Below are 58,675 nucleotides of genomic sequence, written 5' to 3' on the forward strand. Positions count from 1 at the left end.
TTGTAGCGATGGCTCTGCTACGAGAAAGAGGTCCTGGTCTAGACATAGTTTTCAGGAAACTGGTCGGGGTTGCTCTCCTTTTTGAAAAGAAAAATGTTTCTTTTGAAGGAATGAGTTCGAATCTGATTTTTTTAGGTAAATCAAATCGCAAACGGCGCCACTAAACTAGTTGTCCAAAAATGATTGTCTTAGGTGATGATGATTCGGCTGGTAGGAATTGTGAATGTTGATAATGAGATGATTTCTTGATCTTTACGGGGGAAAAGGTACCTGCAAAAATGTTAGCACTCGAACGCTCAAGTCAGTATTTGAATGAGGTAAAAACTAGTGTGAATTGGAGGCATATATGTGATACCTAGGGATTGATGTATGAATGCTTGTACAAGAGAATATTAGGATTTACAATATAGTGGGGTCATTCATATGTAGAGGGTCTGCCACATATAACATCTGAATTGTCATTTGCCTGAGAGCATGTTTTGGATATTAGGAGCATGATGTCATTTATCTGTGCTCGTATATTGGTTCCGTGATCATTTGCGCCACATGTTGTACTTATCCCATTATGATAAGCCTTGATGTATATTGGACTTTAGCCGATCCAGAATAATAGGGACTAAAAATGAAATTTAAGATATATATATATATATATATAAGGACAAAAAACATATTTATCCCTATTTATTCTCCTAAAAAAACCCAAAAATCTTTTCATTTTACATTTTTTTTTCTTTTAGTTTTCCATCATTTCTTTTAAAAATCAAACATAGACTAAGACAAAAAGAGCTTAGGAATATCCCCTCATATACTCAATGGCCGTTTTGGTAGCCATTTCAAAAATAAAAAAGGGTCATTCACCATCAAAAAGACAAACAACACCAAACCTTATATTCACACTCAAAAAATATTTTTTTTTTTTTTAATTACTACATATATAATCAAAAACTTAATTCTATATTTTAATTGTACGTGAGTGCGTTTAAAATTGATAGTTGTAACGTGATCACACAAGAATATCTCGTCAATATATTAACAATAGTATTTTTAAATTTATTATATTTATCTCATTGTGAACTTAACTCAGTAGGGAAATCGCATATTTTATGCAAGACGAAGTTCGAACTCCAAAGACTCAACTTATCCGCATTTCTAAGTGGAATTTTTAGCTACTAAATTTATTATTACATTTTTTTTTTAAGAAATTGATTATTATTACATGTAAAAAATTGTTTCAGAGTTTCGCTAGTTCTAAAAGAAAAGAGAAAAAAAAGAAAAAGTGACGCTGGAATTTTGCAAAGTTTCTGAGCATAGTAGCATTAAGCAGCGCCGTCGTCCTCGTTCGTATCGTCTCTACGCCGGCAGCTTCACTCACCGGCTAACCGCCGTCGTGTATTGCAGTCGCCGCCTCACCAAGATACTCCGTCGTTGTCGCTGCCTAGTCGTCTTAGGTGCGTTCTTGTTCCATTTCTTAGGCGAGTTGCGAGTTACGTTTTGTACTTTTTCTTAGATTTCGTTGAACTGAGCTCTGAACTTCGAACACCACGTCGATTCATTCTCCAATTCGTATTTTATCTCTCTACATTTCTCGATCAATTATCTATGAATTTGTTTCAATATCGTTTTCTCACTTAGCTCAGTGAATTATTTGTTTTTGATGAATGAATGTTGAAATTTTGTTTGATCAATATTTTTTTTAATTTTTTAATTTTGAATTTGTTTTTGCCTCGATTTTTGGATTAATTGCTGCTTAGTTATGGAGAATGCGTTAGAAAATATTATTGTATCTGAGTTGTTCATCCTTGAAAGATTCGCACACGGATTTTAGTTTTCTTATTGCTGTATTACAAATTTTGTGACTTATTTTGCTTTGGATGAATTCATATGCACATTTGACTTTTTTTTTCTTTTTTCATTAGGTTTTTGATGAATTGCTGATTGGTATTGGTGAAATTTTTTGAGTGTTGAGAAATATGAATATGGATTTAGGTTGTAGTTTGCCACAGTCAAGAATTTTACACGGAGCCGTGGAGACTAGTTATAGACAAAAATATGTAGGTCAAGTAGGTTTTCTTGACTATAGGAGAGGTTTTGGTTGTGGATTTTTAGGCAAAAGTGTTTTGAGATCACGTTTTAGTGTGGAGAACAAAGTTAGTTGTGTTTCTTCTTGTTGGAATGATTCAAAAGTGGTTGCTGGTGGTGAGTTTAAAGTTTTGAACACAAAGAGAAGTATGTCATGTAAGAATGAGAAACTTCTTATGGGATCCAGATTCATTTGGTTGAAATGCCAGGGTAATGATTCTTTAGCTTATGTTAATGGCAATGGCCGCAATGTTGATTATGTGGAAGGTTCGGGTGAGGATGCAGCGGTGGTACCTATATCTAGTGTTGAATTGGATGTTCCAGTGGAAGAAGGAGGGAGGGCTGAGAAGGAAATAGGAGTAGAGGAACAAAGTGTGGATGAATTGAAAGAACTATTGCAAAAGGCCTTGAAAGAGCTAGAAGTTGCGCAAATAAATAGTACCATGTTTGAGGAAAAGGTTAAAAAAATATCAGAGACTGCCATCTTTTTGCATGATGAAGCAGCCCGATCTTTGAATGATGTTAATTCTACCCTTGACACCATTCAAAAAGTTGCAAATGAAGAACATCAGGCCAAAGAGGCTGTCCAAAATGCTACAATGGCTCTTTCATTAGCCGAGGCAAGACTCCAGGTAGTCATAGAGTCTTTAGAGGCAGCAAAAGAAGTACATGAAGGTTCTAATGAGAGTGATGGCGGTAAGGACTTAACAGAAAAGCAGAGCACACTTTTTGTTGCACAAGAAGATATAAAGGAATGCCAGGAAACTTTGGCAAATTGTGAGGTAGAATTGAGGCGCTTGCAAAATAAAAAGGAAGAGTTGCAAAACGAAGCTAGCAAATTGCAAGAAATTGCTGAAAAGGCACAGCTGGATGCAGTGAAAGCTGAGGAGAATGTTACAAACATAATGCTTTTAGCAGAGCAAGCTGTTGCATTTGAACTTGAGGCTACACAACGTGTGAATGATGCTGAGATTGCTTTACAGAGAGCTAATAAGTCTTTTACAAATTTGAATGCTGACACTGTAGAAACTATACAAGTACAAGATGTCGTGCTTGTTTCTGAGGAGGAGAACAATGTAGAAAGTTTTTCTGATGATGTCACAGTTAGTAGAGACAAAGATTTGGCCACAATTGATGATGCATCTTTGCTTGCCAAGTTATCACCTGAAACAGAATCTGAAAAAGCCATCCAAATTTCAGAAGACACAGCGCAGCCTGATTATATAAGTGATAGTGAGAATGCCATCCAAACAAAAAAGCAGGAAACACAGAAAGATTTGACTAAGGATAGTTCACCATTTGCTCCCAAAGCATTATCGAAAAAGTCATCTCGATTCTTTTCTGCATCGTTCTTTTCTTTTACCGAAGAGGAGGCTGAGTCCACACCAGCATCAGTTTTCCAAGGCCTCATATTATCTGCAAAGAAGCAGTTGCCCAAGCTAGTTCTTGGGTTATTGTTAATGGGAGCAGGGTCTGTGTAACCTTCCTATGCCTTATTCTTTTATTGTTATCTATTTCAAACTTTTTAAATATTAGGATGATTTTTTTAAGATTTTCGGGAAAGATGATTCAGAATATCAAGCAAATTTTTTTAAAGGAGACGATATTGTGCCTTCTTGCCATGTAAATTCATCTTTAAAGTTTTTATACAATGAACATATCCAGTATTCACGATAATGTGTTTTTTTTTTAATACTTATTTCAGAGCTGCTGTCTATGCCAATAGGGCTGAGAAAAATGCTCAGTTCCTTCAACAGCCAGATGTTATTGTGACCAGTGCTGAAGAATTTTCTTCTAATGCAAAGCCTCTATTTAGAAAACTCCAGAAAATCCCCAAGAAAATTAAGAAAATCATTGCGTCGTTACCTCATCAGGAGGTTTGCTTTTCTTCATTCTTTTCCTTTAATCTGATGCTCAACTTTATAAATTTCATCTAACTGTAAATATTTATCCCAGGTGAATGAGGAAGAAGCCTCCCTCTTTGACATGCTCTGGTTATTACTTGCAAGTGTTATATTTGTGCCAATATTTCAAAAAATCCCTGGAGGTATCTTTGTTACCATGATTTCTGAGTGTTGAATTGAACATATTCTATCATAGTATTAACAAAGTTGCTTGTCTAGGACTAGATGTTTTAGAGAGAATGTGATTAGGCACCAAACTCCATAATTGCTTCAATGAAACTTCGATGCATAGATTATCTCCACTCTATTTGGCCCATGGTCCTGTTTCTTGTTGACAATGGGTTATGACCAATGTTTTCAAAATTGGATTGGTCAACTGGTGAATAGAGTTGCTTTATATTGTTTGGAGGCCTGGTGAAGGTCAAAGAGGGTTTCAAACTTGCCTATATATTCTATAAACATATGACTTTACACATACACATACACATACACATACACATATACACATATACACATATACACATACACATACACATACACATACACATACACATACACATACACATACACATACACATACACATACACATACACATACACATACACATACACATACACATACACATACACATACACATACATATACACATATCTGTATGATTGAAGTATCATTGAAAGAGTATAATAAATGTAAATAAATACAATAGATAATAATTATACACTACCTATACAATACATTTATATTGATAAGACATAATATTCTATAATCAATCTTAGCAACAGATAAATACAGTATTAATTTAAAATTCCCTTCATTTGAAGGATTTCATATATAGAATGTAATGTGATATTTAAGCAACAGACATAGTTTGGCTTAGTGGCACCAAAATTTTGTTTGGTCCTCATTAAACCTTGTTCAGTTTGCATGGTTTGATTGGTTCGCCGGTTCAGAATGGTTTCCAATCACAGTTTCTGTGCCCTTATCAGACCTACCCGTGGATTGGTTCATGGTTTACCTGTTCTTCTGACTGACCTGTTTGGTCAGAGTTTGTAAAACTATGGTTATGACAATATGAAACTGTTAAATTTAAGGAAACTTTTTACTTTACTTAAATAGTAAATTGCTTTTTTTGTCTGAAGATTCTAACCATTGTCTGGATGTGTTAAATTTCTTTTAAAGCCATGCATAATAAAATTACTTGTCCTACATTCACATTTCATTGTGCTGATGCTATGCTCTCCATCTTGCAATGATGTTTAGGTAGTCCTGTTCTTGGTTACTTGGCTGCTGGCATCTTGATTGGGCCTTATGGTCTCTCTATCATTCGTCATGTTCATGCGACTAAAGCAATAGCTGAGTTTGGAGTTGTTTTCCTTTTATTCAATATTGGCCTGGAGGTGGGGTTTCCCTATAAGTTCTTGTTCTACCTTAACTTTGAACATCACCATTATCAACTAATCAAGAGTTAAATTGAAGATTTGAACTGCTTTGTTGTTTTAGCTCTCTGTTGAAAGGCTCAGTTCTATGAAGAAATATGTTTTTGGATTAGGTTCTGCGCAGGTGATTGGGAACCTCCATCTTCCATCCTTGTTATTATTGTTCACCTCAAGCTATTTTTTGTTATACTCTAGTAATATATTACTTGACAATTCATAGCATGTATGACTACAACAAATGCAGGTTTTAGCAACTGCTGCAGTTGTTGGCTTGGTGGCTCATTATATCTGTGGCCTACCTGGCCCTGCTGCTATAGTCATCGGGAATGGCCTGGCTTTATCATCCACTGCCGTTGTTCTGCAGGTTAATAACCAAAACATTGTGTGCTTTTAATTAATCTTTTTTCAAGGGGATTTCATCTCCAACTTTGTGGTATACTTTCACACACTAGTCAGTTTAACATCCTTGCTTTCTGTTTCTTGTCACGGCCTGATTTTATTGCAATCAATGTCCAGATTAACAATGCTCATTTAGTCTGCCCAGCTTAAGAATAAAATTATGCTAAAAATGTGTTTATAATTTTGTCATTAGACTTCCAATGTTTCAGTAGAATCTCTCCCAAATTCATCTAACCACACACACTCACACACACACACGCGCACACACAAAATCTATTAATTAACCTCAGGCAGCCATGCTAAAGAACACACCAAAACTCTATTTTACAAACCACCCCAAGCCAAATATAATGACTACTCTACTACTTGGGAAGATCAGCAAATCTTACAAACCTACTACTTTACTACTTGCAATCCTAAAGGAGAGAAATGCGGTAAGTCACACTATCGGTGAGGGAATAGACCCCAACAACATAACTCAAGACATAAAGTAACTAAAGGAAGAAAAACTTATAAACCCAACCAATTTATGATTTGATTTTTCTTTCCTTGAGAGATTCGTGTGTGTAAACTTTTATAAACCTGTCAAGTCAAATATAATGCTCATCTCAGCTTAGGGGCCTTTGCCTCACTTGACACCATCTCATGGCTAGGGGACATCTTATAAACATTTTTTATCGAAAGTTCTTGATGAGTAAATATATTATATATGCAATGAAGGTTGTCTTGTCATCAAATGGGAAAAGACACTGGACGTTCTATCTATATTTTTTTTTTCTTCTTCTGGGAGTTTGCCATGCTTTAATAGTTTCAGTGAACTTGTTTTACAGGTGTTGCAAGAAAGAGGCGAGAGCACATCACGGCATGGGCGAGCTACATTTTCTGTTTTACTTTTTCAGGTAATTTTGCATCTTACCCATCTTATTGGATGCTGAAAAAAGTTTATCGGTAAATGATGTCTAAATTTTACAGAGAATTTAATTCTTGTGTGTTAAGAAGTCCCACATCAGTTGCGAGATGACCTGAATGTGTGTTTATAAGTGAGGGCAATCCTCACCTTATAAGCCGGTTTTGTAGGGTTAAGTTAGGCCCAAATCCCAATTCTAAGATGGATCAGCTAAACATAACTGGCTTCAATACCCCATACCATTGCCTGTACCTTATGGATAAGCTAAACAGGATCTCACATAGTTGCAGGAGAGGTTATTTGAGTGATCATATCAATATCATTGCACTTTGCCGTTTGCATACTCTATCATGTTTCATGCATACTGATTCTCTGCCAGTACCATGTTATGAGAGAGTTGGTTCATGACACATGATAAACAAGGGTCTTCCTAATATTGATCAAGATTCAAGAATTAAACTGCAAAACTAAAAATCTTTATCTGCTGTTGAATGTTGGAACAGATGGATGTACACATTTACATATCTGCCCATCAAGCTTTTTATTTAGTATTTTTTGATGTACTAGTTTTTTAATAGGGTACAATAGCGGCACCGTCATAGTGTTGCCCCTTGGTGCTTCAGCTAGCATCTAGGGTTCTTTGTGTCAGATTTTATTTGTAGTGTTGCCCCTTGGTGCCTCAGCTAGCATCTAGGGTTCTTTGTGTCACATTTTATTGTTGCGATGGAAATCACAACTTTTTGTATGCTTTTGGGCCGTGAGTGCATGATTGTGGAGTGAGAAAAGTGGAAGTGTTTGCTGTGAGATCTTCTGCATTAGCTACGAAGGAAGTTTGGATCCTGGGTAAAGGTGAAACAGAAGCAATTGAAAGAGGAGATGTGGTTGCATGTGGGCAAGAGATGGTGTCAAGTACATAAGAGAAAATGGAGGAGTTGTGGTTTCTAGATTTTGGGGGTTGCTGAAGCAGCGTCTACCGCAATTGAAAGTAGGAGGTTTGATTGCTACACTTTTCTGAAAGGAATATTTTATTGGTCGAGAAGGGTAGGCTGCTGGGGGGAAAGGGAGGGTGTGGTTTTTTGTTTCTTAGATCAGAGAGGGGTGTTGGGCCATTCTGCACCCTGAAAGTATTGCTTAAGTCGTGTGTGTGTCATGAATTTTGAGTATTTTATTTTTAAAATGTTTGAGCATTAATATGCAGATAATATTGATTATTTAATCAGCAGTTTTTATTTAGTCGCAGTGTGCGCTATCCTACTATAGTGTTTTTTAGGTCTGTTGCTCTATCTGGTCAATTGTTGTGTGAATTTGAAATGTCATATTTTACCTGTTTTTTATTAGCTCGGAATACCTTTCATATCTTTCTTCAATTGGCATTGCAATATTTGGACCCAAAATTTATTTTACTCTTTGTTTCTATTCAGGATTTGGCTGTTGTAGTCTTGCTAATACTCATACCTCTTATTTCACCAAATTCTTCCAAAGGAGGGGTAAGGTTTTTCTAGACACTCCGTTGTAAAATACTTGTTTCTCATAGGTAGACTATTGCTGTCATGAGGTTTAGCTGTTTTGAATATGATCAAGTTGCACGAACCTCGGTGAGGACTGAGAAAGTTCATGACATGAAAAATTCAATGTTTTAGTTTGTCCATGCATTAGGCTTGGTGGGATAAGGCTTGGTTGTCGTTGTAAAAGAGACAGTCTCTGTTTTCAGGTTGGTTTTCAAGCCATTGCTGAAGCTCTTGGACTGGCAGCTGTTAAGGCAGCAGTCGCCATTACTGCCATAATTGCAGGTGGACGATTGGTAAGTTTTTTCAAAATTGACATGCGAGGTCTCATCACTACAACTTCTAATTATTATTACATAATCCTAGGCTTGTAGCTGGCGCTTACTTTTTTATACTTGAAAAGGAAATATCACTTTTTATTGTCCTCATGAATCGCTATATCTATTTTATTTTTGTCTTGCTAATATTTGTTTCAAGTGCTTTTCAAATCACATGTGTATAGCGCATAAAGCTAGGCCATCAATTCTATAGTTTCAACTATAGTCATGCTTGACCGAAGTTACGGACCATTTGAAATAATGTACCTAGTTGTTTATGACGGTCGAACTACTAGGGCCTGACTCCTGATGGAAGTTCTTGATAAATTTTGTGCCTTGTTAGTGGATTGAATGCTGCGGCCGGCCATTCAACCAGTTGCAATAACGTACCTAGTTGTTTATAACGGTTGAAATATGAGGTCTTGATGGAAGTTTCTATGTAATTTTTGTGCCTTGGGTTAGTGGATTGAATGCTGCAACCATTCAGGATCCTAATGATAAAACATATATATCATAAACAACCATTTGTTCAATTGATAAGTGATATTATTTCGGGATTCAATAGGAAGGCTTTCAATGGTGATACTTCATTTGCAGAATAGTGTGGGCTGTGTATACTGAGTTTCATCTTCTTCTTTGCAGCTTCTTCGGCCAATATACAAGCAAGTTGCTGAAAATCAAAATGCCGAAATCTTCTCAGCCAATACACTTCTTGTTATTCTTGGGACCAGTCTTCTTACCGCCAGGGTACATGATTATTATATTGCTTTCCTTTTCATCCTTTCTTTAGGTTTTTGACTGGCTGAAGAGTTTCTTCTAGTGTTTTTGTTCATTATAGAAGCAATTGTTCATGTCTTCGGTAATATTATCTTAGAATACTTTAGAAAATGAGAAGGCTAGCCAAGGTTTGATTGATTGGTTTAACGACTATTCTGAAAACTACTGAATCATTGAAGAAATTACCAAACATTTTTAGAAGTTAACTTAGTCCCACATTGTTTTGTACAAATATTTATTCGTTTTCTCAAAAGAAATTTTAATATTCTTACAAACTTCATTACTATTAAATCTTAATTGTATAGAATAACAATATAATAAATCAATAATATGCATTTTTTTTCCTTCAAAAAATATGCATTTTTGTGTGTGTGTGTGTCTTTGTGTTTGATCATTAAACCATAACCTGGTTTGATGTTCAGAACATTGGGTTTAAGTTCATTATTTTTGTATCCATAATCTGAGCTTAACATTTTTTCCCTTTTTCTTTAAACAGGCAGGACTTTCAATGGCACTGGGAGCATTTTTGGCTGGTTTACTACTGGCAGAAACTGAATTTTCCTTGCAGGTTGAATCTGATATTGCACCATATCGTGGCCTTCTTTTGGGGCTCTTCTTTATGACGGTAGGTGCTGAATATCAAAATTCACAAATTTATTAATTGTTTTATTTTATTTGTTCATGTGACAAACATCCATTAGAGAACTGCAATTTAAAACCATCTCGTCAATTATCTAGTGCGAATTATTCTTATAGAAATATTCAAAAGCAATGAAATGACCACTTAACACTTAACGAATCATACATTAGAGATGAAAAGGGAAGTGGGAATCATACATTAGAGATGAAAAGGGAAGTGGTGGGTAGCTGGATACTAAATACTCCCTCTGTCCAAATTTATAAGGAAAAAAGCTCACTTTTCTTGTCCGAAATTATAAGAAAAAATAATAATTTTGATCTTATTCCTGTGAAATTAAATTTAAATTGCATTTAATTTGTTCTCTCTCTCTCTCTCTCTCTCTCTCTCATTTTCTCCATAGCAAATTGCCAATTAAAATTGATTTTACATTTTTCCATAAAACTTATTCCAAGGAAAAAACAAATGACAAGACAAAAAAATTGTTTTAAATTACTTATGTTTTGGGAGTACATAGCTGGTGTACTACAATATGGTAGTCATAGTCATTGGATAAGGGATAGGATGCATTTTAGGTTTTGTTCAAAGAGCAGAGTTGATTTGGTCCTATATGTCCTCTTTTGGGACAACCTCATGCAACAACAGTACACTGGATAATATTTCATTTTTTCACCAGATAGAAAATTTCTTTCTTGCATTGAATGCAAACACTACAGTTCATCTCCATCTTCTTGTTTCCTTTCAAGATTAAGCTGCCCTTTGTGCTTTCATATTCAATGATTATGATCAGGATTTCATGCCACGAAGTTATCTTTCAAAATGAAAAATTCAAAGTTAGATCCTTCAATGTGAAAAACTATATAAAGTTGAAAACTTTAGTGATCAAACTATTTCTTTTGAATGGGTCCATACAAAGTAACTAGCTGCTCCAGAAAAATTTATAAAGTTAGTTTTGGATTCGACAACGGTTTTGTGACGAAGAATTCAAAATTTAAGATTTAAGGATACCTTTTAGTTGGAAAACAACTGAAAAAAGAATTTCAGTAGAGTATTTGTTAGTACTAAAATGAATGACGTCTAAATGCTTCTTGTGGACTCATCCTCTCACAAAAGCAATACATGCGTTGATGATTGTGGTCGGTTATGAATTGAGCTTTACACCTCCCCAACAACATTAACCGAACTTAATCCCACTTAACTAGGATTTGTGTTGGAGATAAACCTTTATATTATTAGAAAGAAAACTAAACTTTTTAAAGCAAGAAGGGTTTTACACAGTTTGAAACATTTGTTAATCTCTATGAAGCACGGATACAAACACGGACACCTGTAACGACTTGCGACATCGATAATAATTTGAGAAAATGACATGACTCAATGTAATCATATGTGTCGGTGTTGGACACCGACGCATGTCCACACCGGGAAGCACCTAATCCGAGGAGTGTCCGTGCTTCATTGGTTTAATCTAGAATCTTGATATAACAACTATGTTGAATTGAGCAAAAAATATCGAGTTTTCCTGTTGATTTGTCTTTGGATTCTAGGTATTATTGTTGCAAACATGGTTGTTAAGCGCGCGAGGATGATTAAAAGATTAAGCCAACTTCAATAGTTTATTTTATTTCTGGGGAAAAGCCACCTTCAATATGTTATTTATGTAATTAATAGCAATTATATTTTGCAAATTTTCAGGTTGGAATGTCAATCGATCCAAAACTTTTTGTTTCAAACTTCCCAGTCGTCATGGGGACACTGACACTCTTAATATGCGGAAAGACTATCTTAGTTTCTTTGATGGGTAGAATCTTTGGGATTTCCCTCATTTCAGCTTTAAGAGCTGGTCTTCTTCTTGCTCCTGGTGGAGAATTTGCATTTGTGGCTTTTGGTGAAGCTGTTAATCAGGTTTTTGTTTTTGAATACTGTTTTCCTTACCAAGAATCTGTGCGTTACTATTACACTTTGAATTATATCTTTATATCAATGTAAAATAAGTTATTTTGACAGAGTTAGTTTGACAAATGGATAAATAATGTTCTTGTGAAAAATAGGAAGAAATAATTTTTCTGAATGTGCTTAGAGTTCTACTTTGCACCCAGCACCAGGTTTTATTTAGAGTTGGTAATTACAATAGTAATAAATACATATGTTGTTTACAAGGGTGTAATTAAGACCACAGCTTCCTAAGATACGTTGAGCAGTTGTACTTAATCTCCTAGCTGTATACTGAACCTTAGCTACTTGGAAAGTGTAGAATAATTAATATATTAAATATAAATGGGATTGGTCCCCCTTGGATTAGTCGGTCTTAAGGCCGGATACCAAGTTTTCAAAAAAAAATAAAATAAAATATAAATATAAGTTTGTATCTCTTGTTGCCTTTAGTTTTTTTTTATCATCAATCATCTTTGTATGTTGATAAATATAAAATTATTTGTGTATTAGTAGCTGATAAGTTTTATTTTCTTTGATAATCAGTAAAAATAAAACTATTAATTTTTGCTAATTGACATTTCTGCAGGGCATAATGTCTTCTCAGCTATCTTCTTTGCTGTTTCTTGTTGTGGGCATTTCAATGGCCATCACTCCATGGCTAGCTGCAGGAGGCCAGTTTATTGCTTCCCGTTTCGAGCAGCATGATGTTAGAAGTTTATTACCTGTAGAAAGTGAGGTAAATTTCCTTACTTTAGTAGCTGACCAGTAACTTTGATAATTGCATGTGGTCATAAATTTTTAGCCTTAGAATCTATGAAGCATATATTCCGACACAAACATCTGACACAACACAGACACAATGACATTGCTAATATAAAAAAGGCTTAACTACACAATACACATTTGGTCCCTTACGTTTATTTTAGGTTTCAATTTGGTCCCTTATGTTTAAAAAGTATCAATTTGGTCCCTCACGTTATTGACATTACGCTTAGTTAGTCCTTTCCGTCACTAGGTTGACTAACTCCGTTTGTAATGCCCACGTGGCCAGTGACGGAGCCAGAACTTTTGAATAGTGGGGGCATTATATATAAATTTGTCGAATTAAATATGTAAATAACATTACGTACCAAAAAATATATATATGTAAATAACATTTCATTTTTTAAGCCCCGTTTATAACTTAATATATCATAAATTGTTTTCTACATGTTTTATATTCTAAAATAGTTGATAATTTTCTCATTATCAATTAAAAAAATTCTCTGTAACAATAGAGTTTTCACTATTACTAACACAAATTCAAGGATCTTTAAGTTTTACGTTTGTAAAAGTTATGTCATTTACGTTTCTTAGGTAACAGTTAGATCCTTAAGTTTTTTAGGTAACAAATAGGTCTTTTAAGTTTCTAATTTGTTGTATTGTTACCCTTCTAGTTAACCTCCTTACTTTGTTGCACCGTGACCATTAACATTGACTTTCACCATGGTGGATATTTTGATGAAAACGACAATATGTTAGAGGAGATTACTTGAAAGGGTAACGATGCGACAAATTTTTACAACAAATGGATAAAGGGATACCGTTTAACAAGATATATATATAGTTACCTATATATAGTTACCTATATATATAGGGTCTTGTTATCTTGTGTTGAGTTGGGTTTTTTTTTTTTGGGTGGTCTGGTTCACATTTATGAAAAATTATAGTTACCTAGATATATATGTATCCTATTCTATATACTACTTAATTTTTTTTCAAAACTTTGTGAAGGCACATGCCCACACAACCTATCAAGTGGCTCCGTCCCTGCACGTGGCTAACAGAAATGCCGACTTGGACACATAGCCATCCTATTTTGTACATGTAGGCGCCACATGTAAACACTTAATTAAAAAAATATTTATAATTTTTAAATGCTTTATGAAATGCAAATGATGTTCAAGCAAATCTGCAAACTAAAAACACAACCTTCAAACATTCATCTACTCCAAAATCTCATTAGTCATCCTCTCTTCCTTCACTCATCGCCATTCTTCATTCACCTCTCTTCCTTCAACTCTCTCAACCCAACAGAAATAAAATCCAACAAACAAATTCAAACCAAAACTTATAAATTAAAACCCAAACCATGAAAATCACAAACTCCAAAACCATAAGATTAAGAAGAAACAGAGATAAAAAAAGAATGAAATCAGATTTGATACAAAATATTTTGATTTGGGATTTGGAAGTTGATTGGGCATTTCAATCTAGTAGATTGGGGTTTCAATATGGGTTTTAGATCAGGTGAGATGAGCAAAGGTTTGGGTTTAAGATTTGATATTTTGGAGTTTCAATCTAAAACAAACGTGGCCTCAATTTCATAGTTTTGTTGTTGTTCCCTTGCTGGAACTTTAGTTTGTCCTTTGTAGTTTTTTATTGTTAAAGGTGAAAGGGATGGAGTAGATATGTGGTGAAGCTGGTGATGGTGGTGGTGGTGAAGATGATGATTTGCTGGATTTTTCGTTGGTGTTCTTTGTGTTTTTTCTGTTGAAGGTGAAGAGAGGATTGAGTAAATATGATGAAGAAGATGATGGTGGTGGAGAAGACGATTGTGTGTTGTTCTTTACAAAATCAATTTTTTCTATTTTATGTTTTGTTTTATTAAACTCAATATTATGTGGAATTTTACAAAATTTTAATTACATAAGTGTGTCCATGTGTGCATTTCTGTTAACCATGTGGACATTACAAACGAAGTTAGTCAACGAATTGACGGAAAAGACTAACTAATGCAAACGGTGGAAACGTAAGGGACCAAATTGATACTTGTTAAAAGTAAGAAACCAAATTGAAACCTAAAATAAACGTAAGGGACCAAATGTGTAGTTAAGCCTATAAAAAACACAGGACAATAACACCGATACTTATATCATTTTATTAAAATATGAATACTTCTCACCGGGAATACTTATATGAATACTTATCTATAAACGATCTAAATTACACACACATCTAAATTGAGCAATTTATTTCATTAATTTTTTTTTTTAAACAAAGATGTCATAATCCTTCATCGATCCACTCCTACTGAAAAGCTAAAAATGATATGATCAAATTTAATGTCTTTAACTCCTCGACACATCTTTATAACCCTCGTAGATGTATCTAGATGAATCAAAAAAATGTCTAAGGTGTGTCAAAGCAAAATAAAAAAAGATTTTTTGAGCACACTTGTTTGAGAACTACTGAACCCCTGAAGCCCACCATTCTTAGAAGTAGTGAACTACTAAAGTAGATGTATGATAGAGTCCATAACTGGGCTCTCCTACGGGTGAACTACTGAACCCCACCATTCTTAGAAGTAGATTGTTTCCTGTGTTTCATCGGAATAAAAAAGTCTTGCAGTGCAGGTAAAATGAAACTGTGTTGTATGTATTAAGACTGATATCAAGGAAGCAGGGGTTTGTTCACTTGATTCTGAAGAATATTTTAGTTAAACTATCCCAATCCTACTTTGCTAGTTATATTTCTTAAGTTCAAATTCCCAAAATTTTATGCATTGATCTCCTGAAAAACTAAGTCAAGACTCAAAGATGCATCTGCTATTGGTTTCTTTGTAGTCCATAAAAATTAGTAAAGATTTGGTACAAGATTGCACAAATGTAGCTGAAAAAAGGAGTAACAGAAGTGTGAAATTTTGTCACGTGTCATTAGGAAGGACTTTTCCTATAATAGATAGATTAGTTTAAGATTGGCTCAGTTATTCTTGAGTTTCAAGAAATATTGGTTGGATGAATAAATTTCATTAAATTTTAATCCTTTAAACTATGTGTGTGTGTGTATATATTGTTGATATTTAATATGATAGAGTATCCTAGATTATTCTTAGCATAGCATATTTCATAGTACATATTCCTTTTGTAATTAATGCTCTTAATTGTAGAATTGGCTATATAATAGAATGTCCATGATGCTCTTATACACACGGTTTTCACCATATGCCTCTTGTTTTCTCTTTCTTTTTCCCTTTCAATATATATATATATATATATATATATATATATACACACACTTTTCAGAGATCAAATTACTCCACTCGGTACATAGACATTAAATTTTATCAATTAAACTGTTAAATGCTGTTGTATTATCTTAAAGATTATGCACACCCAATTTTAGATGAATTGGACATTCGTACATATACCATCTTAAAATTGATGTTTTACTTGTATTTTAAAAGTATATTATTCATTGGATTGAAATTATTTGATGAAGTAATAAACAATTTTTGAAATATTATGAAAATTTGCGTACTTGATCTACTCAATAGTTGCTTTAAATTTGATGGTTGGATTGAGAAAATTTAATGCCTTTAAGAGTTCTCAAGTGGAAAACTTCTGAAAGGAGTTACTTCTAGAGTATGTTTCCCCACTATATATTGTTGTGTCTAAATGTAGTTGCGTATAGTTGCGACTAAGGTGGTAAATATGAAGTCAGTTAATAAAGTCCCATGAATCCCTAATACCTTGTTGTACTCTATAGCGATAGTTCTAGTGTTTTAGAATAAAATTCTTAATCGGAGAAATGATAAATATTTCTGTTATATTTTATAGGAATTAGATTTGAGTGTAGAACTCTAAATGTGGTTTCACATAATGAATTGATGTTAAAATGAAGTGATACACTGCATTTACACAAATTATTGAGAAGCAAGTAACTGTAACTAACTAACAAGATTAACAAATAACTAGCTCTAACAGAAATTTTGGATTTCATCTTTTTCAGACAGATGATCTGCAAGATCATATCATTATTTGTGGATTTGGACGAGTTGGCCAGGTATATTCTCTATATTTTTGTTATATTAATTAGTTTCCATCAAGTGTGCAGGAGTTTACCTATGTTATTTTCAGATCATTGCACAACTTCTTTCTGAGCGACTTATTCCATTTGTTGCACTAGATGTGAGAAGGTAACACAACATTCTAATCGAAATTTCTATCCTTTTCTTGTGATTTTTCTTATCGACGAATGATTTCTATCCTTTTAAGATTAAGAGTGTCTTATATTATCTCTTGGGATTAGTTTATTAAGTTTTCCTTATTTATTTAGGATTGAGGTTATGTATCCCTACTATAAATAGGGAGTAGTGTTTAACCTTTGTATCAAAAGTTATTATCGATAGTTTTCAATCAAACTGATTATTATTTTTCTCATTCTTTTGTCTAAAATGCATATCTTCAACACTTTGCAATACTTATCTTTTCTGTATCTGCCAATATTAACCTGCTATCCATATTTGCCAATATTAACAGTGAAAGAGTGGCTGTTGGGCGAGCCCTGGATCTCCCTGTGTACTTTGGAGATGCTGGCAGTCGAGAGGTAGTACACATGAGTCATGACTTAGGTACATGTGTCACATACTTCTTGTTACCTGATTTTCTTTTTAATGGATCACTAGGTCCTACATAAGGTCGGGGCTGAAAGGGCATGTGCTGCAGCTATAACACTAGATACTCCTGGAGCAAATTATAGAACAGTTTGGGCTCTTAGCAAGTACTTCCCTAACGTGAAGACGTTTGTCCGTGCCCATGACGTTGATCATGGATTGAATTTAGAAAAGGCCGGAGCTACTGCGGTAATATTGTCATACCCATTACCAGTATTCATGTTTTAGTTATCTTATGGGACAAATCCAAAACCGTAGGAATAGTCATGCTCTTAATTCTTGCTTTTCTATATCAAATTAGTGGAATGCTTACTGTAGCATTTTCTGTCATTTGCAGGTGGTACCAGAGACCTTGGAACCAAGTCTTCAACTAGCAGCCGCTGTACTTGCTCAGGTAAATCAAATTTCATTGAATATCCTAACTGAATCCTCTGCAACCAGTGCAGCCAAATCTCGCCGCTAAATCAAGATATGATGGGATTCAATGGTGTGTATTTGGCTGGACGGGCTGTACAGCTGAAGAGAATCTGAGTTGATTTTGATTGCCACATGCAAATATTTTTATCTCCTGTCTCTGATAATGTTTATGTTAACACTTTTATTTAATTATGACATTATTAAGATATAAAAGATCATTTTCGTTTCTTGTTGTGATGAAATCTTGGTTACATTAGCTGAAAAATTCCCGTGTAATAATTTACTGAGCAACAAATGCTGCACTTTCATAAAAAATATGAAAGAACGGAAATGAATGTCAGGTAATGTTTAATGTAGGCCTTCTCAGAATCAAAGTATTCAAAGAAAAGGTTTTGGTTAATACCAGCTTATATAAATATTTAATGCATGGAGATTGTTGGCATTCAATTTTATAAAGTATTTTTTCTTTCTTTAGGCTAAACTCCCCGCATCAGAGATTTCAGCGACAATAAATGAATTCAGATGCCGACATCTAGCTGAGCTTACAGAGGTATGCATTCTGGAGATCTAGTCCCTGAGTATGGTGTTGTCAACTTTGTTCCTGGAACTAAAGAGTTCTGAATGATCCCCAAATTAAAATTCTCAATCACATTAGTCATTGCTAGACAATTTTGGTGTCTAATTTGACTGATCCAAAATGACTAATATGATTGGAAAATTTATATTTTAGGGACTATTTTAAAATACTAATAATATCAGGGGCTAAACTGATAGCACACCATTATTTTAGAGATTAAATTAGTGATTTGATCTTCCAAACTAATTCAAAATCATGCAATGCTCAAATCTCTCTTGTATAGTAGATGTATGAATGAATGAATGAATCTATGTATTTTGTTCTTGTTCTGTTTATGCAGTTGTGTGAAGCAAGTGGAAGTTCTCTTGGTTATGGATATACTAGAATTATGAGCAAATCCAAATCTCAATCCCCAGATACATTAGATTTAGATGAGACCCAAGTCTCTGAAAGTACACTGGCAGTATGAAGATTACCTCACATATACAAAGTAGAAGGCAGAAGAAAATAAAGGTAGGGAAAAGGGAAATAATTGTGAGAAAAAAAAATGTACAGCAGATTGTAAGTTCCATTATGTACAGAAATATAGCGGGATAGAATGAGATACAATGGTTTCAACTTTCACGTCACTTTCATCTTTTCTCTTATGCTGGAAAATTTTGGCTCCGAAAGTTGTCAAAATTCTGTCCGAGAATAATCTCTGTTGCTGCTGTTGTATATGCCGTTGGCGTTGTTTTATTTTCCCTTGTTCTTTTGAAAGACACGGTGTCCCATTTTTGTAATTTTTTCATTCTCCAATTTCTTTATCTATAAAATAAAACCACCTCATTCCTTCCCTCTTTCACTTCCACCTCTCTTCTCCACTCACCCACACCACCACCTCCATGAATATAAAGCTCTTTCTTGTTTTCCTTTCAGAAATTACATAACACACAGTGACACAGGCCTTCAACTTGTTCCTCAGCCCTGTCTTATATTGATGCAATCATCACCTTTTTCAATAACGATGGCTACTATAATACAAATACATCAATATTTTCATGAATGTTCTTGGGTTAAACCACCTCAAAAACTAGCTTTCATGATGCAAATGTTTTACAAATGGAATTTCAATCATGAGAATTACTTAAGTAGCGGATGTTATAAAAATGAGAAATTTTGAAAATGTCATCTGTAACATGTCTTGCGGACACCGTTTGTTACTTAAGTAGCGGACCAGTCGGTGGTTAGGACCTCTTTTGCATCAGTTAAATTTTGATTGGCCACTTGTGTGGTCACGGCCAATCAAGAGCCAAGAAAATTTCTATAAATAGGGCCTTCTCTTTTCTCACACCTCTCCCACTTCTCTTCTCTACCTTTTTTTTAGTAATTTTAATTTGTTTAGTTTTTATCATTTTGTGTGTAAACGGTTGAATAGCTTGTCGTTGATAAGACGTAATGATCCATTCAATGTACTTTAGAGAGATTGTTATGCTCATCAACGAGGGACTTGTGGCCAAATTGGGAACATTATGATTAGTCGAAATGTCCTTGTCATTTGTTGCATAAAGTGGTTCATGGAGAGATGTCTATGGCGCATCCGCTTATAAGGAAATATTGTGCCCAAATTTAAAGTCGGTTGGTGATGGGTTCAAATGTGTGGGCATATGAAAAATATTGCCTATTTTGCATTCTGCCTATTTTGAGGAATATTGCTATAGAGTTGTCGCGCTGTGTAAAATGTCTGAGCGTACTAATGCTCGAAATGACTACAGAGTCGCCACCAAAAATTTATTTTTAAAGGGAAACATCGATAAAACCCTTGAGGAATGGAAAGATAGTCGTCACAATCATTTTCAGGCTCGGGAGTCTATTATGCAAGGGAAGGTATTAGTCTGCTACTTAAGTAGCGGATGGATGCTGCTACTTAAGTAGCAGATGCAAAACGTAATAGGGTATCTGGTAGGGCGTGTGATCTAAATTGGAAAAAAAAAACTAATTTTTTTTAACACCCACTATCTAAGTGACGAACTCATTCCGCTACCTAAGTAGCGGACATGAATATTTTGATAATTTTGTAGATCGCGCCTGGAAACCAACAGAGTAACAAAAGCAAATCTCTAGACATTTTTGTGTCTTTTTTATTGGATTGTTGACTTTAATTTAATTTTTATGATATTGGAATATGAACTTAGCGTTGGTTTTATAACGGTTGAAACTTGAACGAGAGGTTTTATATGTTGTTTTTGTTTTGCAATTGTTCTCTCTCTCTTTCCATCTCTGTGTAACTCTCTCTCTCTTACCATCTCTTTTTCGCCCTCTATCCCTCTCTCTTTATCTCTCCCTCCCCCTTCTCTCTCAATCAATTAACCGTCTAATTTTGCAAATTTTACTTAATTACCGATATGACGTGTATCCTAATCAATTACGCAATGTTGACAGGTATCACATATGCAGTTAACTGTCATGTCATCAAAATAGACGGTGTAAAATTTCAGGTTTTAAAAATAGACCGTCTAATGTTGATTGAGGTTTTAAAATTTCAAGAAGATGTATTTGTTTATTTTAAAATTTAAGGGAAAATATTCGACGAATTTTAAAATTTCCAGAGGTATTTCAGATTCACCGGTCCATGCAATATTTGAGTTTGAAATACTGTATGCAACAAATTTGAAAAGCAAATCGAACCCCCAAAACCAAAAGCGGTCTCTCTCTCAGTTTCATTCATTCAAAACGGAAGACCTGACCTTTGCAATCTCTGACAAAACATCCAAATCTCCTTCTTGTTCGTCAACGTGAAAACAGAAAACGCAGAATATGGCTCTGGAAGAATGTGAAGAAGATTTGGATTCGGAGATAGAGAAGTTAGAGTTCCATTTGAAAGAAATGGGGCAGAAGATTCTAGAATACCGAGCAACTCTTCCGGATCACCTCAAATCCACATTCCTTTCTGTTCTCAATTCCCAACGACCCTTTCTTCCACAACTCAATTCAGGTACTCACCCCTTTCCTATTTTCTAGGGTTTTCTTTTCCCTTTCTAGTGTAATAAACTGAGTAATCTTAGCCATTGATCCAATTCCTGTTTGAGATTGCTTAAATCTGCTTGTTGGTCGGTGTTGTAATTGCTCCAATAGGTGACTGTGCTGTGCTGTTCTGTGTTGTATTTCTTGGTTAATTGGTGATCCTGTATGTATGTGGGTAAAGCTAAGATTTTTTTGCATGTTTTGGGTTTCATGCAAAACAAAAACCCTAAATACTTTTCTGGTCTTGGTGATCTGTATGTTGTTAAAGATAGGATTTTTTTGTTTGTTATTAAAGAATTACAGTGGCATGCTGCATGTGATGCTATAATTTGTTTTGAACTGAACAGAAAAGAACTTTAAGATACTGACTTAGCAGTTATAATTTGAATGATATGTTGTTGGTCATCATTTTAATCTTCTATATATTGTCAGCATCAGCTTGTATGCCTAAGTAGTATGTTCTTGCCCTTTGTTTTTTCTGAAGCAATATTTCTCACCTACCCACCTGTCTAAGTTGAGTGATGTTAGTAGACCTGATCTCCTATTAAAAGGGTGTATGTAAGGCAGAAGTTCAAAGGCCCAAGCAATTAGGCCTAGTTTAGGTGGCTAGTCCTAGACTAGGTTAAACACTACTCCCTACCAACTGAGCTAAGCTTACGGCACCTATCAGATATAAATTCTACCAATTTCTATCAAGTGATGAGGAGATACAATTTGGAATTTTTCTCTATTGCAAACTAAAACTAGTCTAGGCTCATTTTTTTTTTGGGGTCAAGGAGCCTAGTTGTTAGAATTTCATCTTTTATGGTGAATAAGTTGGTGTCCCAACCAACTAAGCTATGCTCACGGAGACTAGACATCATATGTTAATGGTGACTATAGTGTGGTGGTTCAAACTTACTTATAGCACCATTTGATTCATATAGTTGACCCGATGTAGTTGGCAGAGACTTTGATTGTTGTCGTTGTAGTGATGGTTCAAACTTATTTGAAATTCAAAGTGCATTTTGGATATTTTTGTGTAAACAAAAAACAAGTTCTGTTTTTAAAATATTTGTAGACTTGACTGATTATATTTTGGCAAATTGTATGTTTAGCCTATTTTGTATTCCCTTCCCTCTATCGCTGATGTCTTTTTCATATTTCCTGCTACCTTTTTTTTAATCAAAATACTTGCATTTGTTTTTCTGTTTGCATATTGCATGTTATTATTGTTACTGTGACTCACTATTTCGATATCAGAAATGATCTTGTGCCATTTGGTGTTTAGGATTTGTTCTATATATGGGTTACACCTTGTTCAACTCTAGCAAGATGTATATTTGATGTGATGTGTTGAGCTTATTTAAATTGTACACTGTACAGGTGCTTCAGAACAAAACATTTCTAGAGAGGAAAGTTCATCTGAACCAGAAGATCCAGAGGCTGCTGAGAAACTAAAACTAGTACAAGATAAGATCTCAAGCAATTGCTCTGCTATGCCAATAGTTTTGAAAAGGATGAAAGATTGCATTGCCAAATTTGATAAGTTAGATTCATACAATCCTGCGTACATACATCAAGATTTCAAAAGGAAGAAGACTGGATAAAGACTATGGAACTTGCTAGTGTAATTTTTATGGCAAATCACTATTTAATGAATGCAAATTTGTATGATGAGGAAGATATGTCTCATCTCATGTTTCCTAGAAAATGTAAAATTTGAGATACCAAAATGTGTAGTTTTCAATAGTGGAATTGAAAACTTGTTTCATTTCGGTAAGGCTATGTCTAGTGTGAACCATGGTCCATGATGGTAGATAATCAAATTTCATTGTTAATTAGTTACATATTAGCTAGACAAATTCCATAATAACTGAACAATCTGAAGTTTTGGATTTACCACAAATTAACTAAGAAATTCTATGGTCCACCATTATTTAAACGAAGTGGTAGTCTATGATATAATCACGTATTTTTAAAGAGTCAATGATTGAATGAAAACTAGTTTCAAATCTAAAGGCAAACGGTCTTATGAGTTATGAAGAAGAAAAAAGGGGATGAACTACACTTTATTTTATTGGTGAGTACTTCGCAGCAGCAACTTTTTTATCTGCATCGGTGCAGTCAGCACGAATCCAATCAATGGCTGCCATGTATTCTGCATTCGTTCAAAACATGGCACGAAAATTGAAAAAACTAAGTTAATCACCACATACCATGTCTGTTTATATGAATACCCTTGTATTAAGATTTCAAAATACTGATTAGCAACTTAGTATTAACCACGCGTATATATTACCATTCACTACACTGTTCATACTCCTCCACCTTTACCATCGTGCACCAACAAGAAAATTAAACTCTTACATTGTTCATCGTATACTGTTTATCCCTCGTTCACCTCCGTTTTGGTAAAATTTCTGTCTCTTCAATCGACTCCTCTTCTTCATTGTTCTGTTGCGCACCCTATACACGAGTGAATCACTTAAGCCCACATACGGCGCCACTGCTCTGGACGGGCAGAATGGACAACTCCAATGGTAGAAACGAACTGTCGATATGGTGATCTTAGCTTGAGTTATGAAGGGAAAGGTACGTGCAAATATGTTAGCACTGCAACGCTCATGTCAGTATTTGAAAGAGGGGAAATGCTGAGTAAATTGGGTGAAGATTACATACATTAGGGTTTAGAGATATATGTGTATATATAGGGCGAAACCTTGGATGAGTATGCATGGAGAGTGGTAATACCACTAGTGCGAAGAGAATGTGATTGTCCTTACCTTGAGTATTTATCATATGCTTGTTGATATGTATTAGAGCCTCGTGTGCCAACCTTCTTACTGGCATTGAGTCTTAGGTGCATTGGGCTTTAGTCTGGTCCGGAACAAATTTTGACAAGATATAATAACTCTTGTTAACCCACTATCTATTTTTATTTTTTAATATTTAGGACTAAGATAATATTTTATTTTTTAGTAGGATTAAATATGTTTTTAGTTCCTCCAAATATACCAAATTTTATTTGTAGTCCCTCTAAAAATTTCCTTTGAAGTTTGGTCCTCTAAATTTCAAGTTCTCAATTTTAGTTTCCTTTTTTATTTACAAAAGTTCATGTAACAGGTTCAAAATGACTTATTTTGATGACATGTCATTATTAAGACCTTAAAATATCATTATCTTAATTATTCAACTGTTTTATATTGAGATAGACCAAAAACATATTTAACTCTTTCTATAATTTTGGTTATTGTGAGCATAGTGAGTTATTGGATCTAGATTCTCTCCAGTTTATGTTCATTTTTTTAATTCAACAGTTAATTGAGTCATAATACCTCTAAAATATGCATAGTTTTAGTAGTCACTTTATCTAATAAATATTGCTTGTTACTTGATTTATTGGGACTATTTTACTACAATCCTCTTGTTTTATATTTATTTTGTAGGTCCAAAAGCATGAACAAGTGGAAATGAGCATTTTCTTGGCCCAATTTGATGATTATGCAAGGCATGACATCACATGATCATTAAAGGACACTTCCTTTATGAAGGGATAACCAAAAGTAAGCTTAAAGACCATAATTTCGTGGTTTATGACAAAAGGAGCCGTTACACTTTGCATTCAGGAAGGAAAACACCAAAGATCAAGAGTCTGAAGTCTGCCACAGCCGTGGCAAGCCTCACACAGCCGTGACAGACCCTGAAGTCAGATTTTGGCAGTTTTGGCTCTTTGTATTCTCTCATTTTTATGGAACTTATGTGAAGTTATTATGGTCTTATCAATAATATGTATGTTTTATGATCATTTGGAGGCTATATATAGCCCTCATTGACTTTGTAAACTCATCAAGCAAGCTTTGTAAACATTGCAATCATCAAATAAAAGTTCTTGTTATTTTCCTGTCATTGTTCTTGTTTTCTTTCATATTTTCATAAGAGTAGTGTTACTATATCAAGGTGTGAGTTGTCCACCGACACCTTGAGGTCATGGAAAGTAATTTATAGTGTGTTTGTGATTCTTTTCTCTATATGATTTGTTGATTGTGATTACTAGTAAAGGTATCATAAGAAATAGATAAGTGTCTTGGAAATCATAAGATGTTGGTTATAATCGAGAGATTGAACGATTATCACCAACACCTCGATCCTCTGTTTTCTATGACCAAGTATGATGAGATATCATATACTTGGGAGTGTGTGGATGTCAAATTCATGGATACGGAACTATTAACGACCGCTGCAACAATGGGTAGCTTGGAGGAGAGGTTCTCATGTTCTGCAACTTACCTTAAAAAGGCAAGGCAAGGATAGGATGGGTGGTGTTTGAATTCATGCACAGCGATTAACGACCGTTCCAGTAAGAGTAGCATGGAGGAGGATTCTGCACAACCTATATCTCGTCTTCAAAATGGTTCTCACATAGCAAGTTATGTTTAGAGAATAATTAAGAATACATGCTATTTATGAAATCCATGATCTTAGGGTGCTTGCTTTTATTATAATTCCTAAAATCCAATATAATCATCATCATCATCTCAATCATTATAATCATCATTACTGTTATCATATATATTTTCATAGAAATTATTATTCTATTGTTCATTAGTCCCTGTGGATTCGATACTCTTTTTATTACAACGATATACTCATGCACTTGCGGGCATATCAAGCCACAAAGAAAAAAAAAAGAGAAAATATTAGATGAATGGTCAAAATTATGGCAACATGAGGAACATGAGAGGAAATACCGGAGAGGATCCGAATCTGAGTTATTGGCTCGATGATTTGTAGTACTATATGACAGAGTCGACACATAAGACTGAATCTATGATTATAGACATGAGATTTGTTGGTACATTTTACAAATTTTGACAGTCCCTGTTGAAATCATATAAATTATTGCATTCATTATCACAAGAAAAATAATTCGTTCATTCAACCATAAAAGTAATTTTCGTATTCTAGTGGTAAGGGGTTTGGGTAGTACGTTATAGGTCATGGATTCGATACCCAGCTCATTGTAAACCAAAAAAAAAATTCCTATCCAGTATTAAATGAGGATGTATCGTGCAATAAATTTTGTAGAAACTCAAACGCAGAGTATACAAAAATCGAGGGCCTATAAACCAAAAGGTGTACGATAAAAACATCAATTACTATATAGTAATAACCAGTAATGCCAGTTTGAACAAGCTATCAAAAGAATCAAGGCATTAGTAGCTTATTTGAAATTTCTTCAGCTTTCAAGTTAAAGCCAATGTAGCCAAGAAAGAAAAGGATGTCTATTACAATGATCCTAGACAAGTCTTACATAACATTGACAGCAGCAACTCTTTTAAAGCTGTTCATAACAAGAAAATTGTTTGAAGAGATTTTAACACCCACACCAGGGATGTAATAGATAGTCCCGGATTATTCGTAGTCTTTGTAGTCTTTGGTTCCAAAGTTCTTGCACCACATTTGGGAAGGGATTGGGCGAACCGGGTGATGTGGTCGTTGCTGCAGAAAGGATTAAAAAGATATTGTTATCCATTATAATAGTATGCTAGTAATGGCAAAATACTACTAGTAAACATCATATAACTATACCAAAAAAGAACATAATAAACAAAAATCTCCGGCATTTCAATATGTATAAACAGAATAACAAAAACTAGGAAAAGTAGAGATAGAATTTTCCAAAAAGAAATTCAACTAATCCATCTATTTCCAAAGTAAATCATGGGTAAATTTTCTGGTTGTTGCAAAGTGGAACAAATATTCTATTTTCTATGCACAAAATTCTAGAAAAACCAGAGAGCATAAGATCCACATATAATATAATACAATCACAACTGCAAATTATGTATAAACTCTAGCAATTGTCACTTAAAACTCATGTATATGCTAATCTAAATTCATGTAGATTTCAACCAGTAATTAACCTCACTTTTAAAAAAGTAAAAAAAAAAAAAAAAAATGTACCAAGAAAAAGTAAACAGGAAAAATTGCAGCACAATACCAACTGTAAAGATGAAACACAACTGCCCATCTTGCCCAAATTTATGTTGCAGGGAACTCTTTTGGAAGAGTGCAATTGCAGCACAATACCAATACACACAATCCCTGCTCAGAACAAGGCCTTTTTCGGCTATTGCACTCCAATTGTTTCAATCTACACTCTATTTGAAATTATTTTACACTCTGCAGCTACATATATCACACATGAATACGAGCCTAATTGATCTTTCGAAAAAGAAGTGAGGATAAGGGGTAACTAGAGTAGTTACAATAGTTATGAGTTGTTAGATAAATTAGTTAGTTATTTCGATTAGTTACAGAGTATCTTTGAATATGGCAATTGTGATTAGAGTATTCTCTATTATGAAGGGGAAACCCTCCTGACGAAAGATTCTCTCCTTTTGTATCCTATCCTATTTCTTAATAAAATTGTTATTTCTTTGGAATTCAATTATTGGGTTCCAAACACCATCTTGCCCAAATTTATGCTGCATGGAACTCTTTTGGAAGAGTACAACAATTGCAGCACAACACCAATACACACAATCCCTGCTCAGAAAAAGGCCTTCTTCAGCTATTACGCTCCAATTGTTTCAACCTACACTCTATTTGAAAATAATTTACACTCCGCAGCTACATATATCACACATGAATAAGAGTCTAAGTTATCTCGATCTTTGGAAACTGAAACATAAGACAGGATAAGGAGTACAACAGGAGACAATACAGACAAACATATCATATGAAATCATGTTCTTTTGAATTTGACATATCTCTCTTTTATGAGAGAAATTTTATTTCCAAGGTTATATATGTTTTTCTTCCCTTTAAAATTAATTCGCAAATTTTTATTTTGGTCCATATTCAAATTTTATTTGTTTTTAATCCTACGATATGTTTTTAGTTCCTTGCTAAGTATTTACTAAATAAGCACATCACTTTTGTATCAAGACAACATATTTAAATTAATAAGAACATACATCGAATTTGCCAATTTTACAGGGATATGGAACACATATTTAACCCAAAAAATTTATATTCTACATAGGCAGGTATATGGATTAAGACATAGGTTCTCTTTCAGTCGAGACTTGCCAAAATATTCCTAAAAGATGAGGCTAAATTCTTCAATCCTCATTATTATTATAAAATAAAAAAGAGGTGGGTTGTTCTATTTGTTAGCACTTAAAAATTTAAAACAACAAACATTTTCTAACAGTAGAGACAATGTGAACAGATCCAATTATAAAACCAAACAATACCAGTGGAGAAAACAGTTTACACATTTGAAATTTTGAATTCAATAAATCCACCATTTACCATAGATTTGTAAAAGTGTGCATGACTCATCTACCAAAAATTCCCAATCTCATAGGATGAGATAAAACCTCATCCCATAACAACAACAACTAAAGCCTTTTGCAATAGGTGAGAACGGCTGCACGGTTCAAACCAAACCATAATGCCATATCATGAATTATGTCCAAATATATACCACTTAAATTCTCTTACTGGTTTTACATGAATTTTTTGAGGTCTCTCCCTTCCTCCAACTGTTTTTATGAGTGCTCTCCATATATGACCAAAAACGAGACTAATCTATTGTACAATTGGAGAAGCCTCAACTCCCTCTACTAATTTGATTCCTATTCCTATCTTGTTTTCTGTGCCCGCTCATCTGCAACAATGAGCTTACTTTCTTGTTTCCTCTTTATTGCCCAACATTCAATTCCATATTATTAATACATGACAGTTCGGTAAAAAAAAAACTTTAAGATTGGTATTTTTATGTGAATTCCACTTTCTCCATTACATCCCCCAGCTTGGATACTTTAGTTAACATATCTCCATGGGACTAAAGGTATGGTATATTCTCCAATTTTCACATCTAAGCTAAAATTTGTGTACTCACTAAACTTACAGTTCTCGCCATTCAAAAAAAAACTAAACTTACAGTTCTTATACTTTTATATACCTCTACGGCTCTACCACTACTAAAACTCAAAGTAAAACCCTAATACCATAAGAAGAATCCAAATTCCAAGACAAAATCAATGTTCTAAAAAAGCTAAAGCAATGATGACCGAACAGGAAAAAATTCAATCTTGTATTGTCTCATCTCATTCCTAACACAATGCCAACCCTTACATGTTTTAAGAATCACCAATTTTAAGAACCACATATGCCATCTACAAACCATGGATTCATATTATGGTATCCAATCCCATGAATCAGTGCAAATCTAACTTTCCCTTTCATTTTGCAGATGCATACAACAAAATTGTCGCCTGTTGCTACATAACAACAATTCAGAACCATATTTTCTAAACACACAATCATCAATAAACATTTTCACATCTCAAAGTAAACATTCAGAAAAATTCTTGAAATGCTATCATCATTCAATAACATTAACATTGACCAAAAACATTCTTAATTTCGTCAAATCATAATAATACAATAACAACAACACCAATAAAATCCGAATACAAAAACACTAAAATTCAACGAAAATGTTGATAACTCCGATAAATAAGAGAAAAACAGTGAAATCTGGTAAAAGAAAAAGGAATTGGATTGAGAGAGAGAGAGAGACCTCGAGTTTAGCGGAAAGTTTGAAGATTGGGATACAGACGAGGAAGACGCCGAACATAGCGATGGCGGTGTTGCGTTTCCAGTGTTTAGGGCGACAGTTAGGACCACCAGTCATACTCCAAACCTTGTACCTGAAATCTCCATTGGCTCCATGACCGTGATCTGCTCCACCACCTCCCATTTTTTTGGTCGTGTTCTAAAATGTCAGAATCGAAACCCTAATTCGATCGATCGCGTTTAACTTTACAGACTTTGGGTTGGGATTGGGAAAAAATGAAGAATGAGAACGAGGAAGAGGAAAGAGTAATCAGTCAATTTAGTCCCTAAACTATCACTCTCTCACCAACTTAGTCCCTAAACTATTAAAAAAAACTAAAAGGTCCCTAATCTAGTTTTCATCCGTCAATTTAGTCCCTAAACTATTACTCTCTCACCAACTTAGTCCCTAAACTATTAAAAACAACTAAAAGGTCCCTAAACTATATTCACATCTTCAATTTAGTCCCTCACAAACATCATTTTATGATTCCTAACAAACCTGTTATAATATCTCAAGGCACTTTTTAACACACTAGCATGGATGAAAAAAGCTAGCTCCTACTAGTATTATCAATAACATAATCAGCCTGCAAAGATAATTCATCATACAAATGATTGGAATTTAATAAGACTTTGTTAGCATACTAAAACAGAAGAAAAAGAATAGAAGGATAAAAAAACTCCCAGACCCGCAAGAAACAAGAGATCACAGTATAAACTTCAAAGGGATAAAACAAAATCACAAACCCTTACAAATTTACAAAAGTGAGAACAAAAAACAGACCTGATTTTAGCGTAGTCGCTAACAAGAAAAGTAAATGCTTGAGCTTGAGAAGCTTTCGGTCCAGTGGGACTATAAAACTCACTAGGATAAACAGTATTATTAAACCAGACAAAACAACAAGCTATAAAACCAAAAATGGTTGAATCATATCATTTTTTTTTAATCTTTCAGTCAAAAAGTTGAATAAAAAAAATATTCTGTGTTAAAAAAAAAAAGAAACCGACAATTGCCACTTTTTTCATACTAAAGATCTCTTTCGTTCTAAATGATTATTCTGAAAGAATGAATTGAGTTCGGCGACTAGATGTTATATTTGCGTTGCGAGCAAAACGGTTGTTGCCGGAGAGTGGAGTGGTTGGCGGCGAGCAGGGTGGTTGTTTTCGTCGAAGCACGTGGAAAAAGAAAGGGTGATAATATTTTAGAGTTTTATAGACAAGTTAACCGAGGACTAAATTGACGGATAAAAAATAGATTAGGGACCTTTTAGTTGTTTTTAATAGTTTAGGGACTAAGTTGTTAAGAGAGTGATAGTTTAGGGACCAAATTGACGGATGAAAAATAGATTAGGGACCTTTTAGTTGTTTTTAATAGTTTAGGAACTAAGTTGGTGAGAGAGTGATAGTTTAGGGACTAAATTGACTGATTACTCAAGAGGAAATGCTATATCTGAGCTGAGATCCAGTGTGAGACTGACTACACTCTTATCATAGGGTTAACTAAGATGGCTTCGAGGCCATGTTTCTTTTTCCCCTTTGGATTTCCAATTTTATCTTTGAAAAAAAATTCGAAACGCAAAAATCAAAGTTTTTCTAGTTCAAATTCAAGAAACAGAAAATGAAGTTTTTTTTTTTAAGACAAAAAAAAAATTCGGTAAACAGAAACCGAAGTTTTTATTGAAGGGCAAAAAAGGAAATCCAAAGAGAGGGAAAGAAACACTAGGGCCCCGAAGAGAAGCTATCCTTAACTAATTCCAAATTATCCTATAAAATTGCTCTTTAGGCCCCCCTATCTGCTTCCAAACCCCCTAAAAACTCAAAAATATCCCTTGTTTTGATCTCAATTATGTTTGTATTGCAGGTTTTGAAATATACATAGATTAGGATTGTATGTTTCGAAAACGCTTAGTTTCAGGATTTACGTTCCGAAGTTGAGACTCATCGAACTTAATGGTTTATGGATTTTTATTGAATGCTGTTAATTTTGATGGATCTCAATAACATATCAAATTATTTTCATTTTTTAAAAAAAAAAAAATAAAATAATGGATGATCTATATGGTATAAAATTTCAATCCAACGATGAATTTTGTAAAATTCGTATCGTTGTAATGTTTTGTTTTTGAAGAAGCTAAATTAGCTCACTCAAATTGACACTAGAGAATCGAACCTGAGACATTAAGGAGGATCACACTCTCGGGTCTCAAACCAATACCACCAGACCAACCCAAGTGGGTTTCGTATCCGTTGTAATGTTATTGACGACCGATGCATCGCGAAAGACTTAATGAGTTTGTACGTTTTTCAATGAGTTTCACTCAAATGGAAGGTTTGGTCAAAGGGGTGAATAACACATTTATTGTTCTTATTCCTAAGGTGGACGTTCCTTTGAGCATATCTGACTACATACCTATTTCTTTGGTTGGTTGTATTTATAAGGTTTTGGCAAAGGTGCTAGCAAACTGGTTGAGTAAAGTGATTAGTAATGTGATTTCTGTCAACCAATCAGCTTTTGTGAAGGGTCGTCAGATTCTTGACGGTATTTTAATTGCCAATGAGCTTGTGGATGAAGCAAAAAAGAAAAAAGAAGGAATTTACTTTGTTCAAAGTTGATTTCGAAAAAGCATATGATTCGGTGGAGTTGAATTATCTATTTTCTGTTATGAGGAAAATGAATTTTCCTTGGAAGTGGCGAAGATGGATATCAGAGTGTGTAAGATCAGCTTTTACATCGGTCTTAGTTAATGATATTCCTACTGATGAGTTCAAATTTGAAAGAGGGTTGAGATAGGAAGATCCTTGATCACCTTTTATTTTCCTGATTGCAGCAGAAGGGTTGAATGCAATGGTGAATGCTTCAGTTCTTGTAAATTTGTTTTTAGGCTTTTCGGTTGAGGAGGATGTACTGTATAAGGTCACCTATCTGCAGTTTGCTGATGATACTCTTGTGGTGGCCGAGAAGAATTGGGCAAATATCCGAGCTATAAAAGCTATTTTGCTATTGTTTAAAGTGATGTCAAGCTTAAAAGTTAACTTTCAAAAAAGTTTATTGGCTGAGGTGAATGTTTCTGATCCTTGGTTGGAGGAGGCCGCTAGTGTGTCACATTGTAAAATTGGAAAGACCCCTTTTAACTATCTCGGTTTGCCTATCGGGGGTAATCCTAGAAGACTATCGTTCTGGAAACCTGTCATTGATAAAATTAAATCTCGATTGTCAACCTGGAAGTGTAGTAATATGTCTATGGGGGGTCGTTTGGTTCTCCTTAAAGCTGCTTTGTCTTCGCTTCCAGTTTATTTTCTTTCCTTTTTCAACGCTCCCGCAAGTATTGTATCTATCATCAAATCTCTTTTTAAATCTTTTTTGTGGGGTGGAGATGAGGAGGCTCGTAAGGTGCATTGGATTCATTAGTATAAGGTGTGTCTAGAGAGAAGTCGGGGGGTCTTGGGGTTAGGAGGGTGAAAGAGTTTAATGTTGCTATATTAGGTAAATGGTGTTGGAGGTTGAATACGGAGAGGGATGGGTTTTGGCGTGAGGTTTTAGTTCTTGAATATGGAGAGAGTAAATGTTTAATTGGCGCAGATGGGCGGAAGTCTTCGAGGTGGTGGAAGGGCATTAATAGTATTAAAAAGGGATCCTTCAATGGAATTGATCGTTGGTTCGACAAATTCATCTTTAAACAGGTAGGTAATGGGGAGGACTCCTTATTTTGGGATGACCCTTGGTTGGAAGAAGGGGTATCATTGCGAGATCAGTTTCCTAGTTTTGCAGCATATGCGCTCGACAGGTGGCATTGGATGTTTTTGCACTCGGATGTTTTTACTGTTAAGGGTGCTTATCAATCTTTAACCTGTGCTTAGGAGGAAGCGGAACCAGTGTTGAATTCTACTGAGTTTGTTTGGAATCAAGTGGTGTCGGTTAAGGTATCGGTGTTTGCTTGGCGCTTCATGGAGAATCAGATTCCTACTCGTGATAACCTCTTTAAAAGGGTTGTTTTGAATATTTGATGCTTAACATTGTGTTCTTCTTGGTTGCGAGTTCGATGAAACATTATTGTATCTTTTCTTTGTCTGTGATTTGACCCATAAGGTATGGAGTGGCGTTCTTCGGCGGATTACATGTTCGCTTTTTGAAGTATAATAAGTACTTCTAAGTTATCTAGTTTGCGAGGATTTGGGCGATATGAATGGCTCGAAATGATTGCTATTTTAATGGTAAAAGTAAAACTTTCGATACAGATTCAACGATTTTTCAAATTACATTACATGTTTGGTGGTGGTTCAAGTGAAGTTCAAAGATTTCGATTGCTCGTTTATCTTTTGGATTTTTAACCCTTTACTTTGTTTGGGTTTGTCCGATTAATGACTTTTCTTTTCGATTGTTTAACATATTGTTTAACATATATTTTGCTTATTTTTGTATATTGACAATTTCTTAGCATCTAGATTGTGCACACACCTTATGATAACTAGCGGGCGAGGCAGGCGCGTTCCGCGCCTGCCTGTGTCTAACTTATGTACCCAAAAAAAAAGATACGCCTTATGTTATGGTGAGTTTGTTAATAAAAGATTTTTGTTGCTACTAAAAAAAAGCAAGAGTAATGTTGGTATTATGAAAATTCTACCCCAAAACTGATGTATTCTTTTTATATATTATAGTATAGAATATATATAGATGAAAAAACCATAAAAAAAAAAAAGAGGAATTTAAGGGCAATTATGGAATAATTAAAAAACCATAAAGGAAGTTAAGGGCAAAATGAACCAAAAAAAATACAGCTCAAACTCCCTTATCCCCTTTATATATTGTTATAGATATAATATAGAATAGATATAGATGAAAAAACCATAAAAAAAAAAAAAAAAGAGGAAGTTAAGGGCAATTATGGAATAATTAAAAAACCATAAAGGAAGTTAAGGGCAAAATGGACAAAAAAAAATCCAGCCCAAACTCCCTTATAGATTTAGATCGCTATTTTTTATTGGACAAAACTTACATGCATTTCCATACATGCATTTCTTACTTTTCCTCTCACAAAGAGGTAGTTTTTTTTATTAAAAAATAATTTTCTTTTATTTTTTCAAAATGAAAAAACACAAATAACCACCTCTTTGTGAGTGGAAAAGTAAGAAATGCATGTATGAAAATGCATGCAAGTTTTATCTTTTTTTTATTATATATGGTTGTTTAGTCGATTAAAAAAAATACTTAAATAAAATAAATAAAATAAAACAAAACATTTCTAACGATCACAAGAAAATGGGCAAAACCAAAGATCTAAAAACAGAGCACATCAAATCAAAATCAAAATAAACAACAAGCTTTAAACCCTTTAAACCTTCACCTTTCTCCTATCAAAAAAGGCGCAAACCAAGAGTTGAGGAGGTAGCTATGGCGAACCCAGAAGCAAAGCTCGATACTTTCTTGCAATGGCTACAGGTTTCTTAACATCATTAAGCTTTGATACCATTCAATAATGAATTTTCAAAATGGTTTCCTTTGCCTAGTTTTTAATTTTGATTTTGGTCTTGAATACAGGCAAATGGGGTGGAGCTACGAGGTTGCAATATCAAGTACTGTGATTCCATAAAAGGGTTTGGCATCTTCTCTGATAAAGATGTTTCTGATGCTGGTAATCATGTGCTAATATCAATATTCTTGTTGTTTTGAATTTGAGATAATGTGCAATTCTATTAATATTGGATACTTGATTTAGGTCTTGTTTGGATAAATAGCTTCTTTAAGTGCTTATAGCATAATCGTTTATGGTATAAGTGCTTATTATGTATAAGTCATTTCTATAATAAAAGATAAAATAAAGAAAAATTGTGTTCATAACTAATCTAGAGCTTATAGAAATAAACTGAAAATGTTTACAAAAGCTCTAACAAACATTCTCACAAGTGCTTATGCCAATAAATAAGTTCAGACAAGTCATTTCAAACAGCTTCATACTCATATTGTATATGAAGCAAAGAAAAAGTCATTCTTCAGAAAACAGAAAAAATTTGAGATACTAATTGCCAGGTGTTCTTATGTGAAACAATTTTTACATTGAATAATGTTTATATCTCTGTGCCTTACTTTTTGAAAACAGAGAAAGTAATTTTGTTTTCTTTGAAAAAAAAGGGATTTTGTTGGTTGTTCCACTAGAGTTAGCAATTACTCCAATGAGGGTGTTGCAAGATCCTTTTCTAGGACCAGAATGTAGAGCATTGTTTGAAGAAGGAGATGTAGATGACAGGCTCTTAATGATGTTGCTATTGACGGTGGAGCGTTTGCGTAAGGGTTCTCTATGGAAGCCGTATGTATGGTTTATTTAATTTTACTTTATTCAAAACTACAGATTGTGTTGGGAGTTTCACTCACTTGTGGAGATCCTGAAATTTAATCAGGTACCTTGATATGCTTCCAACCACTTTTGGAAATACACTTTGGTTTAGTGAAGAGGAACTTCAAGAGCTAAGAGGAACAACATTATACCGTGCAACTGAGTTACAGGTAATAATAACTGTGTTGGTTTATGTGCTTTATATGTTTCCCAAAATTTTTAAAAATATTCCTTGTGATTGCTCTCCTCTGATGCTCTTGTCTATTTTCTTGAGTAATAATATTTAATTTGAAGTGGTCGTGTGCAGTATAATTTTTTACTTATCACTGAATCTTCCAGTGTTGTCAAATAAGAGCTATAGTGTAGTGGAATTTGAACAAATTTATTACTGTTCCGCGATATGTTATTTAGTACAAAGTTTTGTTAAATAGAGATTATTGTGGTGCAATAGTGCAGCACAGCAGTAATAGCGTAGCGGAATTTGAACAAATTGCTAATTTTTGCAATTGACAACACTAGAATGGTATAGGAGGAATTGCACTAGATACTATGTGAAAATTACATAAAACCCGAACATAGCTTTTCTAATATAATCTCCATGGTGTAATGGGAATCTAGCTTTTATTATGGCTGTTTCAACCTTTCAGGTGAACAAATTTAGTTTGTTTAATGAGGTTTGGGATAGAACCAGATGTTATTTCTGGCATTAACTTGTTTTCATCTTATTTAGGAGTATTTGATAACTGTCTTATCTTGCAGAAGAAAAGCCTGTTGAATTTGTATGAAACTAAAGTGAAGGATTTAGTGAAGAAACTTTTGAATGATGGAAATTCGGAGATGTACGTGTTGGGTAAAATTGTATTTTGTGTTTATTATTTTGCTTTTTTAAGCGGTTTATAATTGACATAGTATTACACCTATTGATATTTTGACATCTTAAAGTTTGACTTATTTAATGTAGGGTATATATGTCAATCACGTCAATTTGATTTTCAAATTGAGAAATACAGTTTTCGAAGTATAATTTACTAGTCAGTGTTGTCAAATATCGGCCATGGCGGATTTTTGGAAAACCGATATGGTAGTTTTGTAAAGGATGATGGCACAACGCTGTCATATGTTGGCTGGTATGTCAGATTTTTGGCTCTCCACCATGGTCTGCCATCCGCCCTCTGATAGAGTATGAAATTAGACTTAAATAAATAATTTAGGAATTTAAGTTGGTTTAGAATTTATATTAGTTGGCATTTTATTCGCCCTTAAATTCACCCTCGATAACATTGTTACTAGTACCACACTGCTTCACTTTACATTAAAGCCATTATTGCACTAAAAATTAAATGTTGCTGGCTATACAATGTTATATGTGAATAGTTGAAATGTGCTTTATTGATATTCTTTTGAAACAGCAATTTTTAAATTTTAAACGTACATTAACAATGGTTCTCTTGTGTGTGTCCTGTTTATTCCAGTGAGGTGTGCTTTGAAGATTTTCTTTGGTATGTACTTCTAGTGAATTTGTGTATGATTATGACTTCAACTAAATCTGTGGAGGTTGATATGCGACTTGCATTCATGCTAGGGCAAATTCAGTATTTTGGAGCCGCGCTTTGAACATTCCATTGCCACGTTCTTATGTATTTCCTGAGATGCAAAATGTTCATCAGAGTTGCACTCAAGAAGCTGATGAAAAAGGTCACTCCATCTCTCTCTCTCTCTCTCTCTCTCTCTCTATATATATATATATATATATATATATATATATATATATATATATATATATATATATATATATATATATATATATATGTGTGTGTGTGTGTGTGTGTGTGTGTGTGTGTGTAATGCTAATGCACACCCACTCAAAAATTAGAAGGTGTGCATTAGCAAGCTACACCTTTCTACTTATGACAAAAAAAACCATTTTCTAATTAATTTTTATTTTTTTTTTGTCATTTTGCAACACAACTCTTTTATTTCTCCTTGTCTCTATCCACCGCTCATGTGTTTAAACATTCACCACATGTATGTTTTCAAGAAAAAGAGCCATCAATGAACCATTTTTTCACTTCCATTATACTTCTTCCTCAATCCAATAATTTGAAACAATTTTCTCATGCTTTTAATATTTGTGTGTTCCATATATGCTTCCATTATGTCTTAATTTGTATGCATTTTTTTCATCTGGAGATCACGTTGCCACATTCAAAATTATTGCCTTTAATGAACAACAATCAGTTTCTTTCAGCAACAAGGTGATGGGTTGAAACTAGGAGAAATAAAAAAGTTGTGTTGAGTTGCAAAATGACCAAAAAAGACATGGATTTAATTACTTTTGAATAAATAGAGAATGGTTTTTTTGTCAAAAGTAGAAAGGTGTAGCTTGCTAATATGCACAGCACACCTTCTAATATATATATAAGGAAGTTTTGAGTTTAAACTGATATCTAAATAAGGAAGTTTAAACTGATGTCTAAATAAGGAAGTTTTGTTGCAGGAAACCAGGTTATAAAATCTGACGATCTAACTAAGGAAACAACACATAGCACAGTGCAAGGAGACACTGTTTGGGTTGAGGGTCTTGTTCCTGGCATTGATTTTTGCAACCATGGTAAATTAATGCTTGAAGCTATGACAATTTCACTTCACTATGTGCTTTTAAAATACATTCCTTGTTTTTCATTGATTGGAATCTGATTTTTTCCCCATTCTGACACCTCAATCAAGTACCTTATATATTTTGGTTATTATTTATCAATTTCCTGCACAGCATCGAAGTCCCTATTATCAAACAGCTGATATTTGTATGCATGTATATATGCATGTCGGGTTTTGTGCAAGGCTAAATTATTTTTCTTGCGATATATGGTAGATATATCAAATGCTTCATGAGAAGATGTTATTTACCTTGATTACATTGCCAATCAGATCTGAAGCCAATAGCAACATGGGAAGTTGATGGAACGGGCATAACAACAGGAGTTCCTGTCTCTATGTATCTTCTTTCGGGTAACATTCATTTGTGTTTTCAGTCTTGTAGTGTATGTGCATTTGATTTTGTACTAGTTAATATTAAATTCACGTCATTTCATTTCTTGGCTGTAAAGCTACACAAAGTCCCTCACAGATTGTTCAAGAAATTTCCATTAGTTATGGCAACAAAGGAAATGAGGTATTTTATATTCTATAGTTTACTTTTCTCTTCTCTTCTTTTGATTAAGCACTGTTGATTGAGTGAGAGCAGAGACATAATACTGTGAAACTGTGTGTCTTAATTACACAGTGTGGTGTATTATAGTGGATATTTAAATATATGCTCATGGGAATAAATATAAAAGATATCATTCCTATTTACATGATATGATACGATACGATACAATATTGCCTATATAATAATCCTATTCGATAAATATAAAGGTCCTAATATATTTTCGACAATAAACATAAGGCCTTATCATGAGTTTTCCTTGTGCTCAGTACCGGTTCAATGCCTTGCTGGCTGTTTATTCAAATTGACTGAACAAAAGGTTTAATAGAACTGGATTCATAATTTACTGGTCAATAAAATTTAATCAAGGCATTGCATCAAACACTAGACCTTTTAGCTTATTTGACTCGGCGTGTGAAATTTTGAATATATGCTTGCATATAATAGTTTACGAAATGCATGAGCCCAAATGGAGCTTTTGTTTTGTTGAAGGTTGATGTGTAAGTTACTTTGAAGCTTATTTCAAGTGTTACATGGTTTCCATATTTTTCCACTTGATGCAGGAACTTCTATATCTGTATGGTTTCGTCATTGATGGTAACAAAGATGACTACCTCATGGTAATGACTTACACTTGTATCTTGTGCACCAAGACTAAAATTTCTACTTAACATACTACTTCCATTCCTTAGCTGTTTCTGTTGGCATGATTCAGTTTCTATTGTCCCTCAGGTCCATTATCCTACAGAAGCGATAAATACTATTTCTTTTTCAGAGTCTAAAGGCCAGCTTCTTGAAGTGCAGGTATGCCAATAGTTGTTTATCTTCAACTTTATGCGATTCTTCTAAGAAGTCGCATATGATTTATTTTACCTATTTGATATTATCTATTGTATATTCACTTTCTGTTATTTTGGTTTGTGTTTACAGAATGCTGAAATGAGATGTCTTTTACCCAAAACTCTCCTGGATAATGGATTTTTTCCATTAGGCACCGAAAACAGTGGAGAAAATAAAAAGAGCAACAATGCTTGCAACTATAGTTGGAGTGGTCAGCGCAAGTTTCCATCTTATGTAAACAAGCTTGTTTTTCCTGAAAAATTTATGGCTACCTTGAGGACCATAGCCATGCAAGAGGATGAGCTTTTCAAGGTTTCGTCAATGCTAGAAGAGGTGCAGTTTTTATGCAACATTTTCTTTTTATGGTTCCCTTAATTAGCTCCAGCCTTAGTAACTGAAACTGCATTCTATCAAGATTTACCACATATATCCTGTCGTATTCATGACTTCACTGCTGCTAAGTGATGTGATTTTTTCTGCTACTTGGATAAGTAACTTAATTAAACACTTATAGCATAAGTGCTTATCATATAATTGGTTATACCATTAAATGATAAGCTAAAATTAGCCAATCCAAACAGACCATTGATATATAACACTCTGCTTTTTGCCAATCCAAGAATAGCATCTGAAAATTGTATGATGCATTTATCTTCAAAGACAAAATAGACCTGACAATTATGCTTTGATTTGAATTGCTTATTTTTAATTTCATCATTATTACAAGTTTTATTCTTTTACATGAAGCTTGTTGGACCTGAAGGGGAGAGGCAATTATCAGATACAGATGTCCAATCAGCAATATGGGAGGTTTGTGGTGATTCTGGAGCTTTACAAGTGCTAGTTGATCTTCTTCATGTCAAGTGAGTTCCATGAATTACGTAACACTAACAGTCGATTTTATCAGTATTTATCACTAACTATAACCTAAAATATATTTGGTGTCTTAATCCTACACTACATTCTTCTAATTGCAAATTGAGTATGCAAATGAAGTTGAATGTTCTTTTTTATATCCGATGTGCCATTTCACTTATTGAGGAAATACCGACAAACTAGAGTGCCAACATTGATGTATCTTGTGTGCGACGCCTAATTTATTTCATATTTTGACTGCATTTAAGGTTAATGGATCTTGAAGAGCATTCTGGAACTGAGGAAAGTGACTCTGAATTGCTCAAGAAGGCCCTTATAATTGATAGCCAGGAAGATAGTAAACAGTAAGCAATTATAAATTTTCATAAGCTCTGCATGTGCAGGATTTCTATAAATTATCATTTTTCAGCCAAAAAAATAAACTTGCCTTTCACACACTATTTTTCCTACAATATATTGTTGTCTTTGTAATACATTTTTCTTGATTTCCTTTGAGCAGAATGGCAAATGAGTCGGCAGAAACAAAGTTGATGACTAGAAACAAATGGTCTGCTATAGTATATAGACGAGGTCAAAAACAGCTAACTCGATTATTCTTGAAAGAAGCAGAACATGCTCTGCAGTTATCGATGAACGAAGAGATCAGTGTTCCTTAATAACCATGTCGCATTGTAAAGTCTTCTTCTTGTTACCTAACCATTAGTCCAAGTTAGATTTTTACTCATTGTTATTTATGTTTTTGGCCTCAATCATTTTTATCAGTTTACATGATTATTGGAAGGGTTATTTAGCTCCAATTCTTTAGAGTGGAAAGTTGATTCTGAAAAATGTCTGGCACATTTATTATTCTTATACTCCATTTGGCATGCCCTTAAAAATGAGGGTGAAAATGAAGTTTTATGATCAATAAGTAATATGAAGAACTTATTCTTGTTTTACCAAACTAATGTTGCCTATAGAGTTTGAATTTTCTTGAGAAATTCTTTTAAACATTTATTATTGAATACTTCGATGATCATTAGATTGAGATCAAACGGTGCAGAAAGTAAATAAAAGAGTTTAGATAAATGATTAAATTGGGAGAAAAATGTTGCAACAAAATTTGATAGTCCCTTTATATTTTATGCAAAGAGTATTACTCAAATCTATGATCTCACTGCTTGACGGGTACGTGTACTTAGGCACCCATAGGGTATATATGGGCATGAGTACAAAGAGTGTTACTCACGCGGATATGGGAATTGTTACGGGTATTTTTTCAAATTACGAGTATAGAGATAGGTACTGAACTACCCTACCCATACCTACTCATCGCCATCCCTATTTCAAGTGCATTTATAACCTGCCTAATAAAGATAGATATTAGACTAGAACTAAACATGTACAAAGTTTGGACTTTGTCCAAGGTGATTAGGCCAGTTTATACATCATTCATTGCCAAAGAAAGAGTCAAAGAGGCCATTGCTACTAATTAAGCTATAGTTTATCAACCTTCCCTACTAAATAAGCAGCAGCTCCTGCTATGACACCACTGAAAAGAGTAATAGCTGTTGTGAACACCATGTTTTGACCAGCAATCCTTGCCCTTGCCACACCAAGAACAGCAAGACCAAGTGCTGAAACAAGGCAAGCACTTACAAACTTAACCGACTCACTATCTGTAAATGGTATAAGGATGATGAAAGATAGAAGAGGTATTGAGCCAAAGATCATGAAAGATGTAAATGTGATGAGGCCATTCTTCCAAGGCTTCACTTCTTGGTCTGCTGGTAGAATTCCTTTGTCAGCTACCATTTTTTGGTCCACCAGTATGTCATTGTATTTTGTAAATATATTCACAACCTTGCACCAAAGTAAAAAAAAAAAAAAAGGATTAAACTGTTTAGAACTTAAACTATTTGCCATTTTATCTTCAACCGGCATTGAAATTGGCCCTACTTGTATAGCTTCCGGTAATAGAAATTGCATATTATACATAAACACTTTAGGCTATAAATACTTAATTAAGTTGTTTATCGAAAGAGGACTCCTAAAATGCGAAGATTTGAAACAAGGTACAAACATGGAAACGTATATACGTACGTACCGTGGCTGCATCATTGTAGTCCATCCCAAGAGATTGATAGTATCTAACTAAGTCTCTTTGTTCATTTCCCCTGCTATTTAAGACATCCCACTCTGTCACTCTCCTTTCCTCAATGATCACATCCCTCTCAGAGCTAGCAGACACTATGTCACCAAATCCCATTGATATTGCATCTGCTACTAGGTTAGCAAAGCCAAGAACCAACACATTCCCTGCATTCAAAGTGTAGCACACAAGTTAAAATGGGATCTAATCTCTTGCGATGAACATTTTCGGCAGTGAAATCTTAACTGTTCCTTTATAATTTGTACCGTCGAATGATATCTCAACTCCTCATTTATGATTTGTACCGCATGCAGTCAAAGTCAAATGGTATCTCAACAACTCATTTATGTCTGCCGCATGCGGTCATATTGTAGTAATCTTAATCATTCATTTCTTTTTTTCTCTCTTCTTAAATGCTTATTACTCTTTGTACATACATTTTTTTTTTTGAGAGAATCCAAATCCGAAAATCTCAATCCTGTTAAAATAACATGCACCCTTAATTGTCAATGGCATGAGAATCAACATTAATTGCAGACAAACATGATTGAATGTAGAAGACAATACTATAAATAAAACACATTGGGAATGCACCCAAAAGTGCTACTTGTCCCTTTTCACTAAAACTACACTTAAGATAATACTATAGTGCACTAAAACTCAAGCTAGATAATCAATAAGTCATTTACCATTACAATGCTTATGTTCTAAGAGATATTCTTAGAACAGTCAGTAATGATGTAATTTAACGCATTTTCAACAAATGAATAAAACTATTTTCTACTCTAAGGAGGGTGTAAATTTAGTTGCTACAACTATTTATCTTTAGTATAATGTTTTAGTAAATTTAATATAATATAGTTTTTAGACCAAAAATATTAACCCTACTGATAATTTACGTCTGGATCCACCCCGGCCATAAGCTTGAATTGGATCATATATATAACAACACTTGAATCATTTTATTTTTGATAAAAAGAAAAAGTAAGAGACAAATAATTAGATATTTACAACAAATGTCCCAAAGGGCAAGTAGATTTTAACTTTGTCTTCTTGTTTTTTTTGGGGTCTAATAACTTAATTGACTAGACTCACACACAATAGGTGTGAAAAAAAAGGAAAATCTGGAGTTTGAAATCTCTCCAATAATGAGAACCTGGTGGGAGCCAACTTAATTTGTCATTTCTTTTTTTTTTTTGGTAGAATTTGTCATTTCTATTTTGCTATGACATGTATACAAGAATATTTAAATATACACATTGGGAAAATTTATCATCCCACTACCCACTTTCTCACCGCATCTCTGGAAATTCTATTTTTGCCCTTCAAAAAATTCGGAACGTGTTTTCCGAATTTTTTTTAGTTCAAATTTAGAAAAAATTCGAAAAACACATTTCGAAGTTGTTTTTGAAGGCAAAAAAAATTCGAAAAACACGTTCCGAATTTTTTGACCAAGAGTAAAAATGGAATTTTCACGGGTGTGATGAGAAAATTTCGCACATTGGTTCCATTCTGCATGGAAATTTTGTCGGCACAAACTACAAATTTTTGTTCTTGAAAAGGACAAACATGCTGTAACAACGTACCATAACATCATTAAGCACTGGATTCCATTTTCTTTCAATAATTTAAAAGAGAAAGGCCTTTATGTTGAAGTACTCCACAACTTCAATCTCAATTCATGGCTTTGTTTACACTACATATGTTGCTTTTTTATAAGTCACTTTTAGATTATTTTAAATAATAAATATAGATCAGATACATCAAGTATTTAATGAATCTACAAATTAATCCTCCTTTCGTTTTTTGTGTCGTTTTATATCACTGTATACATGTTAATGTTAATCTGCAATTTGATCACAAATATCTTTAATTATCCATTATAAAAGATTATAAAATTTTATATTTTAAAAATATTCGTCGAGACAAATAAATAACATATGCTAAGATTTATTTGTATATACTCCCTCCGGTCCTTTTTATAAGGAACACTTTGAAAAAATTACACAGACCAGGGAAGCACATTTAACATAGTTATTTTCATTTAATACTCTTACAAATTTAAATTTATTTCATGTATACCCTTATTTAATTACTCTTTATTCAAGTAACTTATTTATTTTTAAATTATCTCTCATAATAAATAAGGGCATAAGTGAAATTGAACATTTAAAACATTTGAAAATTGGTCAAAGTTTCTTATAAAAAAGACTAAATTTTTTTTTCCAAAATATTCCTTATAAAAAGAACCGGAGGGAGTATTAATAAGGATTTACAATTAAAATAAAATGGATTATATGAAAAGTGCATAATGGTTAAAAATAGCAAATAGCATTTAATTGATGAGTTTATGGTGAATAATTTATAAGCTAATTTATAACTCTATATATACCTTTATACAAAGAAGATATACAATTTTTTTGTGTGAATTTTTCATAATACCATTACCACCAACAATATCTTTGACGTTTTTCTTATTAAGAGTAAAAATCTTTTATGAACAAACTCACCATAACATAAAACATTTTTGTTTACATAAATTTGCATAATAGACACGTACAAACGCGGAACCAGAGGAACTGTACTAGCTGAGATTGAGGAAATGAGAGAAAAGCAAGTGATAATGGCATCAAGCCCTCCATAAACTACGCTCTTTACATATTCTCCTCTCCAAGGTTCTTTTGGTCTTTCACTTTTCCTTTCTAAATCACCACCACTATCTTCATGGAGGAGCCTTGTGTTGTTATTGCCACCACTCTCATCCATTACAACTCAAATTTTTTTTTAATTATTAAATTTTTGGAACTTTGTGGTTGTGGTAAATTATGGCAAGTACTTGCAATGTTTTCTGTTTTCACAGTGATGAACAATTTCATGGTTTATTCTTTTCTCTTTCTTTTTTTCTTTTTGTTTACGTTTATCAAAGTGTCACTTTACTCGACAAAATATATAAAATTAAAATCAAAGTTTCCGTAAAAAAATATTAAAATCAAAGTGTCACTTTGCATGTTGGTGAATTAACACGTAGCCAATCCTTTAAAAAAAAATAACAAACACGTAGCCAATGAGTGCGATTTTTGTTTGGCAAATGCTAAATAGTGCCTCAGGAGCACTTGTTAAGGATTTAAATTTAAAAAGTTTTACTTGAAAATAGTGTAATCAATACAACAAAAATCTATATTTTGATGTTTTCCATGCACAACTTTTATTTTATTTCTTCTTTTAGTTTCTTAACTAGTGTCCCGGGGCACTGGTCAGCAAGACCTTTCTGTTTTCATGGAACGTTGTTGACACGTTTTAGTGAATTACCACATGGCCACCGTCTAGCTGTAAACTGCCAGAAAGAAAAGAACGTAACAATAAATATCTTAGTCACACACTGCGGTCAATAAATATTGGAATTTTTTCTAACAAAATGTTTTATCATTAAACCAAATATAGTGACTTAAAAAATATTGTAATTTAATTGAATTCTTTTATCTTAGTATTAACATTAAGAAAATGCTAATTAGTGCGATAAGGACAAGCTCGGGCCAGCCACATGTCCTGCGATAGTGAGGCTCTAAAAAATGAAGGACTAAAATTTGTTTTTACACGGTGGTAGTAGTATTAGTAAATTAATGGGCGTAGAATTAAACACAAAATAACTGAAGTTGTTCTGTATGATTTTTATTTTTTAGCAAATCAAACACATCTTTTTTGGATCTTATGTAATAAATATATTTAAAATATAAAAAATGCTAGTTTTGATGCAAAATTGACCTTTTTTTAAGCTCGTCCCGTTGACACTAGTTAGTATGATCCTTAACGTTATTTTTTTGGTGAGGCTTCTCCTGCTCTTTGATAATTTGAAATATTTATCCAACAAATAATAAGAATAAAATCACATAAATAAATTTGCATGTAGTATAACTAGTAACTTTTAATTAATTTTTATTTAAGATATTATGACTTGTTCTTGTTTGTCGTCAGATAAACGCTCCAAAATTATGAAAATACCTATCTTTTCTTATAACCAGGAATAGCACTTTTAGTTCTAAGAAACAAATGGGTCAATGGTGGTATATTCTCTTCATAATATAAACAATGTTGATGGCAGCTCTCTTTCCGGAGAACAGGTGGTATTATGAGGAATAATAATGGCCAATGATTATTGAATTTCTTTGATTTTTGTGGTATCATTTACTTGATGGTAGAGTTATCCTCCATCTGTTACAAAATATAAGCAAAAATGGGTCAATAAAAGTTAATGTATCTGAACTAAATTTTAAAGCACATACATCAACTTTTGTTGACTATATATTTTGGGACGGAGGGATTATATCATTTTTCGTGGCTTGTATGACTTATAATGTTGGTCACAAGAAATATTATTATCGAGTCAGGGACTAAAATGAGTGTAGTATAATTTTTTTAGGGACTAAAAATTAAGTTAGGATTAAACTTAAAAGATCATTATTTTATATGAAAAAAAATATATTTAGCCCTGACATAATATATATGTATATATATAGGGAGGGGTCAAATTACACAAATGTAACATTTGAGTAATATTACACAGCTCAATAACACTTTAATGAATACAAATTTTACAAAATTCACCGCTGCATTGAAAGCTTATATCATATGGATAAATAAATAATTATTATTGAATGCTAGTGTAAAAATAATTTGTAATAATTAACATAAACATATCCATTAAAATTTAAACCTATGTTATTCCATTAAAAACCAAAATAATACAATTGGTGTTTTCATCATAATTTTGAAAGCTTTCTCTTAATTTATCAAAAATAATAATAATTTTGAAAGCTAGCTATATATGTTACCATCCTACTAATTAACATAGTTGCAACTATACATGGGTAATTCTCTCCTATAAAACTCTATAAAAGAGTTGAAAAGATGAGAAAATAAAAAACAACAGCAAATTAAAATAATAATCTCATATATTCAATTTTGTTATCTTGATAAATTTTTGTGATGTTCTCAACATGCTTAAATCCTATTCAAAGTTTGCTTTTGAAGGAACAAGCTCAATTATTGTCCATTAAAGAGCACATAGGAAAAAGTGTACTTATATTTAAGCTGTGGATAAAGTAAATTTTTTTATCTAAAAGGCATTCAATAAAAATTTGTATATTGAACATCAAATTACACTTATTTTCTTTTTCCTTTAACATGATATAAAAATGAGAAAGAAAATATGAAATTTAAAATAATGACAGAAAAATAAAATAAATAAATAAAAAAAAAATTGCATTGACAACATTTAAGCTAGCTAGACCAAGGGCCTCCTTTCATCATCTTCACCTACAGAATCCTGCAGTTCCCCCAACTCTTCATCAGCAGTAGTAGATTTTGCAGTATTGGTTTTTGGAGATGAATTTAAGGCTCTCTTAGTGATTATAGGTTTGTTTTCAGGCAACATCTTCAATGTGATACCCATAGCTATGAGTATTAGTCCACTCCCATGTTGTTCTGTTAATGGTTTTGTAAATATCAAGTATGATAGTAGCAATGTCACTGCCTTTCTTGCTGTTGTTATCTGTCATTGAAGAAATCAATGAATTGAAATAAGTTAATATTACATACATTATGTGACAAGAATTGAAATTTCATCTCATATACAGTGCTCATACGTTCCGTAAGCATAACTCAGATAGTAAAGGGCACAGGTTTGAACCGACAACTCTCCATTTCTCAGCACTTAGGCTATGTTTGGATTGGTGGTAAAGGATGGAATGGAATGGAATGAAGTGGTAACTAACTAAGTTCCATTGTTTGGATTTACAAAAAATAAATGGAGTGGAATGGAACACAATGGAACTCATTCCATCCTATATCATCCAATCTTCTAATTTTCTTTTCCCTCCAAATTGGGGTGTATGCAATGGAATGAATATTTATAAAATATATCCAAACAATGGAATAATATCTTTACTCCATTCCGCTCCGTTCCACTCCATTCCATTATGTTCCATTCCGCTCCATTCCATTTTGTACCACCAATCCAAACATAGTCTTAGTGTGTGTGTGTGTCTGTGTGTGAGTTTCGCCATTAGGCTATTTGAAGCCAAAAAATAAAATAAAAATATGGTGGTATGACAAATTAATTTTTAAGATTTTCATCTCATTGTATCGAATTAACAACTTCAGTTATGATTGAATCGAGAACCAAAGTTTAATCCATGACTAAAACAATATTTGGACAAACTTTATTTACTTCTCGGCCGAGCTCAGAGTTATCAGGGCAATTCAAATTCAAGTATTTAATAAAGATGCACAAGGTCAATGAGGGACAGGACATATTGAAATGAGGAATAAAAGTGTGTTTATGATGGTCATTTAATAGCATTTATGATGCACAAGGTACTTGTTTTTTCATATTAATGTTAGGGACAGTACTACAAACAATGGTCCAAACTGACATATTGAGATGAGGAATAGCTTGTGATAGTAATTTACCATGGCTGTAGTGGCAGCACCAAAAAGGGCAATGAGAGAGAGGACAGAAACTTGACCTATAAATGTAGCCATTGCTTCAAAGACTAATACACCATACACATAGGGATGCTGCAAGGACAAGAAAAGTGTGATTCTATTGATAAGAAAAAGTGTAGAAAGAAAAAAGAAAGAAAAAAAAGGAGCTGTTTATTCCAAATTTACCTGTGAACATGAAGTCCATGCTTTGAATAATTCTCCTGTAAAAAGCATAGGTGGGATTAAGAAAGGTAATCCCACTACTGTAGAACAAAAGAGCATCTCCATCTGTGTTAACAACAAAAAAGTGTCACAATTTTAATGTAGGCCTTGTTTTGGATAAACAACTTTGTTAAATTTAGATGCTTTCGTTTAGCATAAGCACGTGTGCTTATGTATAAGTTATTTCTCTAACAAAAGATAAAATGATGTGTGTTTGTCTTATATGTTATAACTTGTTTTCATAAGTTAACTTGTAACTTATAGAAATAAGACAAAACAACTTATAAGTTTTTTCAAACGGTCTCACAAGTACTTTTATATCAGTAGATAAGATTGAAAAAGTCAATCCAAACAGAACTTTATTCCCTAAACATGCATTTTATATCAAAATTTTCTAATGATGTAAACGATCGGAAATTTGGTATGGAAAAGCAAACAGATGAATAGGAAGTAATTGAAAATCACCTGTGTGGTATCAGGATTCATAGTAAAGATTGCTTCTTGAAGATTTCCAAGAAAAGAATCCATAACCAAAGCACCAGTTATCATAACAACACCAACAACACTGAAATTAGGTGATGTATGTGCATCTGCTAGCGTGAATAAGATCAATCCAACTACCAAGAGTACTGCAGATAGATATTCATGAATTGGATACTTCCTTCTCAGACCAGGAATAAAGGCACCCATTATCATCACTGGCAGAACCTATTGCATCAAAAAATTGTTCGATTATATTGGATTATTCAATGTTCACTTATGACTTAACAAGTGTCAAATAGTTTGAAATTTTCAATTATAAGTTTGCTAAATTCAATTATAAGTTGTGAAATAGTGGTTTTAGGATAACAGAATTTGGAGAAACGGATATTGTTTTGCGACATGCAATTTAGTATAAAGTGTTGTCAATTGCAGATTGTAGAAAATAGCAGTTTGTTCAAATTCCTATGCAACAATGATATAGCTGCTATTTCACAATATTTTGTGTTAAATAGCGTATCGTGGAACAAAACAGTATGTTCGATTCTTCTATGCAATCTATGCCACTATTTAACCACCATGTGTTAAACTGCAGATATAGTGGTGCTATAGTGTTTATGAAGCACGGACACAGACACCGGACACGACGCGGTCACCGACACGTCGACACCGATAATAATTTAAGAATATGACATAATTCAATGTAATCATAAGTGTCAGTGTCGTGTCAGTGTCCGACACCGACGCGTGTCCGACACCGGGACACGCCTAATCTAAGGAGTGTCCGTGCTTCACGGTGTAGCGGAATTTTAGAAAACTGCTTTTTCTGCAATCGGAGATTAACAATATTGTTCAAAAATTGACGTAAGCACAAAAAGTGAACCGTGTGATTCCATGTCTTTCAAATTAATATAACCGATTGAAAACAGTATCCTTCAAAAATGGGTAAAGTAAAGGTAGGTGCTTTCTTTTGTCTATGCACTATTGTGCTTTTTTAAGTTACCTTAGTGGATTTAAACATAATTTGTGCAGGGTAATTAAGAAAAGCCAAAGATCCCTTTGTTAGGCCATGTGAACCCATAAGTACAGCAGAAAGCTTCACATAAGTTTTCCATGGGTTCACCATTTGCTTGCTTGTGAAACCTTGGAGGTAAATCAGAAAGAGGTAAACAAATCCTTGAATAAATGTGAAGTACCAACCATAGCTGAAACAAGAAAACCAAAATAAAAAATCAATCATTTTTTTTTTTGGCTTTCACCACCAGTTTAATCTGGTTCCGGGGTCACTACTGGTATCAAGTGGTTTCAGCCCCCTCCCGATAAAAAATCAATCATTTGTTTAAGTAGTTGAAAGCTAAAAACTAGTAACAAATTAAACAGTAACAGGTTATGAAATTCACCTGAAATGGAGCCTGTTATACACATATTCCTGAAAATCAAGCAAATGAGAAAACAATTAATACCAAATAACAGATTAATAACTTCACATTAATCCAGAATTCAATGTCCAACTAAAACAATCATTATTGGCTGGCCAGCCAGACTTTACTTGTCTACAGGCCGAATTCCGGATTAACAGAATCCTTCCCCTCGGAACCGAAGGGTTAAATCCAAAAAAATGAATTCATATCATCATATATATCAAACAAAATCTATTAAGATTAGAAGAAAAAACAATGAAAAATTTGAAGTATAAGTTTCATACAAGAAACCATGGAGATTATACAAACTATAGTTCTAATCCTGGAAAATTAACATTAAGCTACTGAGTATGAAAGAATAAAAAGGGAAAAAATATTGAAGAAATTTATCAAAATCAATCAAAACAAAATTCAACTTAACCCCTTTCTACACAAACAAACAAATAAAAAAACACAAAAATTGTGTTTATTTTTTTATTTGTCTATATTGAAGCACAATTCAATTGAAAAAAATTGTAAACAACAAAGATTACATAAACAAAACAGAAAAGAATTCAAGAAAACAAAAAAGACAACAGAACATGTATACCTCGCAGATACCATTAACAAGATATCCAAAGAAGAATCCAGATGAACAAATGAGGAATTGTTGCCATCTGGGTCTGTCAGAGAGTGAAATTCCAAACAAACTACGACCCTGTTCTTCCTTCATTACCATTCACTAACCCCTTATTTTTCTTTAAATTTGGAACCAACCCAAATGAAAAAATTGGATTTTGGAACAAACCCAGAATCCAATTCAATAGAAAGATTATATTTTTGAAACTCAAAAGTTGCTCAAATAATGAGAAGCATTTTAGGCTAAAAAATTTGCATGTTGACTTTAAGCAAAGAAGAAGAAGAAGAGAGAGTTTAGTGGTGGCACAAAATGGAAACTTGGTTTAATAGTCCTAATGAGGCATATTTTTATGCATGGAAAATTTAGAGAGAGAAAGTAAGGAGAGAGAATGGAGCGTGCGTGGGTTTGTGCGTTTCTTACCATAGAATTTATGGTGTGCTGTACTGTGAATGTGTTTATGTGTAATGCTGATTCTACGCAAAGGTGGAATTAATTGTAGGATAGAAATGGATATTGATCGGATGCGGTCAATGACTATGGCGGCATGCAGTTGGTAAATCACAGCCGTTTGATTATAATCGGATGGTTCAGAGTTTAAAGTTAAAATATTTATATTTTATAAAACTAAATCTGCACTAAGATTTGAGTCGTCCGATTTTCATCAAACGGTTCAGAGTAACTGACTGCAGCCTGACTGCACCATGACTGACTACTATGAATCCAATTCAGTAATAAGTACTAGATATTTTTAACTTATAAATATACTCCCTCGGTCTTAATACTACCTCCGACCCTAATTATAAGACCATGTTTCATAAAAATGTACTATTATCTATTTTATTTTGAACATACTTTTTTAATAATATATAAATATAAATATTAACATATAAGATATGTTCAATTTGTTTTGATCAGTATTTTCAAAATATTCAATTTTTATAATTTTTACTAATAGATAGTTAAAAATATTAGTGATCAAAATTGTGCATTGGCGTACGTGTGGTCAAACAGGGTCTTATAATTTTTTTTTAAATTAAACAGGATCCTATAATTAGGGACGAAGGTAGTATATAAGATCTCTTTTCAAATTTTTTTTTTTTTTTTTGAAATGCTCTTTTCAAAATTTTGTTGTTCCATTTTGTAAGAATATTTTTGAAGTTCAATGTGCATTAATTAAATTTTTCACAAAAAACCCCTAATTAAATGAAGAGTAATAAAGAGACCATTATTTCTATATCTTAATAGTTGAAAGATAATTTTGGAAACAAAATGTTTATTATTAACAGATTTAATGCAAAAACAATTTTTCTTAATTTTTGTGCTTCGGTGAAAGAGATCTTATATTAGGACGGATGAAGTAATTGAGTTGATAACTACAGTACAAAGCAATATTATCAGGAACTGCGATTGAAACATTGAGTTTAACCTGATTAAATCTGTAAAGTTTTAGAGATTTTTTCTGTTCAAAACATCTTTGAAGTTAAGTAGAGATTTTTTTTTTCTCAAAAAGATCAGAGATTTTCTATGCATAAATAGGAAAATATTAGATATTTTGATTTTCTTGTTGAAAAAGTCTTTCGTATTCTGTTTGAATGAGGAGAAGACTCGCAATTTAATATTTTAATTAGAAAAAATGGAAAAGTGTTTAAGTTTTTGTACAGTCTCTCTTTATGCATGGGAAGGATCTTAAAGGATCAAAATTTGGAAGTTTTATCTTGCATAATGGAATCAAAGATCTTTAACTTTCACGTATGTAACCGATAAGTTCTTAAAAAATTTAAATAATAAATAGGTCTTTAAATTTTTTAGGTACCAAATAGGTCTTTAAGTTTTTAATTTATTGCATTGTTACCCTTCTAGCGTCCGTTACAAAAACAGTAACATAATCGTTAACTTGCACAAAAGTTATTTTTTTTATTTTGAAGTTAAAATGTAGTGTTCACTACCACCTCACTAAATTACTTCAGCATTTTTATAATGAAGAATAACTTAGAATAACAGTGCAATAAATTAAAAACTTTAAAAACTTATTTATTATTTAAAAAAAATTAAAAAATCTATTTATTACAAACACAAAATTTAAAGGACCTGTAGAGTCTACATGCAGAAAAAATGACAATTACCATTAGAAATTCTCGTGCATATAATTATGTGGTCTCGTGTTGAAACCATAGTAAATGTGTTTAATTTAATAATTTTCCGAAGAAATTTTTTAATTTAAGGTTTATTTATTAGTAAATTATTTAATTATTTTTTTTGAAGGAAAATTATTTAATATTTTGTTAATACTTTATTAGTAAATTATTTAATATTTTCTTATTATTACTAGAAGAGGAATTGGCCAGCTACACATACAAGGGCAGTTATGTCATGTGGACTTCATGCAGATATTTCATGCTCCTAGATAGGGGCTAGTGTGTATTTAGGAATGAAATTATTTAGGCAGGGTCCTTTCAGTTTTTACTAGCATGACCCCCTTTTTAACTTTTAGTATTAAAAAACCAGATTTCTTTTTTCTTTAATGAACAAATAAAGAAACAGATTTTTTTTTACCCAATATATTTTGTTCAGTTGAATAAGAAAGGACTATTTTGGTATTATAAGGAAAATATGTATTATTAGGCCATCCTTTTCAAAATACAGAATCAAATTTGGAAATACTCTCTTTGTCAATTTATATGTCACTCGGCCATTAAAAGAAATAATTATAATTATACGTCGCTCTCAATGGCTCCAATACACGTTCTTCTCAATTTGCCTTTATACAAAGGATTCTAAGATATTTAAGAAGGCAAATGCTAAATAGTGCCTCCGGGACACTCTTTAAGTCCTTAAATAGTAAGTTTTTTATAGAATTTTTATGGAAATGCGTAAAGTCAACGCATTGGAAATTGAAGTGTTTAATTTTTTGAATAAAAAGTTTCTTTTAATAGAAGGCTTAAAGAGTGCCCCGGGGGCACTCGTTAGCAATACCCATTTAAGAACCCTTAAATTATGTTATATTACGAAATATTTTCTTATATACCATGTTGAAAATTTTATTTGTATATTTTAAAATTTATTTTGGAATTGTATATTTGTAATATTTGGAATGAAATTAAATAGTGGAAGTTTCTAGTAAAAATTTATTTAGTTTAATGTGAAAAATGAAAGGTGTCCCAAAGAATTAGGGTTGAAAATTAGGTAACGGGTTGAAAAAAATATTATAAAAAAAAATACAAAACTAATAAACAAATTTTCCTTTAATTGACGAAGATTAGTTAACTAAGAATTAGTAAAATTTTCCAACATGTGCGGTGCAAAAATTATGCTTATTATAGGCGCAAAACAGTTTTTTTAGAAGGCAAACGTTGATTGACACGCATAAATTAAGAATGTGGGTTGGCTTATTATAGGTGCAAATAAAAAAAAATTAGCAACCAAACATTGATTGATACGCATATATTAAGATTAATTGATAGCAAAATTAAGAATGTGAGCTAGCTTATTATAGACGCAAATAAAAAAAAAAATTAGCAACCAAACATTAATTGATACGCATAGATTAAAGTTAATTGATAACAAAATTAAGAATATGGGTCACTCAATAAAAGAGGGAAAAAATGATAATGATGTGAAATAAATTTATGTCATATATGTGAGGGTTGGGAGATGAGATTCCTAACGTTAATCACAATTAAAAAACATGTTTTAGTGGTTGAAAGATTTTATTGTATGCAATGGAGACAGGTTCGATTCCCATGTTAGACAAATTTGTATTTTTTTTAATATAAAACAATAGTAAAAAGAGAGGAAAAAAAATAAGGTTTAGGGTTAGCATTTCGGAACAAACTTAGAATATAAGAGATATTAAGAATTAATAATATATAGTAAGAATTAATATATCCGGTTAAAAAAATAACTCTTGTGATTTCTCATCGATTCTAATAGTGTATGTATATATATCAACGTGTAACATTACTATATATTATTAATCTATATATTATAATAATATATACAAATAGTATCTATTATAGTAACGTTACTATATATATTATTAATCTTTATTTTTAATAGTAATTTCTTATTAGGTCTAGTGTGGTTAATTAAGAGGGTTAAAAGATGAGATTTCCTAACATTAATCACAATTGAAGCAAATGTTTTAGTGGTTAAAAGATTTTGTTGTAAGCAAGGGTGGTAGGTTCGATTCTCATGTTTGACAAATTTGTATTTTTTTTAATATAAAGCTGCATTAAAAAGAGCGGCAAAAAAAAATTAGGTTTATAGGGCTAGCTTGGCGGAACAAGTAACGTTTAAAACTCTTATTGAGAGTTTACCTTCCATTTGAATCTCACAAGACTCGAGAGATTAATCTCTACAGTTACACACAAAAGATATTTGGTTTACGCAACAATGAAAAACGGGACGAAAGCTCAAAAAACAGAAATTACAATACTACTCAACGAGAGTAAGACACACTTATAATATCATCTTCTAAAATCTGCACTAACCGAGAATATGATTGGTGATAAACTAAAAGACCAATACCACTGAAGTAGTCAATGTTGGCCATGATTAAATAAGTTTTTTGGTCTCTAAATTTTATTTTTTTTTCTTTTTGTCTCTTTAGAAAACTTTAATCAATTTTGGTCCTCAAATTTATTTTGTGACGACTTTTGATATCTGCTTTTATGTCAACATAAATATCTTGGAGGCTATCTCAAAAATTTCTGTTTGCCTACATGAGAACATTCCTGATGGTTATACTTGGAAGGGAAATTTGGATGGTATTTATTCAGCGAAAGCAGGATATTCTTGGGTCAAAAAATCAAACTCAATGGCCGAGATTGATGAGTTATCGTCTTGGAAGTGGCTTTGGAGGATTCCAGCACCAGAAAAATTTAAATTCTTTTGTTGGACAGCTTGTCATAATTCTCTCCCCACAAGAACAATGTTGCACAAGCGAGGTATGTTAAACTATGATATTTGTCCCCGATGCACTACTTGCCCAGAAAGCATTTTACACTGTCTTAGGGATTGTCCCTTCTCGAGAAAGATATGGTTGTCCATCGGTTTTGAGAATATTAACTTTTTCATGGAACAAAATATCGTTACTTGGATCCGAAGAGGCACAACTAGTGGTAATAAGCAGATGTTTATGGCGGCTTGTTGGTGGATTTGGAGAGCAAGGAACAAATTGTGTTTGGCCAACGAGATTACCCCCGCCGCTGCGGTGAAAATTCAGATTTATAACTCTGCAAGTATCAACTCCAAAGTATTTGGTCATCAATCAACAGACGTGATTACTGAGCAGTGGGTATCGTGGCATCCAGAGGAAGGAACTGCCGTTATCATCAATGTTGACGGGAGCAGCTTAGGGAACCCAGGGCCATCAGGTTTTGGTGGAGTTTTGAGACACTCAAATGGTAAATGGATCTATGGATTTGCGGGGACTATTGGAATTTCTACAATCCTTCATGTAGAACTACTTGCTATTTATCATGGTTTGAAGGTGGCTTGGGACCAAGGATACAGAAATATAGTTTGCTATTCTGATTCAACTCTCTCTATTCAACTTATTGGAAGAGATGTAAACCCCTGACATCACTATGCATCAATTTTAACCAACATCAGAGACCTGGTGAAGAGGAACTGGAGCATTGGCTTCAAGCATACTAAAAGAGAAGCCAACGCCGTTGCAGATCTTCTAGCAAAGGCAGGTGCATCAGGCACAGACGCATGGACTGAGTTTAGAGAACCCCCACCCGCAGCTATCCCCCTCCTTCAAGCGGACGCGGCACGGGTTATGTTTGCAAGGATCTAGCTTTATTTTTTCTAGTATGCTGTTACTGTTTCTTTTTCCTTTTTTTTTCTCCTTTTTGTTTCTCTTTCATCTACCAATAAAACATATATGTATTATCCTTTAAAATTTTGAATTATTTTTACAGTTATATTTAGTACATTATATAAATATAAAAGTTTAGAATTTTTTAATAATGAATGAATTAATCTCATTCTGGCTTGTTCAAACAAAATAATAAATGAATTAAATATGATTTTTTAAGTTTTTGACTAAAAATTATTCATATTTAAGTCATCTCTTGTTAAAAAATTCTAAATATTTGTAGTTGAGATTCTTAGAA

At 33.2% G+C, this 58,675-nt stretch overlaps 7 protein-coding genes and 2 non-coding genes across 9 annotated transcripts; 4 read left to right on the forward strand and 5 right to left on the reverse strand.

The window, feature by feature from the left end:
- Nucleotides 1-1,055: 1,055 nt before the first annotated feature.
- LOC123891303 (K(+) efflux antiporter 2, chloroplastic-like) lies at nt 1,056-18,958 on the forward strand. Its single transcript, XM_045941140.1, has 21 exons — nt 1,056-1,448; nt 1,917-3,550; nt 3,785-3,956; nt 4,036-4,126; nt 5,245-5,381; nt 5,485-5,544; nt 5,665-5,784; nt 6,650-6,718; nt 8,148-8,213; nt 8,438-8,527; nt 9,191-9,295; nt 9,822-9,950; nt 11,658-11,867; nt 12,484-12,633; nt 16,668-16,721; nt 16,796-16,854; nt 17,198-17,264; nt 17,344-17,520; nt 17,669-17,725; nt 18,224-18,298; nt 18,666-18,958. Exons 2-21 carry the CDS (start codon nt 1,971-1,973, stop codon nt 18,792-18,794), a joined length of 3,597 nt encoding a protein of 1,198 aa, XP_045797096.1. The 5' UTR covers nt 1,056-1,448; nt 1,917-1,970; the 3' UTR covers nt 18,795-18,958.
- A 1,961-nt stretch (nt 18,959-20,919) lies between these two features.
- Nucleotides 20,920-23,090, forward strand: LOC123890542. The gene is made up of 2 exons (XM_045940179.1): nt 20,920-21,299; nt 22,694-23,090. The coding sequence occupies exons 1-2, from the start codon at nt 21,122-21,124 to the stop codon at nt 22,915-22,917; spliced, it is 402 nt and encodes a 133-aa protein (XP_045796135.1). The 5' UTR covers nt 20,920-21,121; the 3' UTR covers nt 22,918-23,090.
- Nucleotides 23,091-26,449: 3,359 nt separating this feature from the next.
- LOC123892874 lies at nt 26,450-30,166 on the reverse strand. The gene is made up of 2 exons (XM_045942754.1): nt 29,907-30,166; nt 26,450-26,809 (listed from the first exon to the last, which is right to left on the reverse strand). The coding sequence occupies exons 1-2, from the start codon at nt 30,084-30,086 to the stop codon at nt 26,723-26,725; spliced, it is 267 nt and encodes an 88-aa protein (XP_045798710.1). The 5' UTR covers nt 30,087-30,166; the 3' UTR covers nt 26,450-26,722.
- On the reverse strand, nt 27,280-27,422 carry LOC123893365. Its single transcript, XR_006803467.1, has one exon. It is a non-coding gene; the product is annotated as a small nucleolar RNA snoR135 (small nucleolar RNA).
- Nucleotides 27,761-27,866, reverse strand: LOC123893368. Its single transcript, XR_006803470.1, has one exon. It is a non-coding gene; the product is annotated as a small nucleolar RNA snoR135 (small nucleolar RNA).
- A 2,046-nt stretch (nt 30,167-32,212) lies between the features above and the next one.
- Nucleotides 32,213-33,802, forward strand: LOC123891852. Its single transcript, XM_045941734.1, has 3 exons — nt 32,213-32,483; nt 32,773-33,335; nt 33,626-33,802. The coding sequence occupies exons 1-3, from the start codon at nt 32,213-32,215 to the stop codon at nt 33,800-33,802; spliced, it is 1,011 nt and encodes a 336-aa protein (XP_045797690.1).
- A 1,378-nt stretch (nt 33,803-35,180) lies between these two features.
- On the forward strand, nt 35,181-42,140 carry LOC123892995. The gene is made up of 16 exons (XM_045942905.1): nt 35,181-35,381; nt 35,481-35,574; nt 36,072-36,246; nt 36,338-36,443; nt 37,033-37,112; nt 37,746-37,772; nt 37,856-37,968; nt 38,771-38,884; nt 39,202-39,282; nt 39,381-39,445; nt 40,045-40,101; nt 40,214-40,285; nt 40,412-40,654; nt 41,069-41,184; nt 41,446-41,541; nt 41,697-42,140. Exons 1-16 carry the CDS (start codon nt 35,334-35,336, stop codon nt 41,851-41,853), a joined length of 1,644 nt encoding a protein of 547 aa, XP_045798861.1. The 5' UTR covers nt 35,181-35,333; the 3' UTR covers nt 41,854-42,140.
- Nucleotides 42,141-42,341: 201 nt separating this feature from the next.
- LOC123892572 lies at nt 42,342-43,633 on the reverse strand. Its single transcript, XM_045942383.1, has 2 exons — nt 43,284-43,633; nt 42,342-43,039 (listed from the first exon to the last, which is right to left on the reverse strand). Exons 1-2 carry the CDS (start codon nt 43,443-43,445, stop codon nt 42,674-42,676), a joined length of 528 nt encoding a protein of 175 aa, XP_045798339.1. The 5' UTR covers nt 43,446-43,633; the 3' UTR covers nt 42,342-42,673.
- A 4,757-nt stretch (nt 43,634-48,390) lies between these two features.
- LOC123892428 (UDP-galactose/UDP-glucose transporter 2-like) lies at nt 48,391-53,014 on the reverse strand. The gene is made up of 7 exons (XM_045942209.1): nt 52,524-53,014; nt 51,914-51,942; nt 51,517-51,718; nt 50,499-50,741; nt 49,998-50,099; nt 49,797-49,904; nt 48,391-48,876 (listed from the first exon to the last, which is right to left on the reverse strand). Exons 1-7 carry the CDS (start codon nt 52,650-52,652, stop codon nt 48,610-48,612), a joined length of 1,080 nt encoding a protein of 359 aa, XP_045798165.1. The 5' UTR covers nt 52,653-53,014; the 3' UTR covers nt 48,391-48,609.
- Between the last annotated feature and the right edge of the window lie 5,661 nt (nt 53,015-58,675).

This window comes from Trifolium pratense, linkage group LG6 (assembly GCF_020283565.1).
Source record: "Trifolium pratense cultivar HEN17-A07 linkage group LG6, ARS_RC_1.1, whole genome shotgun sequence".
NCBI lineage: Eukaryota > Viridiplantae > Streptophyta > Magnoliopsida > Fabales > Fabaceae > Trifolium > Trifolium pratense.

What these genes read in the sequence shown, in the direction of transcription:
- LOC123891303 (XM_045941140.1), top strand. Translation starts at nt 1,971, where the DNA reads ATGAATATGGATTTAGGTTGTAGTTTGCCACAGTCAAGAATTTTACAC. An exon ending in TTATTGTTAATGGGAGCAGG is followed by an intron (nt 3,551 to 3,784) that starts GTCTGTGTAACC and finishes TACTTATTTCAG; the next exon opens with AGCTGCTGTCTATGCCAATA. An exon ending in TTTCTGTTTTACTTTTTCAG is followed by an intron (nt 6,719 to 8,147) that starts GTAATTTTGCAT and finishes GTTTCTATTCAG; the next exon opens with GATTTGGCTGTTGTAGTCTT.
- LOC123890542 (XM_045940179.1), top strand. Translation starts at nt 21,122, where the DNA reads ATGGCTCTGGAAGAATGTGAAGAAGATTTGGATTCGGAGATAGAGAAG. An exon ending in TCTTCCACAACTCAATTCAG is followed by an intron (nt 21,300 to 22,693) that starts GTACTCACCCCT and finishes TACACTGTACAG; the next exon opens with GTGCTTCAGAACAAAACATT.
- LOC123892874 (XM_045942754.1), bottom strand. Translation starts at nt 30,086, where the DNA reads ATGGGAGGTGGTGGAGCAGATCACGGTCATGGAGCCAATGGAGATTTC. An exon ending in AACTTTCCGCTAAACTCGAG is followed by an intron (nt 26,810 to 29,906) that starts GTCTCTCTCTCT and finishes TCCTTTCTGCAG; the next exon opens with CAACGACCACATCACCCGGT.
- LOC123891852 (XM_045941734.1), top strand. Translation starts at nt 32,213, where the DNA reads ATGCATCGCGAAAGACTTAATGAGTTTGTACGTTTTTCAATGAGTTTC. An exon ending in GGGTCGTCAGATTCTTGACG is followed by an intron (nt 32,484 to 32,772) that starts GTATTTTAATTG and finishes TCCTGATTGCAG; the next exon opens with CAGAAGGGTTGAATGCAATG. An exon ending in GAGATGAGGAGGCTCGTAAG is followed by an intron (nt 33,336 to 33,625) that starts GTGCATTGGATT and finishes ATCTTTAAACAG; the next exon opens with GTAGGTAATGGGGAGGACTC.
- LOC123892995 (XM_045942905.1), top strand. Translation starts at nt 35,334, where the DNA reads ATGGCGAACCCAGAAGCAAAGCTCGATACTTTCTTGCAATGGCTACAG. An exon ending in AATGATGGAAATTCGGAGAT is followed by an intron (nt 37,113 to 37,745) that starts GTACGTGTTGGG and finishes TGTTTATTCCAG; the next exon opens with TGAGGTGTGCTTTGAAGATT. An exon ending in TCAAGAAGCTGATGAAAAAG is followed by an intron (nt 37,969 to 38,770) that starts GTCACTCCATCT and finishes GTTTTGTTGCAG; the next exon opens with GAAACCAGGTTATAAAATCT.
- LOC123892572 (XM_045942383.1), bottom strand. Translation starts at nt 43,445, where the DNA reads ATGGGATTTGGTGACATAGTGTCTGCTAGCTCTGAGAGGGATGTGATC. An exon ending in ACTACAATGATGCAGCCACG is followed by an intron (nt 43,040 to 43,283) that starts GTACGTACGTAT and finishes CTTTGGTGCAAG; the next exon opens with GTTGTGAATATATTTACAAA.
- LOC123892428 (XM_045942209.1), bottom strand. Translation starts at nt 52,652, where the DNA reads ATGGTAATGAAGGAAGAACAGGGTCGTAGTTTGTTTGGAATTTCACTC. An exon ending in TTGTTAATGGTATCTGCGAG is followed by an intron (nt 51,943 to 52,523) that starts GTATACATGTTC and finishes CTTGATTTTCAG; the next exon opens with GAATATGTGTATAACAGGCT. An exon ending in GTGCTGCCACTACAGCCATG is followed by an intron (nt 48,877 to 49,796) that starts GTAAATTACTAT and finishes CTTCAATGACAG; the next exon opens with ATAACAACAGCAAGAAAGGC.